Source organism: Melanotaenia boesemani, chromosome 14 (genome assembly GCF_017639745.1).
Source record: "Melanotaenia boesemani isolate fMelBoe1 chromosome 14, fMelBoe1.pri, whole genome shotgun sequence".
Lineage (NCBI taxonomy): Eukaryota > Metazoa > Chordata > Actinopteri > Atheriniformes > Melanotaeniidae > Melanotaenia > Melanotaenia boesemani.
In genome coordinates, this window is record NC_055695.1 from 16,559,900 (window position 1) to 16,631,988 (window position 72,089).

The window sequence follows — 72,089 nt, forward strand, 5'->3', positions numbered from 1 at the left end:
AAGCCCTGGAAAGATCTATAAATAGGCAGGCAGCAATCATTGCCTTTGAATCCAGTGAAAATCAGGCTGGCTGCCAATGGATGGCTTTGTCTCATTCTTCATTTGCTTTAGTATCACAACTTGCACAAGAATAAATAAATAAATAAAGAAAGAAAGAAAGAAAGAAAGAAAGAAAGAAAGAGAAAGAAAAAATTGACAACAACCAATATTGTCTAATGAGAAATTTAATGTAAGATTCCATAAGATAAAGTTTCCCTGACTGGCAATCAGAAATTAAATAAACATTTGACATTGGTTTTTGGATATTGTAATAGATGATGTTACTGTGGTGTGTACTAGTCTGTAATAATTTATGCTTACTTTGATGGCTAATATGCTGTATATGGTTGTTGTATACATTTAGACATCAGAGCAAGTCTGGTGATCAGCTTTATAATACATAAGGATTCATTTCCTGAGTGATGAATACATGTTTGTTTCAGATTTCATGGCAGTTGATGTTGAGATATAACGGTTTATAACTACATTACTAATCTGTCTGAATACAAACTCCAAAGCAAAGTGACTGAAAGTTGAATGAGTTGCTTGCCTATTTCACATTACTCCATTTTAATCTCATCCTGTAACAGGAAAAAAGGAATGTAATGAAGAATCTGAGCCCAACAGGTCTGCCTGAAAGCTGCAGGAGGAGTATGTCCATTAAACTATAAAGATAGTAACACAAGCACTAAAAGCTTGAACTCAAACACAACACGTGGTTCATAAAATTTTTGTATTTGAATGTAAACACTTAGTTGAGCCTGGCAAACATTACACGTTACTTGCTTGATGGTACATGACTCAGTTTATGCATATTATGTTTGCCTAACGGCAGCGTAAATGGAGACATTTGACGAGGGGCCCTTTCCAGCAACTCTATTAATAACAAGCCCATTAATCCTGAACATTAATACACAACCTAATCACAGCCATTCAGGGACTTTTATGTCTAATTCTTTGTTTTGTTTTTTTGGGTTTTTTTGTACAGCTTGTGTGATATTCTGTATTTGTACACTATACGGTAACTGGAGACCTAAACCAGCCAGGTGAGACTTTTCTTTGATGGTGTTTAGTCTCATAATTGAAGTCTTGCTTGTTGGAGTAATTTTCTCTGCTCTGTGCCAGTGAATGAATCCATTGTAATCTGACCAAATGTCTTTGTTGACTGTTAACTTGTTTGGCAAAGCGCTGGGATGCTCCTTTGACACTGCTGAAACTGAAAGTGTTGAATATTTATTGTTAGTTTCTGTAGAAGGTTTATGTGTATCTGGTAACTTTGCAAAATTTCCAAAGAGGTCTGTTTTAAGTTTATACTCTACGTTTATACTTGATGTTAAGTAATGTTAAATTTCTACAGTGCATCCAAATGGAATAGCATTATGCAACTATTTATTTATTCTTTTTTGGAACCTAATAAAGAAACTATGGAAGTGTAGAGCTAGTACCCTAAAAAATGAAAATTGGGACCAGATTATGTTATAAAGTGATAGTTTTATTGTTAAAGCATGAAACGTATCATGTTATAACATGATACATTTCACGTTTTAACGTGCGTTGCTGCTTTTGGTTAATAACATGCACCAGTGAATACACATATGACTGTTTTCCGAAAATAAACATAAAAAATTATAAAGGCTATATGCACCGCTATGACTGGGAGAAATAAGTTGCAAACAAAAACATCCTGTCTGCTTTAAAGGGACATTGTGTAACATTTTTTGTTGTTTAGCTCAAGAAGGAGAAAGATTTTAAAAGAGGTGTTGAAGTTGCCACCTTTCCCCTCAACAAATGAGTCGCTGGTACTGCCTAAAAGAGCTTAACGTTAGCCTTTTTTCATTTGGTGTTGTTAGACATTATTGCTCGTTACCATGGGCAGCGTTCTGCTAAAATACTACAGCCTCATTGGTACAGAAATGCTTGTTTAAATGGTTTCAGTTAATTTTATAGTCATGGTAAATGCTGGCTTTCAATCACAGTAAAGCTGGACAAAAAGCCGGTGAGAAGGCTTTATAAGCTGGCTTTTACTGTGACAAAAAGCGGTGCTGTGTAGAGGCCAGTTTCCCTGTTGAAAAGGAAGCAAATGTGTCAGAACCACTGGGACGACTACGATCCCCACCATGTGGTGGTCTCTAGAGTAGAGAATCCCAGGTGTGTGAGAGCATGAACACCCCCTTGTCCAAGTTTATGGAGTTGCTAGACTGCATGGATTGGGACAGCGCAAGGATTGTCGGATCGGAGGGAAACAAAATTAAAGGAAGCCACTGAGCAGTATTTACATACAAATGCAAATATACAAACACAACTACATCAGAAAGACACTGGCAGTGACAGGAACATTGAATCAAGCCTAATCAAATAGCTGTAGATTACATACATCTGTTTTATGCCCGTCCAAATCCATCTAATGCTGTGTTGTGATGTTAAAGCATCTGATGTAGATATAAGTCAACACATCTACATCAGTTCAGGGACCTCAGCTGAGGGAAACTGACCTAATCACGATGATTCATGAGGGTAACTTATATAGTGGTTTTGCCAAACCAAATAACACACACAGGGGAAAACAAAATTGGCGATTGACACTCCTCAGCATTTGCCACGTCTTTCCTCAACCAGGGAAGGAGGCTTGCCCCATCAGGCTAACTCAAAACAAGAGAAACGTGTTAAACAAAGTACATAACCTTCCATTGTTGCTAAGTGTGCACTCCAAACCATCAATGCAAGATAAATATGAAAACAAATAAATGTTTAATAATCTTCTGCAAAGAAATGTATGACAAACATTACCATCGAGGGTCTTGGGCCGTCACATTGCTACCTATGTATGAAAAGTGCTTTAAAAATAAATTTGATCTGATATATATTTTTATTTACATATTTCTTTAGTTGTTTGTGGTTGTCGCCGATTCAGGCGCCCGGGGTAACCAAGGAAACGGGGCTGTTAACACTAATTTCTGAAAAACGGATCGTTGCATTCACGTTTCCCATTCCACATCCAGGGCCTATTGCTATGTGGACAGCTGTGAGAGAATCAGAAGGCCTTCACAAAGAGAGCAGAGGAACCCTCAGCCCACGAGTGACCATATTTACAAGCGACTTCACAGAAAAATTAGCCCAACAAGCGAACTTTGCAACACTGCCTATGTTGTGATGCATCGCCACTGTAAACAGGAAAAAGCGCACAGCTGCTAACCAAAATGTATTAATTTAGCAAGTAATGGACAAATACACCACAGGGTAATAGTAACTGAGTCAATTTATTTAAAGAGTAATGCATTAAACTGTTAGTTACTGACAAAAAAAACAGCATTACAGTAATGCTTTACTGTCCAACACTGATTATAACATGATATGTTTTACGTTTTTACAATAAACTATCACGTTATTAGGTCATAATTTTATTTATTATTGATTCATCATCTTGACCGCTTAGTCCATTACGGGTCGCGGGTAAGATGGAGCCTATCCCAGAATTTTAACAGGTGAGAGGCAGGGCACACCCTGGACAGTCACCAGTCCATCGCAGGGCCAACATAGATATGGACAAACAGCCATTCACACACACACACTCACTCTTAGGGAGAATTTAGATTGACCAATTAACCTAACATGCATGTCTTTGGACGGTGGGAGGAAGCCGGAGAACCCGGAGAGAACCCACGCATACACGGGAAGATCATGCAAACTCCACACAGAAAGGCCACCGCCCCCCAGGTTCAAATCTCCCCCCAGCCAAGGCTTGAACCAGCGACGAAAAAAAAAAAAAAAGTCAGAATTTTTCTTTTTTTATTTGGTTGACAACTCTATGCTTCTATAAGAAACAATGCAGTGTATGCATACATTCATAAATATGTGCTTACATATATATTACTATATAAAACATACAAACTTACTGCATAAACTTCATCCTCATGTGTCATTTAGGTAACTATAAGATAGACAGGTGACCACCCGAGTCTGTAAAAAGTTCAGAACCAAAGATTTGTGAACCAAAAAAATAAAAACATAAACAAAACAAAAAAAAAATAATAATAATAAAAAAAAACAGTTAAGATTAAATCAGGACCAAATATGAACCCAATCGTTAGAGCAGCCAGACCATCTATCAGTCCACACTAATTATAAATGCTACAGTTAGCAAGATTTCCAGGACTCCACTGCAAAGACTGTAGATAATAAGTAAATTAAGTGAATGTGCAATCATCTTGAAAGTGTAACAATTAGTTTTGACATGGGGCAAGCATAGTTCAGCTGGTAGAGTGGTTGATTTCTAGTCGAAAGGTCGGTGTTTTAAAATCGAGTGCATTCACATGTTGAAGTTTTCTTGGGCAGGACACTGAACCTGATATTGCCCTTGATATGCCATTTAGAACTGCAGTGAAATAAAAATTGCACAACTCTGTATTGAGTGCATACTTATTAAAGGAAATGCTGAATAGGTATCTGTGTGGATAGCTGAATGAGAAACATGTGTCAGACCTGCAGGTTAAAAAGGTACCATATAAGTGTGGATCATTTATGTGCATGTTCATATCTGTCAATCAGCTATCCATTCACTCTTATGGATTATAAGTTATTTTCTAAGTTGCCATATCTCCATTATTTATTTGACATTTGCAGCTGTGAGATTTTCTATTTTGCCCTTATTAATTAGTAAATAAAAGTCCCAAAAGAGTGTAGCAAGTACCTTATAGATATTTATTGGTAGATAACAAGGACAAAGCTTAGTCACCTATGTCATTGTCAGCCATGGGCAAGTCTTAAGGGAAAATCTGCAAATGTGCAGAATCACAGACATAACAGTGTTGAGAAGTCTGTATGAGAGCTCATATTCATTTAAAGCTTTGACTAGAAGACAGTCCTGAGCAGTAATACACTACAGGGGTTCTGTAAGAATAAAGATGGGGATTTGGCTTGTGTATCTCACTATGATGAAATGGCCTCAGTTCTCCTTCTGATTTGATATATTACCTCAGAAAACGTTTTTCTAATGAGTCTTCTTCAAAGCATGCAATGTTCATTTTGCAAATTATGGTACCATTTAGAATAAAATGGACAAGGTTGAGGCTAATTTGTGATTGATATGCCACTATCCAGTGGGTGTGCCCATTTTATATGGGTTCTCAGTCATGTCATGATGTCTGGTTTCCAAAAGTGAAGAATTTTGCCTTTGTGGCTTTAAAACTGGTGTCCAAAAGGCAGTGAGTAACATCATGCTTTCTATGCTTGCCTTTTATATACAGTCTTCAATAGAACAATCCCCTTGTTTCAGTCTGCCTGGCCCTGTTACTGCAGGGATGACGAACCTGAATGAAATACTGTTTGTGTTAGGGAAAAAAGGAAATCTGTCAGCAGTTCCTAAGCAATTGTTTGCTTTAACACAATAACATGTCTCATATACCTGATGTTGGCTCATTTTCCCATTGTACAATTGGCCATGGCCAGTTCTTAAGGAAAACAATGATATACATCTGCACATTTCTGTTTGCATGTTTTTAACAGTTATCCTGGTGTGTGTTTTTGGAGATATTTGTGTGTGAGGTAGTGCCACAACAGTCTACTTGTCAAGGTGTTGTCTTTAGTGTTACTTTGCTGCTTCTTTAATCATTCTGCTCCACAGAGAGCAGACCTGACAGCAGACCTACAGCGGGATGCCAACCTCAGTGCAGATTAGACACATCTTTTTGGATGTCTCAAAGTGTTTGGTAGTTACAAAATTTAAATTCTATTATTTATTTTCGCTTGGTGACACAACAATTTATTATGCTACTTCTCATTAGCAGTGAGTCAAATGAAGTTGACACATTGGTAGCTTCATCATATCACAATACTACGTCTGGCTTGTCACAGTTTGAAAATGGCAAAGACATTGCTTCATGCTGCTGTATCCATTTGCATTTGAAATACTTACTGAAACTATAAAAGTAAAGTGGAACCTGCAGTCACTTAGTGCTATTAAGCAACATGTTCTTAAAACGAGCTGCCACCTGTCACCTCTGACATGAACATAAACAATGACAAAACTGAGCTGTTGTTGTATCCTGTTGAAATATTTGGCAATTACGCTAAATTGAACATGTTGCAATGAAAATTAAAGAATCTTTCAACAACCACCACTCAGTTTCCTATCAATACAAGACTAAACATTAAAGGAAAACAGTGTTTGTTCTGAAAACCTTTAAGGACAAAGAGTAAATACTCCACACAGGTCTGAAAATACACACTTGAGTGTGTTCACTAAGTTTCAATCTCACTCCATTAGTTGCGAGGTGAGCAGCTCAGTTACTGCAAGATGAACTCGGGTGTCGCGACCCATTGTGCTGTCATGCTTTTTTGTGATTATTTATTTCTTTAGACATAAAGAATTGACAAGCAGCAGTCACACTGATTATACTACAGTTTATTCGGAGTGAGATACACCTAGGTATGATGTGTTTCAGGAAGGAAGACAGCGAAAAGGCATGCTACATACTAACAGTTACAGTAAACGCTTAAAACATGATCTTCCTCAGTCAAGAGTAAGATCAGAGTGTCTGACAGAGCCACACTAACTCTGTCCTCTACTTCCAGGCTATTCTAAGCTGCAAACTTAAAACATTGACATGATAAGTAAATATTTTCATTCAATTAGCAAGAAACAAAATTGCACTAAATAACCTATTATTTCATTCATTCATCCATTTAGTTTGCTTTAATTCAATTGCATTGCAAACACCCAGTTTTAAAATAAATGTTTCATTTTGCTCCACTAATTACGTTAACAGCAGTGAATTGTTTCCAGCAATGACATTTATAATCACTTTCATCTATAATTTAGAGACGAAAAAGCTTTTACTTCTGATGGGCTGTGAGAAATTATTAAATGGGTCTTTTTTATGGTATGGCTGAATGAAGCATAGTATCAGTGCACAATTTTGTCTTAATTCTGGTCTTTGCATGGATCAAAGCCTCCCCTAGCGGATTTTTAATCACCCTGTTGCTTTGCCACCTGCTCACTTCAGTACGTAAATGTCTACCAGGTATTGTACAAGCTTAAGCTAATGCTATAAATTGTTCTGTTTGTTTTTTTTGTAACTGTATCTATGAATATGTTTGTCGTTGTATTCCTCATTATGTGCAAATGAGTGTGAAACATCAGCAGACCCTCCTCTTTGCTGCCTAGAACCTTGACAAACTGCGAGGTTGCCATGGCAACCTCTTTTTACAGTCACAGGGATCAGTGGCCTTTTTTTTTGCCATAGATACATGGTCTATAAGGCTGCACATAAAGAATTGTTGTACTCTGAGCTGCTGAATGCTTTAAAATACTTTACTTCAAAGCTCATTTATTTACCTAAAGTGGCAGAACTATCAACTTTAAAAAAAATGTTTTCCATATAAAGTTTCTGAAAGAAATCCTCATTACATCAGTTTTTAAAAATTAAACTATAAAAGATAGGCTTGCACTGTGAGGGATTACTCTAAAAGGTTGTGTCCATATGCATTAGTTTTACAGTTTATTCATGTTGAGACACTTCTTTCATTGTGTACAAATGAATCATTAGGTCAAACGTGTGGAAAAGGAGAATTGCACTGACTAGCACAGGAAGACATGAATTTTCCCTAAGAGGTTAAAAATAGAATAGAGGGCTCCTCTACCGAAGACTCCTTGCGTCATTGCTCAGATCAACATTGCCCCCTCCTGGTCATTTACCACTTTGTTTTATCTCAGTAAAATCAAAGCTAAATGCTTGCTGGAGCAGTTAAATTAAATTATTACCTCAAACTAATTATATCTAAAAGTAAAAAAAAAAAAAAAAACTTGAAATATTGTATTCATGGGTAAACAGTGATCAAACCTGATTGGTTCAAAGACTAATGACAGGAATCAATATTTAAACCTTTCATGTGCTCTGCTGTCAGACAGAGTTATGGTGTTGGTGGACTGAGGGGCAAATATCAGTCTCTTACTGAGTCAATTTTTATTCAATCAAGCTTGAATGTGAAGGAAATGGCTCATGCTACCCTTGTGAAAACATGTTACACACCATGGAACATGATTGTGGGAAATCTCTTAACTTATCAACAAGAGAGATTTGAATGTGCCATGAACATTTAGAAGAACAAATCCAGAATATCCGTAGATGTATGAAAATATAAGCAAATGTTATATTTCTGCTGTTTATCTGCTCTCCCTGAGTCTTCAGTCAGTCCAGAGTTTCAGCTTTCACAATAACTAAATGAAATGACCTAAACTTCAACTAAATTACTGACAGAGCAGATATGACAGCGAACAAAATTAGATGTGTGTTGTAATCTGCTGCATTGTTAATATATTGAGGAAGCTATTAAAAGGAGGAATTAGCATTTAGATGAAGAAAGGTATCAATTTTATGCACTTCATAGCATTTCATAGCATGTATGTAATATGTATACAAATAAACTTGCCTTGCCTTTGAAAACAACATGTTCATTTTCAAGTGAATTGATTTAGGCTATTTGAATAGGTGTGTATGCTTTAATGTAAAAAAAAAAAAAAAAACTTGCATTATTTATCTCATGATGTGTATTGCTGTACCTCCCATCCTCTTTTGAAAGGCTTCTCTGGTTGGTCAGCTAATTGGTGAGCTAACTGGTGAAAAGGAAGAACAACACGCTGCTGTCCATTCTTTGTATAAAGTGTACAAAAAAAAAAAAAAAATCATTATAGGCTGGGATTATGCAGATATTTTGTATAGTAACCCACATAAATCACAGAAAAGCTCAAACTGCAAATGAGATGCTTCAAGCAGGTTAGAAGCAAAGTTTTCTGTAAGAGAAAATAACTCCCTCTGGTGTAGACTTTGAGCTTTGTGAGTTTGAAAACATTTTACTTGCTCAAAAGCTTCATTACACAGTGCAGGAAAGAGGAAAAAACCCCAAAAGGAATATGTGTTCTATCCAAGTTTATGGTTCACTCTAATTTAATATCTGGCAGCAAGTAGTTCTCAGTTTTTATAGCTCATTCTTTGAGAACATCTTACTGATGTTACTAGAAACAAGTTGAAAGTGGGTGGTGAGAGTCAGTGAAGACAGCTTATCAGAAAATAAAAAGCTGATTATTATTCGTATAACTACAATCAGCTTCTTTCTGTCATGTGACCAGTAGTTAATATATGCACAAATATTATAAGCTACTTTGCATCAGTGTTTTCCATCTGACAGTTTGCATGTGCCGAGGCTGAAGTGAAAGTACAAACTCAGCTCTTAGTGTGCAGCGATTGTGTGTGTGATTGGGTATGATATGTTTAGCTTTTAGTCATCTTATTTAGGGTGGCTAAGAAGCACCACAGAAACCAGGCCACTGAGAGGGTTTATGAATTTATGATCCTCATTTTGGATAGCTGAGGATAAGCACAAAATATTCCTCACATTAAACCTCTGTCATTAACTTTTATGGATTTTTTTTGTCCAGCTCCACCTTTTCCTTCAAATATGATCACCTTCGGCTCAAAAAACATCAACATTGGTTGACTAAGTGTCGGGGGAGGGGATTCCATCTCTAACTCGGAGATTGCCTGATCTTCTGTTTGAATGTTTGAGTTTGATGACCACAGAGAATATTCTGAATTCAGTACATGAACAAAAGCATGACCTATAATCTAATCTAAAATGACTGTTCAAGGTCTTGATGTTTGTAGTCCTGCTACTTCTTTGTAAACACTGCTTCTCTTGAGCTCTGAGGCTGTTTCCAGTGGTTGTTGGTGGCATTCTTTAACTCACCTGTAAACTGGTATACTGTATATTAGCTTCACATCAAACACTACACTGAGTTAACTACTTTGGGCAAAACATTTTATATTTAAATATCTTGCCTTGCTTTAGAAAGCAATCCCAATCACAGTGTACATTTTTATTTACCAGATGGAAGCAACTGTTCACACAACACTGGAATGAACAAGACAATCCTTGAATAGAGATAAACAGAAAATAATTTGTCTTGATTATGGTTGACTGGAATATGTCAGCGTGGTTCCAACCCTAAACTATATGTTTGAAAATGTTGACACACATTCACACACATCAGCTATTGTGTAGAGTATTCAATTCTTCCTCTAGACTCAGGGGCATTGATTTCCAAATGAGATGTAAAATTTACTCAGAAAAGAGCACTGTGGACCACTGTTTAGACCAGAGCACTTCATTTTTGATTGACAAGAGGAATACGACATGTGAGTCCATGTGCTGGATCCGTGTGTGTGTGGTGGCTCTCGAAGCACTAACTCCAGCCTCAGTCCACTCCTGAAGAAGCTCCCCCACATTTTTGAATGACCTTTCCTGACGATCCTCTCCAGGCTGTAGTCACACTTTTCCCTTCCACTCAACTTTTTATTGATATGCTTTGATGCAGCACTGTGAGAGCACCCAACTTCTTTTGCAATTACCTTTTGAGGCTTTCCCTCCTTGTGGAGGGTGTCAGTGATGGTTGTCTGCACAACCGTCAGGTCAGCAACCTTCTCCATGATAGTGAATTCTACTGAAATAGACTGAGAGACCATTTAAATACCCAGGAGTCCTTTGCAGGTGTTTTGGATTAATTAACTAAGTGTGGCACTTGGAGGCTAAAACATTAACCCTTTTCACACTATTCTAATTTTCTGAGATTTAGTTCTTTGGGTTTTATAAGTTGAAAGCCATAATCCTCAAAATTATAACAAATAAATGCTTGAAATATCTCACTTTGAATTTAATGAGTCTTTATAATATATTAGTTTACATTATTAAGTTGAATAACTGAAATAAATTAGGTTTTGCATAATATTCTATTTTGTTTTTTTAATATGCAGCATGTTTAACTTTTTTGACGGGATTGTAATTTTCTTTTCCTTTTTTTATTCGTTATATATATATATATATATTATATATATTTGTTGAGAAATGTTAGTTGCTATTATAAAAAAACAAAACAAAAGAAACAACAATAAAAAAAAAAAAGTCAACATTTTGACAAGCATGACAACAAAACAGATTTTCTTTTCGCTAGTACTGGTTAATTTACTGACAAAATGACTGTTTTCAATCATGCATAAATTATTTCAGGTGAGTGACCATTTTTGCAGACATGTAATGGACCTGTGATGCTCACTGAAATGGCGGTGACACACTTTCAGCTTTGAGAATAATAATGAGTCATTTCTGTTGAAAATTGTGTTTATGCAGTAAATGTGCACACCGCAGCCTGATGTTGGATCTTGACTTCAGTACTGCTCAGTAGTATAGCAGTATTATATTTATATATACTGCAGGCTTCAGACTGGTGTTGTCTGTCTGCATTTCCTCAATAAAAACTCAACCTCAGCCCTTCAAATAAAGATGTAGCTCTTTGGCATTAATCCTCAAATTAGCCTTAAGAAACTGCAATTCAAAATTATAGCAATAAGACAATGTGGTACACCACAACATTATAATATACTGCTGACATGAAAATATATAAAAAAATTCGTTGATGCTCATAAATATATTTTAGTAATATCTGTTGGAGGGACTTTGCTATACTCAGTTTTTGAAGATCACAGTTTCAAATGAATTTGATTTTGAATCTTTCCTTGAAACATGGCACCGCTACTTATTAACAGTGTCAGAGAAGGTGGCAACAAGCTCATTTTTTGAGTGAGACGGTGACATTGAATTAGAGAATATGAGTTAGCGGATGTCTAGCAGTAGGCATTAAGTTGGGGTTTGAGCCTGTTGGAGGTGTCGTGAAGTGGCTTGATAATGTCAGCGATGTAACACATCTTACTGACTTCTATTTTTCTCTACATGTAAAATCTTGTTTTTGTGTACCTTTGTTTGTGTAGTGCTGTGGGCTTGTGTAAAAGCAATCTGGTTCATTGCTTTTCCAAATTACCTAGTCAGTTGTTCACTAATGGTTTTTCTCTCTTGAGACTGAACAAGCTTCCCTTGCAAAGAAGAAAAATCATATTTGTATTTATCAAAACTTAAATGACAGTGTCCTTGCTAACTTTTGCTCCCTCTAGTGTAGGTTAGAACAAAAACATGAACATCTAAACATGCGCCCTCTGCTTATCACTAAAATTATATTTCATGCTTTAAACACAGAGTTGTAGTGTGATTGTAGCATGTGAAGAGTAAGAATAAGAGGTTATTTTACTTTTATATCTACATTAGGGCAAACTGCCTCCTCTCTCTGCACCCCAGAGTTGTGGTAGCACATTAAATGTGCCAAGTCACATATTTATCTATCCTCAAAATGTCAACATCCACAGTGCAGCCCTTTCTGTGAACTGAGCAAATACTGACTGGATCCAAGCTTTCCGCACTGTGCCAGGAATACTTTAAGATTTGGTAAACAATGTCCTCTAAAGCTTGCATATTCTAAAGCACAAACACGCTTCACTGAGGTGTGTTCCCATTGCAAGTGACACAAATGAAAACCTTTTTGTCTTTAAAAATACCACGAAGGAATTTCTATTTTCTAAGCTATTTTATTTATTTTTATTATTCTGCATAACATCTACTATATGCTTAAAGTTCAGCTCTATCATTTTCTAGAATAAGGTTTCACTTCGATTTTACAATTAAAGGTGCAATCAATTTTGTGCTTTCAGAAATATTTTATTATGTGCATGGAGTAAAGGCTTCAACTGGGAAAAAATGTTCATCGCCATGGTTTTACTATCAGCCACATTCAGGTGGCTTTCAGTCGGGCTGGCCTACCTAATGAGGCAAGCCATGATTACAGAGTGAGCAGCAGTAAAAAGAAGAGGATGGCCAATCCCTCCTTCTCTAAATGACTAGATCAGCCCATCTCTAATGCTCTCTAGCACACTGATGTCCCCAGCCGAAGTCATGTCAAAACAAGGTCAGGCTGCCCTGATCTTTACACAGAAACGAGGTGATGTGGATGTTGGCGACATCACGACAGATTTGCCTGTCATCTTGAAACCCTTCAGGATATTAGAGATGAAAATGGAGCATAATGTTGCTGTTATAATTAGGCTCATCCTGTTCAGCCTTTGATGGCAATGTTCTTTCCTTTCAATTCAACACCATCTGGCAAAATTAGTGTAGGCAGGAGCTGGAAGTTGTTAGAACAACTGATCTCTGCTTAGGAGGCAATCATTGTTTTTGGCAGGTGACATATCTTGTTTATTACTAATGAAGCCATTTCACAAGCACCAATTAAAGTTAATTTCATCATATCTATTCATAAAGTCCTACTGTTACTGTCAGATACTCACAAAAGATTAACGGAAATATGTTGGGATCTAATGCTAAAGGTTTTTGGTCATTTCCTCCCACAGGTCACTGAACGCTTCATGTAACTGTGAGAGCTGGACTTAAAGAGCATTTGTGGTGTCATTGTGTACTCATATCTGCAAACAGCTCTGTTGGGTCAGTTGACCAAACAAACAAAACAGGTCATACAGACCCTGCAAATAATCTGTCTCTTTTCAGCAGAAAACATCCAAATTTGCATGTATGAAACAGTTTGTAAATCCAAAGCTCAACAATTAGTATTGTGATCAATAAAATAATATATTTAGTTTATAACAGAAGCTGCTAACAAAGAGGGTTAATTAGCCAAACTGGCCGGTGTTACAGACATGTCTGCCAGCTGTTTATATTTATAAAGTATGATGTAAAATACCTTTCTCTTTTGGCAAAAAGTACTACAAAAGTAGCACCAGACATGCCTGACACAATGAATTTGGATTAAATTAACATTTGAGATTACCTGACTCTACATCTGTGGGATGAAGTGATATATAAAGTGATGATAATATAATGAAAAAGTAAAAAGAACAAATATTTTGCACTGCGTTTTAATTGTGGGAGTTTTGCAAAATCATTGTAATCAAGATACTCATAGGCAGACATTAAAAGAATTTTTCTTCAGAGATAGCATTCAAATATTAACATGCACACATTAGACACTCCAGACCTTTATGGGTCACTCCAAAAGTGGAAACACCAGACAGATTACAAATAAATGCTTTGTGAGCCAGACTTTCATCACAGTGGTGTGATTTTAGCTGATGTACTATCTCAGTGATGACACATTAAGCATCTGGCTCGCATATGGACTTTGTCATCTTTCTGCAACATAAAACATATGCCATGAAGAAAGCGAAACTGGCGCAGCTCCTTGTGCTTGTTTGCTGATCTGTCTTTCTCAGAAATCTGTCAAAACAGTCGACTTCCACCGAGACTCATACATACAAATGCAAATATACAAACACAGCTACATCAGAAAGACACTGGCAGTGACAGGAACATTCAATCAAACCTAATCAAATAGCTGTAGATTACATACATCTGTTTTATCCCCTTCCAAATCCATCTATTGCTGTGTTGTAATGTTTCGTGGGAGCTCCTGAAAACCAACAGATGGCATTGGAAATGGCATGGCCTGGCGGTACACCGTATACTTTAGAACATAGGTCACCAACTGGCGGACCGCGGTCCGAGTCCGGACCCCGACGCCGTCCCATACGGACCCGGACCAACAGCCAAAACAGAAGGTTATGATTTAAAACCTGACAGGGCGCTTCTATTTTAACTGGCGTAACGTTTGTAGTCTTTACGGTAGTGGTTTTAACGAATGAGGAAACGCACAGACCAATTGCATGCGAGTTAAGCCATCCCACGTGATACTACTCAGCCAATCAAGTTTGTGCATTCCAGGCGGTAAACATTGCGACTCTACAGTGCAGATAGATGAGAGAGTTAGAGGCAAGTAACACATGAGAAGACGGTAGAAAGACAAAGAAAGATAGCGACCGGAGAAAGTTGAAACAGGAGTGAGACGGAGAAAAGGAGAGATACAGGCGACAGCGCCGGAGAAAGTTGAAACAGGAGTGAGACGGAGAAAGGGTGAGAAAAATAAGGATCAAATGGCGCTCTCCAAAAAAAGAAAAGTGGACAGCGAAAATAGAGCATTTAATCCGGAATGGACGGACTCATTTCTGTTCGTACTTCCCACTGGGAGCACTAAACCAGTGTGTCTCATATGTTCCGAAACCGTGGCACTTATTAAAAGTGCCAATGTGAAACGCCATTATGAAACAAAACATAAAGGTTTTGAACAAACATACCCACTTAAATCTGAAGTGAGATCACAGAAAATAAGTGGTCTCAGAGCCCAATATGACCAGTCCACCAGGATCCTGAGCCACACGTTCACTGCCCAACAACGTGCTCATGAGTGTTCCCTCAGAGTTGCTTGGATTTTGGGTCAACACAAAAAGCCATTTACTGATGGAGGGGTTGTCAAAGAATGCATGAGTGCAGTAGCTGAAACGCTACTTGAGGGAAAACAAAAACAAGAGCTTTGTGATAAAATAAAGCAAATACCCATGTCAGCATCATCTGCCACAAAGAAAACTGAAATATTAACTCAGGATGTGCTAACCCAGCTAGATGAAGCCATGCATAAGGCACCATGTGTAGGCTTAGCTGTGGATGAGTCCACTGATGTGTGTGACAATGCTCAGCTGTTAGTGTACGTCAGGTTTTTCAACACAGACCAGAAAGCGTTCTGTGAAGACCTGTTAGGTGTCACTCCCCTTCAGACAAGTACAAGAGGAGAAGACATCTACCTGGCCATTAAGGAGATGTTAACAAAGAGAGGAATAGAGCCAAAACAAGTGGTTTCAATAACCACAGATGGAGCCCCTGCTATGATAGGGAGAGAGAAAGGAGCTGTAGCAAGACTGAAAGAGGACAATCCTGAGCTCATAGCTTACCATTGCATCATTCATCAAGCTGTCCTCTGCGCCTCCCTGTCAGATGAGCATGCTGAAGTGATGAATACAATGATGAAAATGATCAATTTTCTCAGGGCATCTTCTTCCTACCAGCATCGCATGCTTAAGGAATTCCTCAGAGAAGTTTATGCCAATGCTGATGATCTTTTGCTGCACAACAATGTGAGATGGCTCAGCAAAGGCAGGGTGTTAGAGCGCTTTTGGTCCATCAGGAGGGAAGTAGCAGCTTTCTTGGCAGAGCTAAGAAGTCAGAAGGCAACACAGTTTTCTCTCTTTTTAGAAAATGAAAAACAGATGGATAATGTGGCCTTTTTGGTTGATATCACTTCACATCTGAATGAACTGAATTTGAGGCTACAGGGCAAGGACAATTCAATTTGTGAACTGATGACAGCTGTCCGCTCCTTTCAGAGGAAACTTCAGGTGTTCAAGGAAGACCTGCTGGAAGACTGTGCACACTTCCCAGCAGTGCAGGAACAGGTTCAGGGACAGAGAGATGTGTCTTCTTTTGTTGGCTTTATTGATAAGCTGATTGTAAACTTCAGCAACCGTTTTGACAGCTTCAGCTTTGGACAGCAGCTCACCATGTTCATTCAGAACCCATTTCTCATCACAGATGTCAGGGGGTTCTCAAAGGAAGTCACACAGCACTTTAAATGGGTAAATGCTGTGCCTCTCCAGATGCAATTGGTTGATCTCCAAGCAGATGTGGCCCTGAAAGAGCAGTTTGTAAGAACTGACCCTTCCACTTTCTGGCTCCAAATGGTCTCTGAGACAGCTTTCCCAGGTCTGAGGAAAGTAGCCCTGTACATTTTGACCATGTTTGGCTCCACATACAACTGCGAGGCAGCTTTCTCCACGATGAACATAATCAAAACTAAATATCGTTCCAGGCTCACCAATGAGCACCTCCACATGTGTATCAGAATGGCCCTGACTCCATTCAAGCCCAGATTTAAAATCCTGGCAGGACAAGCTAGAGCTCAATTCTCTCACTGAGCAAAAAAGTGGGGGAGTGGGATATAAGAGGGGAAGAAAGTGATACTGTTCAGTTGTTAAGATGTGTTGAGATTTATTATCTGTAAAATTGGTTGAGACTGTTGAGTCAAGATGTGAAACAGAAAAAGGGAAATTCAAGCTTTTGCTCCCTTTATTTTATTTTTCTGAAGTTAAGCACTTTATTTGAACAAGCACAATTTTCACATTTTATTTATTTTCTCTTATTTTGAAATGCAGCCCTACTATTATTTACTTAATGAGAGAAAATTATACATATATGCAGTCATACATATATGTTCAGTTCTATGTTACGTGACAATAAATATTGTCAAAAAGTTTTTGAATTGTACTGAATTCATTTGATTTGACAGTCAGGTATTGATTACATGCAGATGTTGATACAACTACTAGGCTACTTAAATATATATCACACTAAATAGTTAGACATTATGATCTTCCGGACCTTTGCTTCAAGAAATTTTCTCCAACTGGACCTCATTAAATTTTAGTTGAATACCCCTGCTTTAGAAAACACAAGAGAAAAAGAGGATCCATGTCAGTGTTTGACTACATGCAGTAAAAGTATTTAAAGATTCTTTAACAACAAAAGCTTTCTCTCTGATACCTCTGGGAATTTAATCTTCACATCAATGCTGTCTGCTGAGGCAGCAACAACTGATGCAGACACCTCCTCCTTGGCATTTCTCTCGTTTTCCTGGTAGAAGCCGAGAAGAAAAGCCATGCCAGGAATGTAGCTTTCAATTCTGGAAAAGAGAAAAGCACCTTTAACACAAATAAAGCAGTTATTGTTGTGAGCACAGAAAATAGTTTTGTTTGTACTGTTTTAGCTTATTTCTCTCATTCCACCTCACTTTTTTTTCTTTCTGTCTGTCAACTGAATATGTTTGTCTGTGTGACTCACCTTGTGCCAATCTCCACCATATATTCTGGGATTCTGGTCCAGTGTACTTTGGCCTTTAGTTCTGGCTTAAAACCAGGAAGATATGTAGCAGTGGCTTCCATTGACATTTCATAGGACTGACACTCAGCTCCCCATCTAACGTGTGCCTAGAACAAACACAAGAGACCGGTGTTGCAGTCAAACTCGTCAGCGGACACAGACATAAATGTGTACCCCAGAGTTTTATATTTATCTGTATAAAACTGATGGTTATAAACTGTGTATGGCTTTTATAAGCCTGTGAAGCTGCACTGTAAAAAAAAGAAAAAAGTTAAGACAATCAGCTCCAAAGCTTTTTGAATAACTTAACTAAGGCTTATGGTGCTGTGTGAAGAAGAGGGTTACTCAAATTATAGTATCAAACAAAGTTAGGATAGCTATTCAGTTCAACTTATGTTTCTGAGCTGAAACAACTTAGGTTAATTTATTTTAAAAACTCAGGTTAATTAATTTACTTTGAGATTGACACAAGACAGATTACTCAAAAATGCTTTGCAGCTGGTTCTTTTTAAGTTTTCTCAACTACCAATTATTTATTTGAGAAGTCTGTCTTCTATCCATCCATTTTCTATACCTGCTTTTTCTAATGTAAGGTTGGGGGAGTATATCCCAGTAGCTACTAGACGAGAGGCTGGGTACCATCCTGCCGCAATTATTATAAAATAATAAAAATATTTGCCTTTCTTCTGTTTTTTTTAAAACCTACCTTCGCTTCAGCATCCACACTGGAGTCAACACACATCTTCCAGTTGGTGTTTGTTCCAACTTGGGACACAATTAGTTGGGCATTTGGAATCTTTGCCTCAGGTGTATAGTATATTGCTGCATCATAACCCTCAGGCTTCTGGTTTCCACTCATGGCAAACGCTTTGAAATTGAAGACAGCTTCAGGTGTTGAGTTCAAGCCCTTAAAAATGAAACAGAAATAAGGCTGTTACCCTAAGATATTTGCAAAGTATTGATCACCTTATGTCATGTGTGAAGCAGTAATAATACCCCAGTGAGTGTGCATCAGTGTGACTGTGAGGGAAATTTAGTGGATGGATGAGGCACTCAGGCTGGTGACTGTAAGAATTGACTCACAAGGCTGTAAATAAATTTAGTGTGAATTTAGGAAAAATGTCACTCTATGTGGGTTTTTATGCACTAATAATTTTCCAGGCTTGACATAGACCACTAATTTTTGATAGAATTTCAAAAGCTTGCTCAATGCAAACTCATGTATCATGAACTAGAACACAGCGTGGCTTGTTTAGCTTTCTCCAGTTAATGTCACGGTGGCTGTGATGAGATCCTTTGATACTTGAGACTGAATCTGAGGACAGATTTACCCACTGGGTTGCTTCTTGTAAACACAATTTAGAAACAGGTAAATTTGATTTACTCAAACACCAGCACAGGTGTTGTGATAATAACATTGCATGAGTAGCCAAATACCTTGGAAAGCCTTTCTAGAGTCTCAAGCAGTTGGCGGGCACCCGTTGGATGTCTGCTGGGTCCGGAATTAAACTCAAAGTGAATCTTGTCAACAGCTTTGGTTGTCTGGACTAATAAAAATGCACAAAATACATTAGCAATGATAGTTAAAATAGCCATTGATAGGGGTTGACACAGGAAGAGAAAAATACTACTGCTTGTGGGCCAGTTTTTGCCAATTAAATTTGGTGGATTTAAGGTGGGTACAGGTAACCGTACATACAGTAGATACTTTTTTTAAAATTTCTTTTTAGCCTACATCTTATTCCTTAAGTGGTTTAGATGTTGCAGAACCTTACTGGTGGTTCATGGCTCTGCATTGCTTGGCATGCATATAAATGACATACCAAGTCATCTGTTGATATATATATATATGTGTGTGTGTGTGATTTTATATTTAACTGGATAAACTGTGTTCTCTGCCTAAGTTACTACAATTTTTATTATGATTTTATTATCATGGTCTGTGTCTGTGACTGTAAACTTGATCACCTGGAATGAGTTTCAGTCCCATTTGGGTGTATCCAAGGAAATAGTACAGGGGGTATTCCTCGTTGTAATACTGTCTCTTCAGCTCATATTCCACACAGAAACCAAATCCATAGATATTATTCTCAGCACACATTCTAGAGGCTGGATGCCAAGTGTTTGATTTCAGAATCTGTTGGAGCAGACAAACCACAGCTGTGACTCTGCTTCTTGTCACAGAAATGTGCTGACAGTACCTGCTCTGGCTCAGGTTTCACCTCAGCGTGGTCCATGTGGACAACGTCATCAACTTCATCTTCAGAATCAACAGAAATGGGCATTATTGGTATAATTTTAGGTGAAGCTAGATTCTCAATGTTCCTGGAGACTGCATACACATCTGATCTGTTTGAAGGGAAAATACATGTTAGATTTTACCTGACATGCTCGCTGCATTAAGAGAGTGAAAGATGGAATGACAACCACTAAATATGCCATTTATTTAGAAAATCTGAACTTCTTAGATGTTACAGGATGTTATTGACTTAGTCTCAAAATGAAAAAAATAACAGTTAATGAGTATTTCCACTGAAGTGTGAAAGAAATGATTAAGTCATGTTGGATCCTGTTGATGTGTTGATGACACATAGCTGCCACATGAGCAAGCTGTTAGTTAAAAACAGACATTGTTGAAATGAATAAAAATTGACTATGTGTAGAGCTGTACTTCATAAAACAATCTAGATGTTTAGATTACATAAAGCAGAAAATCCATCATTTCATCACTGATGTTAAAAAAGATGAAAAATAACTGCGCTGTAAGTATGATCATAACTGTGGATTATAATACTGGTGAATATACCTCTGTGAAATGAGTTCAATCTCTTCTTTGCACGGGGGGAAGTCCAGTTCAAATCTCTTTTCTGCCACATTGATTTTAGTGGAAAACTTCCACGGGACACCAATAGCAACAATGTTATTATGCTGAGAGCCACTCTGGAACAGCTCTGTGTTGATCCCATAGAAAATCCAGAAATCCTTTGTAACACTAAGAAAAAAAAAAAAAAAAAGAAGAGATTAAAAAGAAAATAAATAAAATAAATACTTTTAAATGTTCATTTGACCCTGATGAGTCAAGTACCACTAACATGCATTGCTGAAAGAGAGAGATGTAAGATTTTAACTTGTAATGCATGTTTCTTTTTTTTTTTAAAGAAAAGTAATTGATTTCTTCAAATCAGAGCTTCTTTTTGAAAGCATAACAAGAACATTTCTGGGTATCTCATAAAACGCGCTCTTAATGCCCATCAGGCTGGAAAAGGTTGTAGCTTGACGAATAAAGATAACAAGCACTATTTACCATAGCCCACCAGGCTACAAATGAGCCCAGAGTAAAGATGAAGTAACTTCTCTCACATATTAACATTAATAAGTCTACCACTCTGAAGAATAACAGTGTGCATTACAAGACTGAAGGGTCAAAGTTTAAATTTCAACATTTATGCCTTTAGATTTTATTACATAACTTTATTACACTCTGTAATTACAAGAAAACTGATAGTTTAGGTCACATACAGAAATATAGAAAATTTTAAATTATCAAAACCTAAAACCCTACTGTACACTAAACACTGCTCTTAAACACCATGGATTTTTCATTTGTAATTTAAAATTGAATATAATTACCCAACAAAGCCATCTGTTTCCCATGAAATTTCAGATGTGAAGAGCTGTTCAAGACGTTCAGTTGGAGCTGGATTTACTTCAGCTTTAGCTACACAAAAAGATAACATCAGTTTATGTTTTTGTAAACCTTATTAGAAGTTAGTTAACATGTGGAACTTTTATATGCTGCAGGATCTGACTCCTCACCATTAACAGAGATTGCGTTGATAGAATTATAATATTTGCTGATCTCCACTGGAAGACCCAGGGTGGTAGCTTGGAAATAACGAGCTTCTACGATCAAGAATGGCCGCGTGTAACGCCATGAAATTCCTCTCTTTAAACTTTCCATTACAGCCCACAGAGGAGTTCCTTTGCCTGCAGAAGGACTGAAGGCCTGCAGGTAACATCAAAATTACAGGATTTTTCTAACTTATCTGTCTTTAACATATCTGCATTAGTAATGGGGTTGTAATGTATTTATTTGGTTGTTTTCTCACCTTAATGATATTCTGAAATACTTCTTTGCTCATATCAGTGAAGAACCACTCTTGCCCAGAGGCACGGGAATAAGCTGAAAGGACTGGCCTATCACTTGGCAGAACATCCAAGTTTTCAAGCTGAAAATTGAAAAAACAAAATTGGTTATTCAACATATTATATTTGTAAACTTGGCCATAAAGTGTTTGCTATATTACTCACCACAGTGAAAATGCTCTGAAGGTCACTAATGCTGAAATTTCCTTTAAATCCAGGATTATTGGCGCTGAACAACTCCTTAATTCCTTCTGCACGGATACCCAACTTTATAAAAAGGAAGGATGAGGATTACTGTTCTTGATTAGGAAAACATTTGTAATTTAAATGCATGTTTCAGTTTTTAATGGATGAAACTGTACCTCCAATAGTTGTACAATCCTACCAATGAAATGGAATTTTCCTTTCGACATGATTTCAGTGGGTAAAATGTTAGCTGCACTTCTTAGCATGAAGAATTCTGAGGTTGCGCCAGCTAGGAAATCATCTGTGTTGAAAAAATGATAGATTGCCACAAGGTTATTGCTGTATCTCTTTTTAAATAGAAAAATCCTTAGCTGCAGTATTTGAACACACCATTAAACCAGTCCATGTGCTCTGCTTTGCTGTAGTAATAGCTGAGACGTCCAAATTTGGGGGCAAGGATTTTCACAGCTATGCTAGAAGCAGTTGAGCTATTGGAAAGGCCACACAAATTATTCAGGTTCATCATCCAGAATTGAATGCAGTATTTCTTCATTGTTATACTCACAGGAAGTGATTGTCTGGAGTTCTGGATTGGGCAAAACTTTGCAAGTAAGAGTATGCAAAGCTAGCGACATTTAGGTCTTTTTCCTCCAACAGATGTGCCGTCACCGTGGACACAACAGCCATTGATGGCTTAGTGTCAAAAAGGATCATGAAGGCTAGCATACGTGTCTCTGTGGCAAGCTCCCTCTGCAGGAACAGACTAATTGTGATGTCTTGGACCTGAAAGCACAAATATTATGATGAAGTTTAATAAAATGAGGGCTTGTGGTCACATATTTATTACTCTCTGCTAAAGTATTTTCTTTTCTGATCTGTTTTAAGAGAATTAGTGTAAAAATTATAGTGCACTGTTTTCAGCAACTGTACTTTTAATCTAAACTTTGCAAAATACAGAATTTTCAACTGGATTATCATAGAAACACTAACACAGAGTTGTTACAGCTGCATCTATTGAGTCTTTTGCATGCCATCTTACACTGTGAGGGTCTCTGGCAGCGATGAGCCTCATAGCCTGCACAGCAGCACTCTGCACACGGAGAGGCAGATCCACAGGGGTGGCAGCAACTCCAGGGAGGAAACGCATGATGGTTTTAATGCTGCTTGGATGACCTGCATTCCCCAGAGCTTTCAGAAACAGGACCATGTCATCTTTGTTGTCGCTCCTCAGTGCTTCTGTGGCCATGTCCAGCAGTGGCTGATGCAAATTTCAACAACACACATATAGCTTGATATACAAACTTATTGATTACCTTTTACAAATGGAAAGCAAATTTTTTTCTGGATCATATTTAATTTATCATCATTTGTAAATGTAACATATGGGGCTGGTGGTATTTTCTGTGAAGATAAGTTGTCTTAACTATGAAAGGAAACAGATATTTCTGTGGTTTTGCTACCTGAACCGCAGTTACTGGACAAGGTGTATAATATGCACAGTGTTTGTACACCAGAGAACCGTAGGCAAGTGCAACAGTCTGCCACAGATACGTGTCAGATTTACTGAATGGCATCACCAGGAACGCCTGCAAAAGACAGACATTTTGACATTAAATAAACCTATTTCTTCTTCCTTTAGTAGACTAACTATTCCTCTTTTTTCACTACTCACTCACTTTAGCCATCTCAACCAGCTCAGGACTTGCTTGAAGATGTTCCAAGACCATCAAAAAGGTTTGCCAAGCTTCAGTTGGAGACAAATCCCTGACCTTAAACCTATTTTCCAGGAATTTAAGGACTTTGGCATCGCCGACTTCAACAATCATGTACAAAAACCAATGCCTAAAAAGTGACAGACAAAAGGATCGTCAGTCATCTAGAAAATATTTAAGTATCTGTAAAATCGAATCAGAAAGGTGTGAGAGGAAAACTCAAATTGCACTGAATTGATTTCAGCTACTAAAGAGATGTGCTTCCTAGTTGTTGATTCTCATCACGTCTTACATGATAACAAATCATTTGTCAGTTCCAGGTTACGCTACTTTTTTAAAACAGTCTTTTCAATGTCATAGATATATGAAGTAGATCAGTATCTTCAGAACTGCTTCTAACTTTCTCTGTTGCTTAAGTACAACTGATTATTCTGCACAACCAAGAGTTTGGAATTGCCCTGGCTGTATTAATATATACTTATACCTTACTGGTTTTACAAAACAGTGAAGAAACATAAAACTTTGGATCTTCTCTAAATTACACCCAGTTCGCAGAAACTACTTTTTCTTCCACCTGCCAAAGTCATAGGTGAAAAGATGCTGCAGGCAGGTGCTAACCACTATTTAGAGGTAGAAATGTGGAGCTGTTTACCACTGATGCTAAATTTTGGGAAAATGACTTTAATCTATCTGCTAAATTTAGGTTTTTATGTTGATGTTCGAACTACAAGAATTCTCCTCATTCAAGACTATTGCATCCTGTTTTGTTATGCACAGTATTCAATATTCAATACCATTTTTAATGGTAATTTCAGTTTGAGTCACAAAGTATACTATAAAAATGAATGAATAGGCTCATTTGAGTCTTTTTGAGCATGCATTCATGAAGGAGATAATCAAGGTCTAGCTACATTATCAGGTTGTGTTACTTCAGTTTTGAGAACTTCAGATTTGGTCAAACTAACATGATTACACACGTTTATAAAGTTAGGTTTTTTTTTTTTTTTGACAGACAAACATAATAATTTCGTATAATTATGCGTTTTCTCAGACAAATAAAATCATTTTCTTTGCACTCACCTGTGATCTGTATTTTCTGCAAACTCCTTCCACATAGTCTCCAGTCCTTCATAAGGAATCACTCGCATTAGTTGATACACCTTCATCGCATCTTTAGTTGCGACACTGTCAATGTGGTACATATTAGCTTCAGCCAAACGCTTGATCAAATCCATAGCCTGTGGAAGGAAAGTAAGTCACTTTGGATTTTAGTGTTACATGTAAGAATATATTAAAACCATTTATTAAATCATTTTCTGGTGAGTAAAACTTAAACTAATCTATCAGTTTTACCTTTTCCATAGGCTCTTCCAGGTTCTCCATTATAATGGGTATTTTAATGTCTTCATCAGCGAACTTGTAAACAATGTTGCCCTTGCTTTCCATTGGTCCGTAAGACATGGCTTTACTTGTGTCGCTCACCCCAAGCAGAACCAATTCCTTCCTGCAGTAAACATTATTTAATGCACCTGATCTGTATTGCAGATTAACAAAAATGTCCAGTCATCTTCTTGCTCTTACATGGCTTCCATCTTGAAAGTGCCACCTTTCACATTGAAGGGACTAAAATGCTGTTTTTCCAGACCGTGAGCTCTGGCAATGACACCTCCCTCTTCTGTTGGCTTGACGGAGTAAACATATCTCACAGTTGATACGACAGAGTCTCCTCTCTAGATTAGGATACATATAAAACAAAAGCAGAACTGGAATTGGTCTGGACGATTCAGAATCGTAGAATCAGCTGCATCAACAATGAAAAAAACAAAAACCTCTTTGGAGAGCTTGTCCACCACAGCAGTTGCCATTCCTGTGTACATCGCTGCCTTCTCCCTGCAGTTAGTGAGATCCACCACCTGAGTGATGTTCAAGTCCTTTGTTTCCTTGTTTTCTTCAGTAACATAGTGACTCTGACACTTGCCGTGGATTCCAATCTATAAACAAGACAAAAGTTTCTTATATTATTTACCCTCATTGTTGCTGTGAATAATAGATGCTCTGACAGGATTTACCTCCTCCAGCTCATAGATGTTTTGTGTGGTCTTCACAGTGACTTGAAAGAAACCAAGAAGCCCTCTTACAATGTTGACAACAGTGGTAGAGATCTCAGTGGAGGCGCGGATGTCATCAACATGTCCATTGTTATAGTCAAACATGAACGGTTTGCTGAGCTGAGCAGCGATTCGTTTGGTGAGTTCTGGGGAGGCATCATAGCCATTCTTTCCTGGGAAGCCAGTATACTCGGCAAAAGCCAAATCAGAGACCTGTAAGCCAATAACAGAAACAAGGTTGGGTATTCTTGTATCACACACATTCTTTTTTAAATGATAGCAAGAAAACTGTCATTCAGAAATTTATATTGAAATAGGGAAAAGCAACAAATGTGCACAAGCAGTATATTATCCAATGCTATTTTAAAGGCTTTAAATGAGCATTATTTTTTAAATAGAGCTGGCAAAACAGTCCTGGAAAATAAGTAACAATAACCAAACAGTACAGTAATACTGATAACTGGCAAACATTAAATACATTTCACTTTTTTGAGTCAAACACTCAAACATAAGGGAATTTTAAGAATTTACAGCTCAAAAAATGATGTTGACACGTCTGTCAACATGCTTGTTTGCTGGCAGAGGTTGTCTCTAGTGAAAAGTATTAAAGTAAGTAAAAAAATAATAAAAATAAATCGAATAAATAAAATAAAAATAGACTTTTATATACTGTAGTGGTGTCTATATACCTATATGTAAATATATACTATGCACAGCAAAAGAGCAGCATAATGAAAATAATGTGCAAAGCCATTAGCCGATAATGTTCAAAGCCTTAAAAGTCCACACAGATTTTTAAATGTAATTTTAGACATGATTCCTGCACGGTGGTGTGGTGGTTAGCACTGCAGCCTCACAGCAAAAGGGTTGCTGGTTCAAATCTTGGCTGGGGGGGCGGTTCGAACCAGGTGGCCTTTCTTTGTGGAGTTTGCATGTTCTCCCCGTGTATGCGTGGGTTCTCTCTGGGTACTCCGGCTTCCTCCCACCGTCCAAAGACATGCATGTGAGGTTAACTGGTGACTTGAAATTCTCCTTAGGAGTGAGTGTGAATGGTTGTTTGTCTTTCTGTGTTGGCCCTGTGATGGACTGGTGATCTGTCCGGGGTGTACCCTGCCTCTCACCTGTTAATGTTGGGATAGGCTCCAGCTTACCCGCGACCCGTAATGGACTAAGTGGTACAGAGAATGAATGATGACATGATTCCTTTAAAGATAACTTTCATTATGGTTTACGCCCCAAGTCTATCATTTAGAGCTAGACAAAGCCTTGTTAGAATATATTAACCTAATATGGGGAATTTTGTTATAATAAATATTAGGATTAATTACTGTATTTGCAAATGTATTACTTAAAAATAGTTTATGTTCATTGTCTTCTTGTCAGTTATTGAGAACAGATGCTGGCAATTTATACTTGTTTCATGAATCAGCTATAGAACAAGTCGGCACTGGATTTCTATTAGTGGGATTTTTATTGCTCACCTGAAGGAGGAACGTCCGGTCAGACACACCAGTGATCTTCGCCTTGCACGTTATCTTTACACCAGACTCTGCAAGGTTTGGCATGCCAAGTCCAAAGTTCACCATTCCTTCATATTTGTACTCGTAAGTTTTCTTTGGATTTAGGCTAATATCTGGAAAATGTTTTCAAGGTTAAACATCTTCACATTATTTATTACATACTGTTGTTACTTTAACTTTGTGATAAAAAAATAACTCACCATATCGTAGACTTTGACATGCTAAAATATTAAAATCAAACAGGGTGACATATTAGAATGCTTGTAATAAGAAAGCATCAGGACATTTTGATATTGTTTATGCATGACCTGAAAATACAACAATCATAGGACCAGCTTGTTGAAGTAAAAACTAAATATATTTCCAATATGCTAAAAGAGGAACATGAAAGCGTACATAAGGATCTTTGGAAGAAAAGATTCTCTCATAAAAAGTTGATTTAAACCATTAAAATGATCAGTCTATTGTATTATGGTAAAAGTAAAATACTTTGAAACATGGATGAAAACTTACTGGCCAGGGCCACGAGGCAGCACAAGAGGAGACCCCGCATGGTGAAACAGGAGTGGTCGCTTGTTCAGACTTGTCCTTATAAATGCACAATGTCATTTCCCATTTAGCCTTGAGGGCAGGTCAGATGTCTTATTTGGCCGAATGCCTTAGTTTAAGTAAACACACGCTCTCTGAGGTGAAGCCAATCTGACATTGTCAGAGTAACATACAACAGGTGAAAGGTAACTATTGCAGCTATCACTGTGGTTGGACATTCTGTAAAAATGTACAACTTAATTATAACAATTTTACAAATAAGGAATAAAAGCAGGAATAAGATTTACCAAACCACAACAGCAAAACAAAAATACAGATGTTTGAAAGAGAAAGAGCAAAAATAGACTATAATCAAAGTTTTGTTATTCTGAAAAGTAAACCAAAGTACAATCCAACTTTTTAGAAATCACAAAATTTAAAATTAATCAGTTAATGTGGTAATGAGTATAATTAGTAATAAAATATATACAACTGTAAAATATAATAACAAGAGTAGGTTGGCCAAGGAAGTGTTTACACTAATGACATAAACATAATTGTTTTTTTTTTTTGTTTTTTTTTCCCATTTTTTTCCCATTTCATATATGTCTACTATTTGGAAAAATATAAAAGTTTTAACAAAACTTTTATTGAACTAAACACGTTTTTCATGAGTAACGGGGGAGGGAGCGGGGTTAAATCAAGTGGGATTCATATCTAATCCTGCAGTGAAACCAGCCTGTCTGTTACACTTTTACGCGTCAGTGGAAGCTTCAACTTCATCTGTTTTCACAAAATAGCATCTGCTGGTATTTCAAAACTCCATGCTACACTAAATGTGGTTAATCACTGCTCTTCTTTCTCATTCATAAAATCAGCCTCGGCTTAAAGAGCTCCACATGCAATCCTTTTTAAAAGTGAACTTTAAAGGGTGACGACATCAATAAGTAATCATCCAAAATTTGTATTCTTACAGTCTGTGAGGATTATGTTCAGACAGCACACGGCTCTCCTGTAATCATACTTAGGGAATTCTTTCAGCTATCATAAACCTTACTTTCTCCGGCTTCATTCCTCCCCACATCAGCCAGCAGAGGGCACCAACATCACACGTTTGTCCCTAAAATGGGCAAGAAAAATTTGGATAATTTAAATTCATTTGCAACTTTGAGTTTTATCTCAGCCTAACCTCTTAGTGTAAATTATTTTTTTGTTTTTGCTGTGAGTGAAGGGGACTTTTCCTTTTCCCTTTTTTTTTTTTTTTTGTTACCAGTTTTGTCTTTTTTCGTCTCGTTGTTGTCCCAGGTACTCAGGACAGTCTTTTCAGTAATTCATTTACTTAAGGAAAGATAATAAAATTTAGCTGGAAATGACATCTTCACTATGTGAACTGAGATGTCTGTTTAAAAATGCTGCTGTCTTGGCTAGGGAAAAGAGATTATAATCTCAATGAGGTTCTTCAAATAAAGGAGATATATGTATATATATATATATATATATATATATATATATATATATATATATATATATATGTCTCACTAAGTTCATTAGGTTCAATCTCAACATGAGTGTAGGGCCCTGTTAATGTAAATTTACTGAATAAAGGCTTTGAATAATATGTTTAATATAACAAATCTGTTTGTGTCACCATTCAATAATAATAATAATAATTATATATATATATATATATATATATATATATATATATATATATATATATATATATATGGCTGCACGGTGGTGTGGTGGTTAGCACCGCAGCCTCACAGCAAGAAGGTCGCCGGTTCGAATCTCGGCTGGGGGGAGGTTCGAACCTTGAGGGTGGTGGCCTTTCTGTGTGGAGTTTGCATGTTCTCCCCGTGTATGCGTGGGTTCTCTCCGGGTTCTCCGGCTTCCTCCCACCGTCCAAGGACATGCATGTTAGGTTAATTGGACACTCTAAATTCTCCGTAGGAGTGAGTGTGTGTGTGAATGGTTGTTTGTCTCTATCTGTGTTGGCCCTGCGACAGACTGGTGACCTGTCCAGGGTGTACCCTGCCTCTCACCTGTTAAAATGCTGGGATAGGCTCCAGCTCACCCGCGACCCGAAATGGAATAAGCGGTCAAGATAATGGATGGATGGATGGATATATATATATATATATATATATATATTACATTTCTTCATAATCATAAAAAATATAACACATCCCTGAGATGCTCCAACAAGTTCACTGGTCGGTTTAGGCTCTAACTATAAATGACTGCCTCTTTCATAGGTTCTTTTGTCATAACCATTTTTAATCTAGAAAATATATGAGCTGAGAGTCATCAGCATATTTACAATAGATGGAACAATTATTAAACTTAATAGTTATTTGAAAAATTAGGTTTTTAATTCTCAAATCCACTTGCAGAAACTTAAATTCTTTACAGTCCAGAATGATGAATGCTGTACAGAAACTACTCAAAAATGACCAATAAATTTACAATGACTTTTATTTATTTAATGACATTCAAATGAAATGATGAAATGAAAATAGTATGAATGTGTGATAATCTGGAAGTATTTTTAGTAGGAGGAGTGTTTTTTTAATTCATACCAGTAGATGGGGATATTGGCCTATTCAGTTACCGGTTTGTCCATTGATTGACAACCTTACAGTGCGTTGCTCAGAGTAGGCAGTTAAAAAGACTGCATTGAAGAAGAACATTGATTTTGCACATAAAAGAAATGAACAGCAGAGATATGTGTTGGTTCACCACGTTCATTTTAATAATTTACTAATCAATTTCAAACACAAAAAAGCTAGAAGACAGAGTTGTGCAGCTTAGTTAATATATATATATATATATATATATATATATATATATATATATATTCATTCAGTTACTGCTATCAGAAAGAGGTTTTTGTAAGAGTCAATACACTTGTATGGTTTATTGTATAGAAAGTCAATGGATATAAATGAAAGAAAAACATATATCATATATTATTCCAGTGTTGTGAAAGGAAAAAATATATATATATATAAGCTACAAATGCTACACTTATTAGAAATCTCTCCCATGGTAATTAGAAAAAAGACAGAAGGAAAGAGAGAAACACTAAAGCATGAACCACAGGAGCTGTTGACAATTATTGTACAAGTGCAGATGGTAAACTTTTAGCTACAGTAATTCATCTTAGGCATTCAAAACAACATGGCACATTCTTGAAAAGCCTGTAGTACTCCTCTTGAATCTGAAAAAAAAATAAATAAATAAAAATAAAAAAAGAAGATTATGGTAGAAATTATATGAGTTCAGTATTTGCTAGTTAAATAATAATAAAAAAATTGTGTCCATGTGTTATGTCTGATAAATATCTGATTATGGATGGATAGATAGATAGATAGATAGATAGATAGATAGATAGACAGACAGATAGACAGACAGACAGACAGACAGACAGACAGACAGACAGATAGACAGATAGATAGATAGATAGATAGATAGATAGATAGATAGATAGATAGATAGATGTTACTGAATATTACCTTTCTGGACAGCACGCAGAGGAAGATGAAGATGAACATTCCTTGGAAGGCGTTGGTGATGGTGAACAGATAAGCTGTGAGCGTTGTCTCATTGAGAATGTGCAGAACTCCGAAGGTCCAGGTGGCACCAAGAACGAACAGCAGAGCCAAGGCCCCACGAGCACAAGACCTGAGGGGATATCAATGACTTAAATGAGCTACACAAAGTGCAGCAAGCCTCTTTTTAGAGTCAACGGTGAGCAAATGTTTTATTTCCTCAGGAGTTTACTTGAAGCCCCCACTAACATAACAATACAGAGACAGTAAAACACAAAAGTTTTCTTAAGTTTGGGACTTATTTACATGGCAACAACAGCAATGATGGACCTTCATGTTCTGTTTGTGCTGCTGAATCTTTCAAAGTTATTTTGGTCTCTGAAAACAAAACCTGGTTTTTGTGCCATATTTAGACATATAGTGAAGACACATAGCTTCCTTTGCTAGGTAACCAATACACCTCTTTACAGGCGGTTGGTATGCATTTAGGATTGATGAGGATGTAGTTCACACATTTTATAGAAATACACACTGCAGTGTTTCTGGTCCTATGTGTGTTTTCAGTCTGCACTGAGGTAGTTTTTATTCCGCTGTTGTGTAAATGCTATTTTTTTCATTAATAGGCGAACGAAAACATTTTGGGTTTTGCATGAAAACGTTATCGAGTAAACATGGCCCATCATAACTCAGCCCTACCCATTAATTGTACCTGATGTTTTCATAGTGGCTGATTTCAGGCTTTTTTACAGCAGTGTGTCGGTACACCTTGTAGATGATCACTCCAAAAGCCAACAGATTGACCTTTAGTGGGAACAGATCAAAACAACCACAACAAACATACTCAGTCTAATGAATATTTATCTTAAAAACAATCTTTGATTGCTTTGTTAGTGTGTTACGCAGACACAAGATTTTACCAGAATGATCAAACATGCAGGTCCAATGAAGCTCCAGATGAAGTGATTCTCTGTGCTCAGCCAACACCTGCAATACAAGAAATTATTTAGTTAGCATATCCTGTTAATAGAATTTACATCAACATCTTACCTTAGTGTTATCTATCCTTGTATTAAAAACAATATTATATGGGCCAGTGGGCCAGAACAAACATTGCAGTAATCTAAGGGGACAAAAAGTTGGAAAAATAAATCTCTCCTAAATAACAAACTTGTACTTGTATTTGCCAAAAAAATCAACAGTGGTAATTTATTTCGAAACATATTCAAAGTCTTTCAAACTCTTTCTTTGTTTTTTTTTTAAATAAACTCTCTTAATTAATTTACACTCTGTGAGACTCAGTTTAAACAATTTAAACTTTATGTCCCTGCAGGCGAAGTTCAATCTGTTCCCTTGTGCTTATAATTAATATGATGTGTTTATCTTACTTCCGGGGAAGTGCTGAATGAGTTTGAAAAGAAGCCAAACTCAGCCCTTTGCCATCTCACATTTCCACACCATCACAGGTAAATAATTTTGTACTTACACTCTATCAGTGCCATAATACTTTGAGCCAAGTGTTGCGGAAATGGCCACAACCACTGCAGGACTTCCATAGCCAAATATATAAAAGTTCCGATGCAGAAAGCCTTTGTTGTAGATGACGCCAACCACTATTAAGTACAGATGGATGCCCTCGATGCACATCCAGGCAAAGGCTGCAAGGAAAAAGTAGTGCAGCAGCCCGGCAATCACAGAGCAGAAAAGCTGGCAACAGACAAGAGAAGAAAAAACACAAACAAAAAGAGACATTTTACAATTTTTGAATTAGAAAAATTTGTCATTTTATGCCTACATGTTATATATTCAATTGACTGTGCTGCTTTTTATTATTATTCTTTCTTGCTGTAGAAGATTCTTAAATATAGTTGTATAAATAACTTGAAATTCAAGTAAGAGAAGATACAAACCTAATAAAACAGACAGATAAATAGCAGGTCATGCAAACAGGTGATCTTGTTTGTTCCACTTGGCTCTGTGCTTCCTCACCTTATGCGTGTTCATGTTGATCCCCACCAGGAATATGAACTCGGCCATGAAGAGGCTGCAACAGAGGTTCTTGTGGATGGTGGTTCTGGTGCTCTGAATCTCACAAAAGAACCAGAACGTGAAGATGCACATGAACAAACAGATGAGGGAGATGATCATCCCCAGCTGGGTGATCCGGGTCAAGATGGTATGGTGGGCTACCAGCTGAGAAGCAAATGGAAAGAGAGGTGTTTCATTCACAGTTTCATGGTATGCTGGAGCTGTAACTTGTTGCATTTTCAACTTGAAATCACTATATATAAGTCTGAGTTTATCCCAGTATGCTGGTTTGTAGACATACTGGGCTTGACTGGTTCTAAAATGTAGGGAATGGAGGCTGTTCATTTATGTACACCATATTTATTATGTACAATTTCAGTTAGTGATGGAATTAAAAGATAAAATCAATAGTAACATATGAGAGTTTTTTTTAGCTCCACTAAGTATAATAATAATAATAATAATAATAATAATAATAATATGGAAAATTTGTGTTAAACTGTTGTATTTAATTCTTTATTATAAATATGAGAGCAACCAATGGGTCATAAAATTTTCTGAGTGAGAATACCTTCATACTGTTGCATTTGAATGCCTCATTACTCACATTGGCTCGCCCAGATGACATCAGGATAGCAAAGTGTGTGAGGTGGTTGCAGGAGCAGGTGGTTGCATTGCTGTTGACATGAACTGTCTTACAGCCGTGGGTTGCCCATCGACCCTGCAGGCTGTCCACCTCGTACTCCCAGAAGGCGCATTTCGTCACATCAGCTTTAGTGTCGATGGGCTTCAAGGGAAGTAGAGAAACAAAGCGGCTGTAAGAGCTCTAGATGGAGCAGTTTTTATTAGTTTTAATACAGCAATGCTTTGTAGGAAGTAATAACTGATTGTGCAGGTCTCATCAAAACAGCAGGGAAAACAAGCTAAACTGAACTGAAAGTTAATTTATTAATCCCAAAAGGAAATTAGACTTTTGCAGCATATTATACGTGTAATCCATCCTAAGTTTGAGTGCTACACACAGTATGTTGGACATTTTAATATAATTGTCTTTTTTTTCCCTTTGCGTTACAAATAACTCCCAAAATAAAATTTTGGTTTAAAGTACAAGGTAAATATTTTCAATAGTTATAACTTAAAAAAAATGTTAAAATGGGCAATGTTAGAATGTTGTTATGTTTACATTGAACTAAACTTAATTCAAAAAGTAGGGAAATCTGTGTTTGGTTGATTTTTTTCCACTTTAATAATACCAGTTGGTGTTGCATTATACATTACTGGACAGCATGATTACTCACCTTTACAGTGAGATATAACATGTAATTGTCCCTTAAAATGTGCCAAAATCCTGTGCAATATATTCCTGTTGGTCTCTTGAGTTGTTTGGTGGATAGAATGATTGCATTCTCCCACGTAATAAGGAAAAAGAAACAGCAACAACAAAAAAATATATTGGCCATTTTTACACTACTTATTTCACACTGTTTGGGACCTCAGTAGCATGTGGAAAATCCATCTGCAGCCACCAACAGCTTGGCACCTCCTCCTCATGCTGGTCACCAGCCTGGTCACATTTTATTGAATGGCAACACATTCTTAGACAAGGAGCTGGTGAGGGTCATCCAGTGTGGTTGTGTTGGTCACTCTAGTATGTATAGCTCATCCTCTGCTAATTCTCACAAGTGTTTACTAGGGTTGAGGTCTGGACTCATGGCAGGCCGCTTCATCCTCTCCTCTCCTGGCTCTGTGGGAGAGAGTCTTGTCATCCTGGAAGATGAGGTTAGGTCTCAGATTCTGGAGATATGGGATCACCACAGACTCCAGAATCTCATTCCGTTATCTCTGAAGATCTGATAGGTGCCAATCAGGTGTGACTGGAACACACCTAACAGCACTTAAAGCCCGAAACAAGAGTAAAAACCAACTGGAAAATATTGCAGGGGATTTTAACAGATTTTTTGAGGCACTACTATCATATTTAGTGCTGTGCTGCTTATTCCACAAATCCATGAGCCTTAAAAGTCATACCGCATTGTAAAGGTGAGTAATCAGACTTTCCAATGATATCTAATACAACACCAGTTGGAAAGAAATAATTAAACAAGTATTAATTTTCTTAGTTTTTTTTGGAAAGTTCAGGAATGTATCAATCAATATTTTGCAAATGGTTTAAAAAAAAACAAAAAAAACAAAAACAAAACAAAAAACAATATTACTAGAATCACTGAGCATTGCTCTTTAAAGGCAGCAGAGGAACAATTTTACACTGTTTAACATAAATCCTTTCCTCCCTGTTAGGCCCAAACCTCAAGTGTCCCATTAAAAATAATGATTTCACTGTCTCCTATATTTTAATTATCTTAAAATAAAACACTAGTGCATTAACTTTTTGGGTTATTTGTCTCATTGCCCAGATTTCTCCATCATCTCTTCATCTCTCCTTGTTTTACCTAAAAGGTGCCGCATTGCAGACAGAGAGAAGAAACATCTTAAAATTTAATCTAAAGTACATACAAACCACTATCGGTTCCTCCCATGTGTGTTTAAATTAGACTTTAATGAAACTGGCAGTTATCAGTTTAATGCCAGGCACAGTCTGGGACTATGGAAGCTACTTTTTACAGTAAAAGTGCAGCATAATAATTACTCCGGTCTGGTATAAATGATGAGATATGGAAGAGTGAACCAACTAAGATCCTGTTAGTTAATGTTGACAAACGACTCAAATGTAACACAGAAAGTTTAACAGCCAATTTAAAGTAGGACAGACATGAATCTTCTACTTTCATGGATTAATTATAAGCTGAGGGACCCCTGAGCACAAGCATGTAGAGGGCCCTCACCCCTCCAGGAAAACAGCAGAACTGAAAGGGAGGCTAAATGTCTTTTTTAATCAGTTTTGTAGTTGTTGCTTCCGATTTAATCTCTAATTGTGAGTCTTTTTGCAATCTGCAGTTGTGTGTATGTCTCAGTTTTTTTTTTTTATATATATATTTTTTTTTTATCTGTTCGTATTTATGTGTGTGTGTGTTTGTTGCTGGAATCATTTAGCACCATTTCTTTGAAATGTCCATTTCAAAGGACACAAAATTGTCTTAGTCAGAGTTTGACTACTAGAAAATACTTATATTCAGTTTTTTAAACCATAAACTGGTTATGTTAACATTTTTTATTTGCACTAAAAGTCAGCAGGTAATGTTTTCATGTGACTGTGAAATGTATTGGTGCATTTCAACTGGGGGGGGGGGGGGCTGTATATTGTTGTTATGCTCTGATTCCATATTAATTCAGTCATTCATTTGTTCTCTGTACCGCTTAGTCCATTATGGGTCAGGGGTAAGCTGGAGCCTATCCCAGCATTTTTTAGCAGGTAAGAGGCAGGGTACACCCTGGACAGGTCACCAGTCCATCGCAGGGCCAACACATAAAGGACAAACAACCATTCACACACTCATTCACTCCTAAAGTGACCATTTAACCTAACATGCATGTCTTTGGACGGTGGGAGGAAGCCGGAGAACCCGGAGAGAACCCACGCATACACGGGGAGAACATGCAAACTTCACACAGAAAGGCCACTGCGCCCCAGGTTCAAACCTTGCACCCAGCTCGAACCAGCGACCTTGCTGGGGGTCTGCGATGCTAACCACCACACCACTGTGTTTTAAATATACTGTGTATTAAATTAAATTAAATAGCAATTAAATAATTAAATAGTAATTAAATTTAATAAAAAAAAATTCAGCTGCAGTGTCTAAATGTTTTATATCATTGTTTATGTTTGTGGGTCTCTTTGATTGTTTTGGCACTTTTTTGTAATTTTAATTAGTTTGTGTCTTGGTTGTTACGTGTTGATGCTCAGATTGGCCCTTCCTGTTTGGGTCCTGTGTGATGGATGGATGGATGGATGGATGGATGGATGGATGGATGGATGGATGGATGGATGGAAAAATGCTACTCTCTATCAGAACAAGGACAGTTATGCAATCTTTTGAACTTGTGGCCCAAGAACAGCATTAAGGATTATGACACTTCAAAGAAAATCCAATAGCCAGGCTGTTTTTGTCACAGAAATAGACTGAAGTACATATTTAAGAAATACAAGAGAGCAGAAGTAGACGAGAAAACAAAAGAAAAGAAAAGAAAAGAAAAAAAAAAGATGTGACCAACCTCAGCACTCTGTAAAGTCTTTACCTCATTGTGCCTCAGAGTGAAGGCGACATGGTCAAGTTGGTAAACGTCAGCAGGTTTGACGGCAGCTGCTATGACTTGGGAGTTGACAGTGATTTCCCCTGTTTCTGCATACCGTGAGTAGTCAGTGACACCTGGGTCGCTGCCTGGCTTCAGGATGTCACTGATGCTGTCATATCGCACAAACACCACTGACACACTTCCTGATGGACAACACAAGTGGCGCAAAGGCAAGAGAGAGTTAGACTTACTGTTTTGCTGATCAAGCTCCCCGTTAAGTTTGGCCAGCCAATAAACACATGATTTAATATCACTAGCTTAGAAAGACAGCTAACTGTAAAATATTAAACTTGAACTAAGGGTACAGATATAACCAGCTGTGCATGTAGAAGCAGATAAGAGGCATGAATTCCTTTAATGCTTTGGTTTCCTTTACATTTAGCAGAATATGAAGAGAGGTACCGTTTCAATTAAAAAATATCAAGGACTTCATAAAGAAGCAATTCTGGTACCCTGATGCCTGGATAGTCCTAAATCAAAAATGCTGTAGTTGAACTGTTGCTAGTTTAAATTGTAGCATGAAATTATGCTACAAATGGCTACAGACAGCAAGATTGCACTGCACCTCTCCCAAGTGCTGCCTGTAATTGGATTTACTCAACTTCAGACATTTAGACTAGGCCGCTTTACCATTTCTGTCCTCCTCTGGTCTGGGTTTTGGTGTTAGACTTATATGATCTCCTCCCATGGACACAGTCAGTTTGGCTTTTGTGTGATGTGGATCAAAGGTGAAAAGTTTTAATTCTGTGGTTGAGGATAAGAAAAAGAACAGAAAAAAAGAAGTCAGGATTATCCAGAATTTAGGAGTTAGACAACTTCAGATATTTGCAAAGTACATAAAGGGAAACAATTCTTACCCATCTCAGCTGCACTGATTTCAAGCTCAGTTGGGATTTTGTAGCTGTTGGCTAAAGACAGAGCACTTTCTTCAACAACATGCAGCAGCTTGGTGATGGTTTGTCCACGATGTTCTTCCTTCATCCTGCTCCAAGCCACCAGTTCATCCTTCTCCACCAGGTTGTTTACAGCTTTTACTAATTTCTGTTTTGACACGAGCTGGATTTTAGTGTGACGTGCAGATAGCATAGCATGTAATACTTGGTATGCTTTCAATAAGGGTGGTTTGTAGATGATTTCGTAAAGCTTTGGTCATGCAGTGCATGAGAAAAGTAGGATTTAATAAAATTATTGCCTGATAGATGTTACACATTATATAAGGAGAAAAGAATATCAGGCTGCACCTTCAACAGAACTGTACAGACTGCATTTAACTGTATGTAGCACCAGTTGTTTTCTTAAACCAGTTGAAAGCATAACTGAGCTCTGAATGTTGACTGAGAAACAGCAATGGTAAACAAAGCCTACTGAAAGAGTTGAGTTGATGGCAGATGGTTTGACAGTGTAATCCTTCTTCCCAGCAGCCAGTGCTGATGCAGACCGACTCAAGGCCTCAACATATGCGATCACTTCTACTGAGGTAAGTTCACCAGACGTCTGCTTGGCAATTTCTCTCAGCAGGATTTGTGGCTCCGTGATGTTGCTCATCTAGAGGTGGGAAAAGTATTTCTTTTTGAGAATTGTTTTCATGACTTTTTAAACACTTAAGAAGCTTTAATATAGCTCTGCAAAAGGAGGACTGCTCATTTTCTATCACTCTAAAACATCCCAGTGAGCACAGATGTCTAGTTTCAAACTACAGCCTGAACTCCATTTTTCCAACATTGACCTATTATAAAACACTAAATCATAAATTTTTGCACATCAAAAAGGTACTTCTCCAACTACATATTGCACTCATATTATTTACTGATTCACATAAAATAGCATAAAAATAAAAAGGTGTAAGCTTTGTGCTGCCAACAAGGAGCTTCCAGGACAGTGTATGGCCCTTTAAGTTTCTATTTAATAAGAAACTGTGATTAAGGCTGTAATATGTATGCAACGCACATGCACAAGTACTTAAAATTTATACCTTAGCTATTTGAAAAGGAGAGCATCTCATTTCTAACATCAATATTGCTGTGATGTTTCACTGGAGATCTAGCAAGCTCTGTACAGTGTGACATAAGGGGCACTAGCAATATGTAGGTCCTAGTTTCAGCCACTTCTTCAAGCGGGTGCCACTTAGATGTAGGCTAAATTTAAATTTTTCATCAGCGTCTTCAAACAGTTAGTGAAACGTCTTTTCTTTCAAACCAGTTGTGTCTTTTCACTAATGGCCATTGCATTATTATTTTGCATTGGCTCTTCATATAATAAAAAAAATCTATTCAGTGCTGCTGTTGCTGCTGCTGCCTGTTTTTGCTAGAACTCTCTTAAAGGAGCAATTTTTAAATAAAAAGTGTTTTTACACAAAAAAAAAAAAAAAAAAAACAAACCTGAATGTCAAAGGCTTTGATATCTGTTTCCAGTAATGCTGCATTTAATGTGTTACAACACCGTAGCATAAAAGATATGCTTGTTAGCTTTACCAATCATTGCACTTAATGATTTGTAATACTATCTATATGTTTATGCTATTATCAGATGTTCACTATTATTTTTTATAATTTACCTTACCGGTGCAAAGAATTACAGCCATTTATTGGAAATTAAAGTAACATGAAAAAAAAAAAAAAAAAAAAACTGCACACAGCAGGTGTGACATCTCTGCAGCAGATAACAAAGGTGCAATAAGATGACGTCATTAAGCACATATCAAATGGACATGTAACGTTTCTGTCAGTTTCAGACAGATGTTTTCAGACTGTGGGAAGTAATAAAGACGATTGCATCACATTTCCAATTGTGATCATGATCATCACAAATAGCTGCAGTTACACTGTTCATTTAAGATTGGGACAGCCCTCCTTGTTCCTCTCTGAAACACCTGTCTAAAAAAGTGTCTGTAATTGACACTTCAGGATGAGAATCATTTGGTGATTTTGAATCAGTCAGACAACGACAAATTTTATCACCTGCAGGACAAAAACAGTCTTGTTTCAGACATACAGGCACAAAAGTGTTACATGAAACTGAAATGTACACAATTTAGCTTTTAGCCTTTCAATATACATATATATAAATTTTATCTAGTTCTCTTTGGAAACATAATTACTTTTGAATAGAGGCTTATGTTGTCTTTAATACTCTCCAGTATGCTTTAAATTAGCCTGTTTCATCACAGGTTAGTCCCCTGACTCTCCAATAGGGGGCAGCATCATCATATATAATTTCACCTTATTTGACTGAGAGGTACTTACATATTCAAGCGTTTTGTTGACAGTCTGAATTATGCATCCGATGTTGTCATGACAGTATTTTTGGGGATGTTCTGGAAAACAAGGATTTTCAAAAGTATCTCTTATATTTAAAAAGGTCATGGCAGTAAAGTGTTATACAGGCTGTAGGTACAACACACAGCTCTCTTTTCCACAAGCATTGCTTAAAAATGAGAAAAATTGCACCATTTATTAATGTGCTTCACAACAAAGCTTCAAAATGATTAAATTGGCTGTGTGTGAATTTTTGAGAGAAAGTTAAAAGGTTGAAAGAATTTGTCCTCGATTGTGAGAACCAGTGTTCACACATTACGATCGTGTGTGTTTGGGAGTGTGTGCTCTTCTGCTCTGATACCGACCTTTACATCTTACACCGCTCTCTGGATGAAAGTCCTTAGTGCCTGAAGTCGGGATGTAATCACGATGACAGGTGCAATAGAAAGATCCATTTGTATTATGGCAGTGTGAGTTTGGTCCGCAGACCTCTCCTGACTTGCATTCATCAATATCTAAAAGATGCAAATGAAGAAGTTAAACAATTAAAACATCACAATTTAATTTAAGTGACTCTCATTTTAAATTTTGTTTAAAAGAATGAACATAAACATGTTGCTTTATAGCACTTCTATCTATATACTGAACATTTTTTTTTATATAAATTAGTTGAAACCTGTTATTCTGCTATGTTTCTCTTGTCATGCAGTTAGATATGCGCAGGAATACTTCAGCCTACAGCTTTGGGATAGAGGTGCTGTTCTTCTAGTGCAAAACAAACAAAAGATCTCAGATGGTTTCACAGAGTAGCAGATGGGAAGGAAGTAAAAGGTTGAGGGAAAAAAAAAAGAAAAAAATCCCTTCCAACATATTTATCCTCCTCTGTGCAGCGAGAGCGTAAACAGTTCACACATTCACAGACCTGACGCCCTCTCAGCTGTGTGGTAACTGCTTTAACACACAATCATGCATGATACTTGTACCAAGGTTCTATGAATACAGCTTATAGTACAGTATGCTGCAGATCCCAGTGTGAATTTTTTTGTATGTTCACTCCAGGTTAGACTTTACCGGTGCATTCAGTGCCATCGTTGGGCTGGAATTCAGTCAGTCCCGTTGATTTGTATCCAGAGACGCATTCACAGTAGTAGCTGCCCGCAGTGTTTGTACACCTACCCCTGTCCCCGCAGATGTTGGTCACATTTCGGCACTCATCGTCATCTGTAAAGCGAAAATAAGAAAGAAAAGAAGATGAGTTGAGAATAATAATAATAAAAAAAAATGTTCTGAAGTAGGTTTCAACATTGTTTTTTTCTAGTTACTAGCACATTTAAAATCAAAAGGAAAAAGTCATATTTACATGTACTTTTCTTTTTTTTTCTTTCTTTTTTTTTCTTTTACAGACAAACATTGTCGATAAAATATTTAAAAAATTCTGATGAAGTTAAAACTTCCCTTTCCAACCCGTTGTGTTAAGACATTGATTCATTATGGTTGTTGTAATAAGCCCTCAGAGCGCATGACCAGTAAGTACACTGCTGGTAACGGCTGTGGAAGTTTTTGTTGACCATATAAGAAGTAAAAACAAGCCAAGCAGATTTGTTTCTGACTTATTCCATTGAGATATTCAGATCTTGGATCTGTCTCTTAAAAAAAAAGAAAAGTAATTTCTCTACAACGTGACTGGAGGATGCTTTTTCTTTCTTTCTTTTTTATCAGAAAGGGAGTTTAATCTTAAATGATTCACTTAAAATGGTGCCGTAAGTTATCACTTGAGAATGATAATAACACCAGAAGACACAATAAGAATATAGGTCACAAAAACCCAAACTGGTATTAAGTTTCTGATACACGTAGATACCAATTCTGGAACAATAATTCAGTGGGATTTTTTAAGGCTATCTAATAATCCAGATATAAATCTGTTAAACTCATAGTAGTCATCATAGCTTCTCTGCACAGCCTTTTTCTTTTTCTTTTGTTTTAAAATCACACAAGCATTGTTTTTTTCCTGTCTGGCTTTGGACTACAAAAATACAGTCTTGTATTGTTTTCCACAGTTAGTATTTTAGGAATACCATCTGATTCTTGTCATGGGCCCTGGTGTGCGTTTGAACTTGATGAAGCTCACATGTGATGTCGTCTTTGCCTCCATGAGGTTAGTCAAGCCTTGGCTGAAGCCTTGACGGGCTGCAGTCTACAAGCGTTTTAATTGTTCACCACTGTGATTGTTGAGCAGTTGTTTAGCCTTTGTTTGATTTCAAGCTGCTCAAATTACTTCAAATATTTTGGATTTTGCTGTCCAAGTTAATGAAGCAGCAAATACAAAGCGGTTTGCTGTGAGCGCTGCTGTGGCTTTCTCATTATAGAAAGAGCTGTCCCAGCTTTATTTTCAAACCCACATTCCTATTCTGGTTCCACAGTTTATTGAAAATGAGCTTAGAAGACTTTCCACTGTTGTTTTTGCTTGTCTAGGTATAATGGAAGCTCTGCTCTTCCTCTCTGCTGTACCTTTTGCACATAAGCTGTGCGGTAAGGGAAATCCTCTGTTCTGATGAGGGAGAGGACTATATTCAAGGAGGAAATGCCTCCCTTAGACACAGAACACTTTTGTTGTCAGTCTATAACAAACAAATCCTCTACATATTTTATTATTCACTCTTATCTATTGTTTTAACTATTTAACTATATTTTATTAAAATTCCTCATAGACTAAATGCATGTAATCAATTGATTGATTTTTTTTCTTTGTCATCTTTGTTTGAAATCTGCTCCCAGAGAGGAACCTAAACCCTGTTCCTGTTATAAAATCACTCACAATGTTTTTATTACTCACATTTTGATTTATTTTTGGTCCTTGAAAAATATGGGCCGTACTATGATTGTGATCCGATTTGTTCAGGAAACATAAAGAGTTTCAGGAATTCTAAACAGCCCAGAAACATAACATGATTAACAATGCAGACCGAAAAGCAATATCAGCCATTAAAATCTTCTTAATAAAGCTCCATTGTGGAGATCTTTTAACTTTTTTTCTCTTTTAACTTTTAAAGTTTTTTTTCTCTGTCTATTAAATGCAATTATAAAAAAATGCCTGTTTCGAGCCACCACAGACAGTCCTTCATACCTAAAATTCTGTCCTAAAAGTGAATGAGAAGAGTATTAAAGTTGTTCCTTTAACTTGTACAAATCTCAAGTTAACTCACTGACAATGCTTTTAGTCTATGTTAAAATAATAATCCACTTTAAATACAAGAACATAGTTTAACATAAAGAAAGATGTTTCCATTGGTGGTTAATGTCCTCCATCTATGTGAGCACTCTATAGCAAAAATTACTTTCAAATAACCACAGATGCATTTAATATCCCTTTTTTAAGATAAACATTTATAAGCAGTCATCTTAAGAAGCTTTAGCATATCTAGTGATGTATTTTTAACAGCTTAAATCCAAGTTACTTTGCACCACAAATTGTTAAATGGAACAACAGACATGCAAATCTTGGCCTTATATGTGTAATACTACGATGTGCTGTCACAAACAACAAAAGCTTCCAAAAATATTCAAAGCTTCCATGGCAGCTCTGCACAAGGCTTGCTCGGCTACTGCATCATTTTTAATGGCCTGAAATATGCGTGTGGCTTTCTGTGTCTGCATTTACCGTTGCAAAATCTTGTTCCATCTCCTGTATATCCCTGGTTACAGAAGCAGGCGTTGGATCTATTCATGGGTTTACATGTTGCATGTTTGTGACAGGAGTTGCAAATGTCAGAGGGGCTGCATGTGTCCATCAGACTCCAGAGCCATGCTGCGAAGACAAAACGAGATGTGTGTCTATGTTTAACTTTAAGATTCTGAAACCTTCTAGGGTACAAGATGAAAGATGTGCTTCCAGTAAGACGCTAATATATCACACAGTTCTAACATATTCTGACAGGAACAGTGTCCGTCAAAGGATTTACTGAAGTACATCACATAAAAGATAAGACTACAGTTTATTAGCAACACACACACACACACACACACACACAAACAACCACATCTGGTATATTTAGAAAAGTCAAGCTCAAGTACATCTCTAAGTTATAATAGATAACATGGAGACAGCAAGCAACAGAAATGTATTTTCAGCTATCTCATAATAACACACTCTTGTTGTAATATATATAAGCTAACATACCTGTGAAAAGTATAAGTTTCATCGGTGACTTGAGGAAAAACTCCATACTTTCGCTGGGTCTGGGTTACACTTTCAGGGCAGACTGCAGTGGGCTGGCTGGTGACGTCGTTCATTTCCTTGCATCAGTCTTCCTGTTTCCCTAAACCTGGCCCTTCCTGTCCTGATCTTTAATCTGCTTTCAAAAACAGGCAGCTTGGCCCCTTTACCATCTACTCAGAAACACAATCATCCCACATGACTTTATTTTACACCACATATAGACGTTTTGGCAGCAGTCATTTGCTTTTTTATGGAACTATCAACACTATGACTTGTGTCGCCATTTTGGAACCTTTCAACGCATTGTTCTTACTTGAACACATTTCAGAAGGCTATGTAAACACAGGCCAAAACAGCACAAGCTAAGTTCACTGAAGGACGACCCCCTCCCTTCCGCACAGGACGGTACACAAACTCAGACACGCACACATTCCAGTGACCATCTCAGTGTTCTTCAGACAAAAGGTCTAAAGATCTACAATTCCTCTTGGCTTGTACTCCTGCAACAAACTAGGAAAAAAAAGCCTCTACATTACAGTTTCTCTGCCAGTTCTTTGGTGTTTTGTGAGGGTTATTGTTGTTTTGTTAATGAAAAGAAAACAAGGTGAAAGAAAATATTGATTGCTGCAAGTCTGTTCTTATCAGGGGCCAAATTCTAATTTATATTCAGAGATTCTTTTTACCGATTTTTCTTTTAAAGTGTCTGGTTTTTCCACACATTTCCCCTAAAACAGTGATATATTGAAGATACCATTTATAAACTGTTGACGTTCTGTGAAGTTTGCCATTGTTCACTTTTCTATAAACACTGACTTAAAACACAACTTATTTCTATGAGCATGGGTGCTGTAATTGTGGTATTGTATGAGATGGCAATATAAACAGAATTTTGAGGCCCTTTGTACTGTAGGCACATTTGGTGTGTGCCTATGAAGATAAGTGATAAAGCAACACTTTCTCTTTTGGGTTCTTTGACATCTGTCATGGACTAATGACCCCATTCTCTGTGAGGAAAATAAGTGGGACTGGTTGTTATTTGGTGCTGTTGGGCTTCTGACCTACACAAAACAAAGTTTTCCCTCTTCACTAAAAGGCGCTGCCACCCATTTCAAAAGCAGATAATTACAGTTTTGCTTTCCCACTGCACCCATCAATACTGCAATTGCTGTTTTAAGGTGGAATTTAACTGGCACAACAGATAGAAAACAGTTGAATTCACTAAATGTGAAACAGTGACAACAGTGAAACAGGAAAAGTAGCCATTCAGGTGTAACTGAGGTCTTTTCAAACCGTTTTCTTCTCTTAGGCACACAAACACATTCATTGATGAATAGTTTCACTTGAAAGATAAGTTCTTTGTTGAGTACATTGCAATCTGTGGAGGCGGTTTGAATTGCTTAGGCAAGGCGTTTAGTTTATTGCTGAGAAAGGCAGCTGCTTTGAATGACACCATTAGAATTGCTCTGCATTACTGTCCTGGGAAAGTGCTGGGTGAAAACCACATTTGAATGTGTCGTTCTGACACTCTCCTGATGGTAAGGAAGGAAGTGATGCTGCCTAGAACAAACCTGGACTGATTGCACCCTTCCTCCTCCGCTTTTTTTTGTCTCAGGAAATCTCTCATTTAGCAAGAAATTTGTAAAGCTCACAGGAGCTTGCTTGCTCCACAATGACATTGTAAGACACCAAACAGAAAAGATCACTTCAAATGAGTGGAGGCTGTCTTGTGTAAATGTTTCCTTTCCTCTCTCGTGGATATGGAAATTTTGATTCTACAGGTGCAGAATTTTGCGTGGGTTTTTCTGTGCATGTGTCTAAGCAATCGAAAAGAGTTGCTTATGCTATTCAGGCAATATTGAAATTTGAAATACAGAGAAAAGTAGAAAATCTTTTTAGACACTTTTCACACATATGTATTTTGATGTTGGCCTTATGCTCAGCCATGATAGGAGGTCTGAACGCAGGGGCACAGATGGCTGCAACTGCCTCATAAGGCAGGAACTCTTGAATATTTCAGTACACAAGGTTGGAGAGACAAAGTATGCTTTATGCTTGGGTTCACAGATGTTGTGTTTTGTGTGTGTGTGTGTAACCAAGTAATATTTTGCATTGCTGTTAAGTATAGCTGGAGCTACTGTAAGTAAAGAACCTGGTCTTCCTTAACTGGGAATACCGATCCGTAAGCTGAAATAACATCTCTAAAGGTTTTACAAGAGTAAGCGGGAGTGTCTTCAGTTTTGGTTTAAAAATGAGATTTAGGCATTTTTTGTTGTCAGCTTTTGGTCATGCGATGATAAGAGGATCAAGAATATCCTCTTATAAGGTCAATAAATCACCACAATTTCAGAGGTCTTTTACAAGCCACATGGCTGACCTGTAAAAATGGAAACCTTGCAAGCCATTTTTGTCAGCTTTGGTGTTTAAAAGTATACTTTTGGGTATCAAAAGCTCAGATATTTATTTATTTTTTTTTTGTGGTACAATCAAATTGTGCGTATTTCAGGATAGATCATATATATTAACATCGAAGAGAAACAAATTGTATGAGTACCATGAGAAGATAATGCTGCAAACTTAGTCACTGAATTTTACCTATAGTCCATGCTGTGGAATATTTTTGTTGGTGGTTTATAAAACAGTCTAATTATGTAGCAAAAATGTTGAAATTTGAATTGCTTTACTGTAGGACTTAAACTGTTATAGACAGCATAACTTAAGCATAAGAAAAGTACAAAAAATAATGCCAATTACCATTTAATCCTGATTGACCTTACAGCCATGTTCAGAATAATTAACTATAAGTAAAAGGGGAAAAAAGGTGTAATAATGAACAACGGGAAGAATCAAAGAATGACATATAGACTACAACTTTAGCTAATTTTAACATTTTTGCTAAACCCACGTCATGTAATTCAGTAGCTTGCTTTTAATGTGACCTGTTCAACACACTATTTTTGTGTCTTTTCCTCTTATGGGCGGGTTAATTTGCAGCAGGAGTAAAATTACACATCAAACTGAGTGAGGCGAAACTGAAAACAACCAAACATGGAATATTTACAAAAACATCTGCAGTTGCACTAATAATAATCCAGATTTTTCCATTTATGACTTTAAGAGGAATTCATTTCAATATGGTATCTGGTTTGTGTGTCCAGGATATTTTATGCATTTAACAGAGGGGGTGGGAGGGACTTGGCAACCAGGGGACAAGGATATTTGGATTATTACAGGGTCTGTTTTAATGCAAGCCATGTTGTTTTTTTGATCATGATTTCTTAATTTTTAAAAGGTTAAGTCTTAACTAGTCATGTGTAATGGGAAAAACTAACAAAAGCAAAGAATAACAAGGCAGTGTGTGAGTGGAAAAATGATCAGTGGTCAAAATGGGGCTCAGTCTTGATGGAATGCTGTAACACTGTGTTTCTCTGCTTAGTTATGTAAATAACTCAACCCCTAACCCTCCAAGCGGTTAGTCTATGATCCAACAAACATGCAAAAGCAACAAACCGAGTCCTACAACAAAAGCAAACTACTCAACTGAGTTAGCAATTGACTAACAGCTCCCATGTTCTAAAATGGTTTTCTTCAAAGGAATCTAGTTATAAAGAAAAGTTCCCCTGTTGAAAGCATCCATCCGTTGTCTATACTTGCTTAATCCATTCTGGGGCTGGAACCTATCCCAGCTGCCATTGGGTGAGAGGCAGGGTACAGATTGCCAGTCCATTACTGGGCCAACACAGAGACAAATGAGACAGACAACCTTCCATAATCCCACTCACTCCTTTAGGCTTAGTTTACAATCACCAGTTAACCCAACATGATTGTTTTTGAGCTGGAGGAACAAGTGCATCTATAAAATATGGTGGCTGGGAAGTGCCAAACACATTTACATAAAAAAAAAAAAAAACACATTTGCAAGTTTGAAAACAAATTTACATTTAAGGAAATAAGATTGAAGATCTTTATTGTCATTATGTAAGAAAAACTAAATCTTGGAGAAATATTTCGGCTCAAGCACACATGAATAAGAAAATAAAAATATAACAGGCACACATAAATAAGTAAAAAATAAAGATATAAAATATATAAAAGATATAAGAACACCTCCATATTTACAGAAATGTACATTTTATGAAAAAAAAAAATACATTTTATCAAATGAATTTTCCTTTTTTTTTTTTTTTTTTTTCTTCTTTTGAAGTTTTTCCTAACTGAACAATGTTTTGCCCTTTTTTGCAGGGTTAACTTCAGCCAGTTTACACCTTTGTGTTCTTGATGCGGGCGGTCTCTGGAGCTTTTACAGAACACAGACCAGACAGAAGGACTAGATATCCTGCTGTGCTGCATTCAGTGTGTCAACGATGGTCACTCATATAGTGTAATACTGGACTTGATGAGTTTTAGGACTCTTAAAAGCAAACTCAATAACGCTGGGTTGCATCGAAGAAAATATTATAGCTCCAGAACCAATATAATTAATGTAATCAGAGCGGAACTTCGTGGACCTGAGCAACTGTTTGGTTGTCAAACCATCTTGAAGAAATCCGCACCAGCAGATTGATACCTGGTGGTCCTTATATAGAAAGGGAAGTGAAATACAACATTTGGTTGGATTGATTTGATTTGAATAGAATATGTGTAATCTCTGAAAAAATTTATACATTTTTATGGGGTTGAGTTTTGGATGGAGCTATTTGCAGATCTCAGAGATGCTGGACCCTTCAATGGGAGTCATGAGCATCAGTGCCTGTTCAGAATTTGCTTTGATGAAATTGTTCAGAAGGACCTAGAGACTGTATGAGACTGTCATTGGATCCATCTTTCGATAACAGCTTCATGTTCAGGGGGAGTGCCCAATGAGCTGTACTATTTACGTCAAGTAATAGATTTTTGTTTTTGTACTTAAATATATATAAACACTATTGGTTTATCCGATAAACTCGGGCATGGCTCCAAGGAGTGTGGATTCCTTATTCAACAAGCTGAGCTAGATGCTTTCCTGAGTTCAGTACTTATGAATAAAGTATATAATGGCTAATTCAGATTTTTAATATGACATGAGTAATAACATTGTTGTTTATGTGTTAATTTGTCAAGAAAACTGCATTTAAACAACGTATTTTCACATTGGTTTCAGTTCTGTATTATCAGAACACCTTTAAGAATACTGAGTATGTGTGCACACACATAGTACTGGACCAATAGTCTATACTGTCTCGGTGCGACCCTATGAATAAGTAGTCATTGTTTCTGAAAATAAAACTGGTAGATGGTCAAATCCTTTCATGAATATTGCAAAAGTGTTAAAGGCTGCAGGAAGAGAGGCCGGACCCAGGAAGGAGCAGACAGCAGATTCAGTAAAGCAATAATAAAGCTTTATTTGGGGAATCCAGAGTCCTTGGAGGAGTAACAAAAACCTGAGGCAGAGGTGGTGGTGCAGTGGGCCAAACAACAACTTGTGGTCGGTCTTCTGTAAAAGTAAGTTAACAAGAAAAACAGGAACGTTAGAAGCCATCGACTCAACACAAAACTCAAGGAATCTCTGAATGACTGGCGTTGTACCACTAGGTAAGGCAACGATCTGGCAACGAGTGGACTGCAGACTGAGTTATGCACCTGGACCGACAGATTCCCAAGAAAAAATTATGTTTTATGAACAATTGGTTTAAAAACTCCACACAGAGAGGCCTAAGCTGAGTTTCTGAGCTGAAGCCTTCTTGCTGTGATGCAACAGTTGTTATCACCCAGGTGTATCTTCACAATTCAGTTAGCTTAAATATGTGAAGAAGTTCAAATTTCTGCTTTTTTCTGTTGACATTTCATATGTTTCACACAGCTAGGCAAAAAAAAAAAAAAAAAAAAATCCTATTACCATGAGGACTTCGTGTCTGAAAAGAGTGAAAGTGTGAAACTAAAATATTTATAGGATGGCAATGTTGCAAAAATTCTAACACTATGTGGGTCATAGAATTATAGTGTCAGAGATGTGTGTGTGTGATGCTTCAGAAACCAAGTCATCCATTACATCTTTACCAGAGATGCCAGTAACGCGTTACAAAGTAACGCGTTACAGTAATCTGACTACATATTTTAAGAAAATATAATCTAACGCGTTAGGATGTCCTACAATGTAATCAAATTACCGTTACTCTTCATATTCGTCCTGCGTTACTTCGGCACTCCCCACTCCTTTCACATATGATTTGAAATCAAGCGCCGTGGACGAAAGTGTATTTATCTAACTCAACACACCTTCTCATTAACGGTGGTACAGAAATTTTATGTACTCGTAAGCATGCAGCTACCTTTCTTCGCTGAAACTTGACCTTTTTTAAATCGACAAACACAAATCATTCACTGCACATGACTTTAGAAAAAAATATGATATAGAAACTTATTACCCTGGTGCATGATGGGAGGTCCGCCTCTCCACTTCCCTCATCAGAACCTATTCCAAACCGAATTGATTTTTTTTTTTAATAAGTCCGTTACTATTTCATTATTTTCTCATGTGTAAACGTAAAACATAATGCAGATTTGTCTTATGCTTAACGAGAGATGTTGCTTTATTGTATTGTTATTCATTTGAATTAATGTATATGATGGTAGGGAAGAAGCACTGAATGATTTACAAAGTTAATAAGAGACTGACTATGTTCATAGAAGGTGAAAAACAATTAAAAGTTACAAGTTGCAAAACATTGTAAAGTCACCATTCGTAACTAATGCACTTTCAGTAAAGTATATGCGAAAAAAAATCGATTGTCATTTTTTTGTTTGGGGGGTTTTAACTAATAAAGTAACTAGTAATCTAACTTAGTTACTTCTAAACCTTAGTAATCAGTAAAGTAACTAGATTACTTTTTAAAGAAGTAATCAGTAATCAGTGGTCAGATTACTTTTTCAAGTAATCTGTGGCATCACTGATCTTTACATACTATACATCTTTGACACAGTGCACAGCACCAATGCCACAATGATGTTTTCATTGAAGTATTTCTAAATGTTACAACAGAAATATGTCAGTTTTCTTGATGTGGTGATAGCAAGGGAATTTAGGTTTTATTATAATCTAATATGTCCACAATTACAACAGGGGGAATTTCTCCCCCAGTAAATTAAAGTAAATTCAGGTTTGAGTTATGCACCTGATCCGACAGATTCCCAAGTAAAATTATGTTTTATTAACAATTGGTTAAAAAACAAAAACACTCAAGGATAAAAACCAGTCAGCTGTAAAATGATAAAATCTGACTAACCTAAAGATAACATACGTGCACCAACAGTGTACAGACCTGTAAACCAAAGCAATTAATGCATGCAAAGAAAAAAAGTTAGTTCCAATATCATCATCATTTTATTTCTAAAGCATTTTAACACCAGCCACAGCTGAACAAAGATATGTAAAATAAAAGCATAAAATCATAATTAATTAAAACAAAAAATAAATTAAAAAGTGGCAAAATGGAAGTTAATCAATTTTGAAAAAACGGACAGTGAGGGAGCCTGGCGAGTGAGCAAAGGTAAGTTGCTCCATCTGTTGAGGTGCAAAGATAGAGAAGGCCCTGTCCCCTCTGACTTTCCATTTAGAGCCGGGGACGACCAGGAGCAGCTGCCCTGAGGGACCAGGAAGGAGGAGCTCAGGTAAATAAGGTGGAGCCATTTAAAGTGCACAGGTAACCAGTGGAATAAAGCCAGAACAAAAACAAATTAGCAAAAAAGAAAAAAAAAAAATACATAAATAAATCCTCTTAAAAACCCGGGCTGTACCCAAGCAGATTTCACCCATTTCACTTGGATATTATTGGAATAAACTGTCAGTACAAAAAGCTGATAGGCTACCCGCTGCCAGACCAGGACAGCTGACTGGAACCCAAACCTGAATAAACAGTAAAGTGTCCTTCTGTGCTGGAGCATAGTGAATTCACATGCCTACATAAGTACACACACAAAATAAATCCATATTAATACAACTTTGGGTGGCTTTGCCTTTACAAAATAACAGTCTAACCACTGCAAGTAATTCTTCCCACAGGGAGGGGGAGAGAAAGAGTAGTGGGCCAGAAAGACTACAGAAGTGTTGATGAGCTATCTGGCGCCAGGCTCAATCAGCCACCGGGACCATCAAGCGGCCCACCCATAAAAGGTGAAGTTGCTTGCCACAGGCGATTCCAGCACAGGCTGTGACAGCCAGCAGACTGCTACGCTGCAAAGAGATAAAGCAGAGCACCAACCACGCCAATATGCCGGCATGCAGCAGAACCACCAAGGAGGCATAAACAAGGACACACATTGAGGGGCAAACACCTAGATATAAAGGCATTCTGCCCCACACGAGTCACACCTGGGGGATGCAAAGTGGGAGGGAGGAAATCCTGCTTCACCGCATTAACAAGGCAACAACGTTTCACATTTATCAAGACACGAATGCTTGCAGTGCTTAAAGTTTCTGTGTCACCCTCATATGAATCAACAGGGATGACTTTAAGTTAGTTGGTGCTTAGCTGGCTCTGTCCTAAAATCACTCTCTTATATGTTTTTTATTTTTAATTTAATTTTTTTTATACCTTTCATCCACATATCTTACCTAATAAATAAATTAATTTAAAACATTGTAATAAAACTGCATTTTAGATTTTAGACTATCTTCTGAATTATGAATTGTGAATCTCCCCAAAATTCCAATTCAATTCTTGAATTTGAATAGGAATTGAGATTGTAAACAGGAAGCAGAACTGCAATTCAAATTTGAATTATAGGTAGTAGAATTACATGAAATTCAAAGAAATTCATGATACATAATTGAAGCATATTCAACAAAGAAGCTTCTCAGTATATACTGAGTACAACATGAATTTCATACAGATACGATTCTATGGACTTTATGCACACAATACTTCATTATAGTAAATGGACTTTTTGTTGTTTTGTTTTTTTTTCCACAGCTTATTTAAACACAGATTATTTAAAATGTAATAACTTTCTGTTTGTGGAAAATGACTGGACATCATTTGCACCTTGCTCTATCCAAGTTTTCAAAATGGCTGTCTGAACATTTTTGACATTTAGTTTAGACTACACTCTTGTGAAATAAGCAAATTGAGGGCCACAGATATTTTGTACTTTTAATTTTTTGGGGGAATTACAACAATATGCAAAATATTTCATGTAAAAGGACATCTGCGCTTGATGATTTTGGTGAGCCAAGTCCCACAACAAATGGAAACCACAGAGCAATCTGCAATTACTGTAGTATTCCAGTCTGTGATTCCACTCAAATTTCAAACGCCACCTCCAGGTAAGTGTACAGATTTGTAATCTGACATGTATTTGAAATGGGAACTGTGAATCAATCAGTAATACATTAAACTTTACTCACCAGTTGAAATACGTGATGTTACCTTATACAATATTCTCTTTAAAAATACGACTATCTAATCATGCCGTTTCTGTTTGCTTGTGCAAGTTGTTATCATGAATCTTGAGATCATGTGAAAGCAAAGTAGCCTTGGAGGCAGTATTGTGTTGTGTGTATAACATAAAAACCTTCTAGCAATGTTATCCAAAACATGAACAGTCTTTAAACCTTTGAGAAATAACATGTCTGATAAAAAAGAAACCGAAAACTAATCTTCAGACTAGATTAGGATTAGAAAAGAATATCACATCCTCACTGATATGTGATGAGGATCAATTTCTCTGAATTGCAATGAATTCAAATATACTTCCTGTAATCCCAGTTAAAATTTAATCAGCATCCTGTTGGGGGAATCTATTCAAATTCAAATTCAAATTTAAAATAATTTAATGAATTGTATTAAATTTTGAGTTATGTTACTAATAGACGAGCAGACGCCAAGGTAAGTAGATTTAAAAAGCTGGCACTGTGATTGATATCTTCCCTGTCTCACTGGAAAGACAACAAAGTCCAAAATAAAAACAATTTTATCGCTTGAAAGTCATCCTCTCCACAGTTTTAACAGTCTTAAAGCTCTTTCAGTGAACATGTCCTTCTGCCTCTGTTCCACTGAATGTTTAAAAAGGTCTTTGTTCCAGCTGCCATCAGATCTTTTGACAAATACTTTAGATTTTAATGCATTTTTAGGTTTTAGCATTCTTAGTTTTAGCTATTTAGCTTTAGTGAATGAGTTGTTGTGCTTTAGTGTTTTAGTGGATGTTTTAGTAGGTTCTTTTTTACAACTGCTGTCAGATATTTTTCTTTTTGCTGTTTGTCATTTGTTGAATGTATGTGCTGTGTGGTGGCAAATGAACTTCCCCTCTAAGGGATTAATAAAACAAAGCTAATTTAATGTAATTTAATCTTGTTTACCCCATCATTTCATAAATATTAAGGATGTAAAGATGAACCTGTATGAATCCGAACCTTTAACTCCTTGATTGAACATAAAGTGTCATAAACCAAATGATGGCCCGATTCAACCATAAAATTATTGCACCATCTGATCTAACAACCAGAATGATTTAGATTTCAAAAGAAGGAAGGAGCATTGGGCATCCTCTCATGGAAGTAGAGCACCCGAACAACTGATCTAAACACTCATCTGGTGAGATAGCATGGTGAATCTCTGGATAGTGACTAGTACAGCAGAAATAATATTATTGGTAAGAAAATATTGCACTGAACATGAAGAACTGAGTATATGCTTATTTGGCTCCTCCCACACCTGTGTCTGTCAACAGAGGAAACTGCCTGCCCTGTTTCCTCTGATGGTGCTGTGCTAAGTTCTAAAACTGAGCTGATTCAGCAATATATGTTTGAATCAAAGAGCCAGTCTCAACAAATGGAAGAGAAACCAACATAAAGTCCATAAACTGATGTGAAAACTGCAGTTTAAATGAAAACAGAAAAGGGTCAGTACATGCTCTTACCTTCCTGAAGGCACCTAAATTCAGTTTAAAGGGAAATCAGTGTAAGATGAGATTTGCCTCTGTCCACCAGCTACCCTGCTGTATAAGTGTTTCTAATTCATATTGACTATTCAGCATTTGCAATGGTCTGTATATAATGTGTGTTGCATTAAATGTCAATGATCAGGGGACTTGTTTGCTCCTATGCACAAGTTAAACGAAAAAAATTGTAGTCAGGTATGCAATACCCATGAGAGATCGGGGAGGGGGATACCACTAGAAATAGAGTAAAGCCACCCCTTAATTAACTGTGGGAAAAGTAATCAATGAATCATGATTTTCTCTTTAAGATTTACTATCGATGTACACAACTTCTTAATGAGAAACTCTAGAGGCTCAATAACTAACAATTCCCCCAGTGTGGTATGTGGCAGCCACTTTGCTATATACAGTATAGGTGAACTCTAATTTTACACTTGGAAGAGGAAGTCTAATGAGGTAACAAGGTTAACCACAAAAGGTGACAAATGCTATGCTAATCAGCATGAACTATGTAAAACTAAGCAATCATGCTATAAAAAGAAATAGCACTCAAAAGCACTGAATCTTTGTTCTTTCTCATACGCAAGTGAATGATTACTTTGCATGTATTCAGTGTGAATCAGATGTAATTGTATATTATAGTCATGATCACACAAAACCTTCATCTCAACACAGTGCATTGTAAAGCCCTCCTGTGCAATTCATTACAAGGAGCAAAATATTGATGTGGAAGTCTGGAGCTCTCTGCTGTGTGCTCTTCTGGAAACAACAATGATTTTATTATCTGTGTCTGGCCTTGAAATTGAACTTTGATTTGTTTATTTTACATGTAAAAGCATAATAATCAGGTGCTTAATAATCCTGCCTATAAAGCAGAAGCAGACAGTATTATTCAATGTCAAAAAAATTGTTGTCAATATGCAATCACTATTTTTTACTGTTTCCTTTGTCTGTTTTTAAATGCCTATAGCCTTTAAAATTTAAAAGGCAGTCACTGTTTGCATAACATTATTAACTGTGTCAGGAATTTTAGTCATTAGTTGAAAACCAATGTGGAAACTGCTAAAGTACTTAAGGATTTTTTTTACAGTGCTTCTTCGCAGATATACTAAAATATATCAGTCAGATAAAATCTGTGAAATAGACTGTTTTGTGTCAATTCGGCATCCAGAGTTGACTTTGAAAAAAGGGCAATTTCTCCAAATATCGGGTGCAATTTACAAATGAATTTCCTTCACGCTTGACTGCTTCATAAAAGCGTTTGTCCTGACTCAGATTGAACACACTTGAGTGATCCTATCCATATTCCCGACTTCTTTACAAGACAATGTTTTCCATTTTGTCAAAAAGAGAAGTTCAAAATTTCCATGTTTTCAGGTGCAACAAGTGTTACTGATTGGCTCGTTTTTTTTTTCTGCCACCAACCTCTTGTTAGGTTACCAACTGGAACAAAGTGACACTGGGAAGAGCTTCTCTTTCAAGGATAAAGGGGATCCTACTGAGGTGACAAGCTTTATACTGCCACTTTTCAGTATTACACAAAATAAAATTCTGAATATTGCCTTTGTTTTAAGATTTTTTTTCTACTCAATTAGAATATAAGCAATAATTGTTGTAAATAAAAAAATACATATATGTACACAAACACACACACACGCACACACACACATATATATATATATATAATTATATATATAAATATATATATAGGGCTGGGCATGATAATGTGTTATTGCGTTAACACATTTATTGATTAACGCCATTAAATTGTTAACACAGGGCTTGTTTTTCTTTTCAAACTTCTTGCTTACTGGCCACAAGCACAGGCTTACAGACCATGTCTCATCCTCAATGTCTGGTCCTGCTGCAGCAGTGCGTCTGAGAGAAGTTTTCTGTCTGGCACTTAAGAAAGATGAAAGAGAATCAACATTTTTCTTTGTCCATCAAAACTCATGCAAATGGGCAGAATGGACATTTTTAAATGGGAAAACTGCTCCCAAAAGACAATGAGAAACACGGTGGATGCCCTATGTGATCCCCATGTCCACATATGTTGGACACGGGGAGCCATAATTTGTGTTTACATATTTTTTCGGACTTCATGTACTTGATCTTTTAATTGTTTGTTGTCTTAACTGTGTTTGGTGGTCATTAAAGTGGCTTTACTAAGATGTTAGCTGAGATTCTGGACTTTCTACCACACATGTTTATAGTTACATTTACAGACTTGACTTTACACCAGTAAAACCAGATGGTAACAGAGGGTGCAGGCGCAAGTGGCAAAGCTAAACAGTCAAGCTAAGAATGCTAAGTTAGAGAATTTAAGCAAGAAATCTTGAACTAATGAACCACTAAAGGTGCATGGATGGAAGTTTTTGTGAATATTGTGAATATTTCTCTCTCCTCACCATCTAGAAGCTGTGAAATTCTAATTGTGCTTTCTGTCTGTTCACCTGATTCAGATATTCATCACCTATTGTTCCTTCTGTGTTTAGAATTTAATTCACCCTGCTGATCTTTTACCTTTTAAAACTTTCCTTTTCTAAAACTCAGGAATTTCATCCTTCTTTGTCATAAATATTTGATTTTATATATATTAAGAAATATTTTAACTGTTTCTGTTTAGAGAGAAAACTGCTGCTAAATCTGTTTATGTGTTTAGTGCAGCGTTCTGCAACCTTTACGATCCAAACAGTCATTTTTCCGTCAGTGAGCTAAATAAAACTTGTTTAGCTCCGCAAATGTTATGCGACCTTTTGAAAATAGTCAACCTCTAATTTTTGATAAATATCTACTATAGAAAGATTGTTGTAATTTTTGAAGAACCACATTTTTATTTTTATTTTTAGATTTTAAAATAAAGAAAAACATAAATCTTGTATGTAGATATTTATGAAAAATTACATTTAAAAAAATGAAAAAAAAAAAAAAAAAAAAAAAAGCCCACAATTTCCAACCTTAAGACAAGAAAAGATTACTTGTACTTTTAGTGTCATTTTGTTGTGGAAATTCAATGCAATAATTCCATAAGAAAATAATAAAAATGGTTAAAACCTGCATTTGTTATTATAGTTATATTTAAAAACATTAGTTAGTTTTTTTTTTTTCTTTCTTTTTTCTTTTTAGCTTTTTTAGCCATGTATTAAGAGCCACTTGCAGCTCTGAAGCCACAGGTTGAAGACCCCTGATTAAGTTTTTGTCAACCAAAATTTACTGCATTTTCTTCATATAGTAGCAGGGCTTCTTTTAAAGGAAGGAAAATGACATTTAGCATGTAACAATGCAATTTATATATATATATATATATATATATATATATATATATATATATATAATTCAAATATATAGGCTATATATATATATATATATATATATATATATATATATATATATATATATATATAATTCAAATATATATATATATATATATATATATATACATATATATATATATATACACTACTGTTCAAAAGTTTGAGGTCACTTTGCCATGGGTTTCAATAGGGAAGTGACCCCAAACTTTTCAACGGTAGTGTGTATATATATATATATATATATATATATATATATATATATATATATATATATATAATTGAATTATATATATATATATATATATTTATAGTTACCAAGATTTTTGCCATTGATTTTTTTTATTGACTAAATGTGTTTTCTGCATTCATATTCAATTCCTCAAAACATTTAGCATTTATAAGGTTATGTGAATTCATTCTCATGTACATTGAAATCATACATTCATATTTTTTATCTGTTTATTGTTTTTCATTCAGATGCAGTTACACAAACACACACATATTCCCACACATGACCTCATACATCTGCCATTCACACTTCCAGATTTACTACACGTTACGATGTTAAAAACTGCACTGATACGTCCTGACATGATGTGTTCTAACCTTTGGTGCGATTGATTTATTCAAAGCTAAAGGTGAGGCCATTAGTTTCTGCTATGAGATCCCTCTATGAGGCCGATTCTGAATTTATAAAATTTCAAGGAGCTCTGATAATTTAATTCAGAGTGCCCTTTTATAGGTTAGGTCACCTGCAGCGCGGCTTGCAAATTGAATAAAGAACAGTAATAGAAAACAGGATGTCAGGTGGGCTCCCTGCTTATAAAATCATTAACAACAGTGTGTCTTTTCTCATAAAGGAGCCCATTTGTTTTGAAGAGGAAATGTTATGAAAGTGTAGGGAGCAACTCAATTTATTTTTCATTAGGAATTAACTCAGGAGAATCACTGAGAGGGTTAATAGCTGTTGGTGTACATCAGCAGTGTAAACTAATAGCTTTTAGAAAAAGCTCTTTTTTTGTTGAAGGACTCTTATTTTTTAAATATTGCTCTTAGTTCAATTAGCATGCCTCTTACTAAGTTTCTGTCAGCACATGCACTGTCAATGATGCTGTACATATAAACAATTTCAGATCATGTTATTTTACTATGAGAAGCATTAAATACTTTTCAAATTAAGCATTTTAAGAAAATGATTAATTTTTAAAATGTGATTTGTATTTTTAACAGTGCCTTTGAAGTTACAGTAAGAAGAGAAAGGAGCACAATGAAGAAAGTGTTTCTATATATTGCTCAGTGGAAACTGCTTCTGGAGTTGGGGACAAAAGCATTGATCATGTTGATGGATGCTGTGCTCACAATGAAGCAGATGGGGATTTCCGTCAAACAGGATGAGACAGGGTGTCTTGATCCAAGGGAGTTGGTTCTCTGTGATGAAGATGAAGAAAAAGAGAAGCCCACATAAAATCAAATGCATGCATATCAAAGGACAACCATGTTAAGGATTTAAATAAGGACTCTCCAAGAAGAAAGATCAATGGTGTCTATAAATTGACAATTGGTTGTATAAAATTTGTGCAACATTAGGTACTTCACAATGTTAGCTAGTTAAAATTCTATCTCTTACTTCCACCCCCAAGTCATGGGAACATTGATCTAGAATTACATGGTGTTAAAGACTTAGACTCATGTTGCTGTGAGCGGGTAGCAACTTAGCTAAACTTATGCATTGTTTCTAGTGCTCATGCTGCTGTTTTCAGAATGAATTTATTATATCTCAGGTTTTCTTTATGTGGAACCTTTCAAACATAATGCCTTTTATTGGTGCAAGAGAAAAACTTCCCTAGCAATTCTCTATACATTCTCTTTGTTCGTTCAAGGATGACGGGGAAGGCTGGAGTGAACCTCAGCTGTCATTGGCTGAGAGATGAGAAACACTCTGAAAAGATCACCAGAGTAAACAAGAATTCCAAACATAAAAAGAATTACAGTTTGTTCTATAGTATGACTGACTTCAATACAAAATGTATGATGAGTACTGAAGGGGACTTCAGTACTGTCCAGACTGCTTAGGAATAAACTATCATCAAATTGTGGATAGTTCCAAAAAATATTGTCCCCTTTCATGTCAAATGAGACAAGATAATAAAGTGAGGGACTTCACATTTACAGTTTATAAGTTTAATGCAACTACTGCATTTTTCTTTAGGTAATGTTTGCTGTAGCTACAGTGATTTGTTATTTATTTTTAGGACCTTACATTTTATTCTGTCAACATCTACATGTAGTTGAAAAATTGTAATAAGATCTGAGAGTTTTTTTTTTTTTTTTTTTAAATACAGTGACAATTAAGTATCGCTGTAAATATGTGAGAGCTACTCTAGTTCTACTATAACTTACTCTCCAGTCATAATGTCAGTTATTTTCCCCTAAGGCGCTCACATATTTGGCACAATATCTTGTTATCTTTTGTCTCTAGTTTAGGTATTCCTTTGTCTTTTTGGATGCACTCTGTGGAAGGTGTTTTATTAAGTGATTGAATAAAGATTTTATTATAATCTTTAAATGAAAAAGGGAGAGGATAAGTGACAGAAACACACTGCTCCTCTACATCAGTGTCATGCTTCAGGCTTTGTTTGGATCATATCAGAACAATGCAGGAAGTCGGCCAAATCCTCTCCATCCTTAACAGAGTTCCACAGAACTCCTGGAGCTCGCAGCATGACTCAGGCCATGTGCCCCAGGAGGTAGAATACCCTGTCTAATCCCTTCAATGCTTTTACAAATATCTATATTTCCTCAATGAGAAGATCTGAAGATTACTGCCACAGCTCATGATTGTGTGGACAATGACCGATTATTGTACCCACATGGTGGTTTTTCATTAGCCCAGCAAGCTATTTTACGGTTCACAAGTATGAGAGAAGGTTATGAACTTAGCAAGACTCGCAGAGTTTGTAGATTGTTTTTGGTTTCCAGTTAAAAATTAGCACTAATTTACCTGAATTTCATTGAAGTGTTTTTCTATTTTCGGAATAACTTAGTTAAATATCTTTATTTTTTATCTACTTTGTCAAAACATCAAGGTTTGTTTATGGAAACGTATTTTGGAATTCTGAGTTAAAAGCTAATGTGGGCCAGTTTACATAAATGATTTGCTTAAGAGCCACATACCTGATTTATGAAGATGGTGGTTACCCATGTTTCTGCAAAAACCCCTGACATGGTGGCAGATATAATGTCAACAGAAATATCTGTGGTGTCACCTTAACTAAAAAGAAAATTATCTCACTTTAAATAATAACTTTACAAAACCTAAACTGTTTCTGTTTAAAAAGACCACACACACTTCACAAAGCACCACAACAGTTTATGCACACAATGATATTTTCTCACTTATCTTCCTGGGCAGCTGTGTCAGCCAGGGCAAACAAACCACAATCACACCATCAAGGTCACTGCAAAAACAAGCATTAAACATACTGGATAAGAAATCTGTCAGATGGTATCATTGCCCCATCCAATATCTTACATTTTATTGTAAACCTGGATCTTCTTTTAAGCCTTTTTAATCACATGGGTTCTAAATCAGTCTTGGCATTTACATTTTCATGAAGCAGTGGTTTATGTATTTGGCCCTTTTAAGTAGCCTTGTAGTTACTGAGGTGGGCTTAAGTCAGGAGAACCTGGGTTCCTGGGCTGGCAACTAAGGTAAACCACTATGGGCCACTGAGCAAGGCCCTTAACCCCCAACTGCTCCCCGGGCGCTGGAATCTGGCAGCCCCACTGCTCCTAGCAACTACAATGGGTTATATGCAGAAAAAGAATTTCCCAGCTGGGATTAATAAAGTAGAATTAAAAAAATAATAATAATAGTAAATTAAATGACTGATACCTAAAATGCAAATTCAAAATTCCTTTTATTTTAGGAAAAGATAGTGAAATGAATATCTCTGGATTTTGGTTTACAGTCAGCAAACTAGCATTTTTATATATGTTATTATAATATGTACTCATCTTTATTGTCAATGTGCATGGTACATTAAAATGGAACCCAACTGTCTGACTAATATACATCATTATTATTATTATTATTATTATTATTATTATTGTTGTTGTTGTTGTTGTTGTTGTTGTTGTTGTTGTTGTTGCTGCTGCTGCTGTTATTAGTATTAGTTGCAGGTCTAACATAAACATTTATTTTTAGTTTTTGTCACTTCTCTTGTTTTTCTTTATTTTATTTTTAGATAATTCACTTTATTATGCTTGTGTTAGTTTTATTTTTGCCTCATTTTCTTCCACACCTGTGTTAAGTTAGATAATTATTAAACACCTTTGTTTAATCCTCCTCAACATCCATTACACTCTTCTTTAGATTTTCCCCTCATCTAACAATAAAGTGACAATCTGATGACTATATGATGTATGCAGTCATCATCTGCATACATCATGATTTTAAGTGTTGCAGTTGAACACATTGTTATTTTATGCACATTTTTAATTTTGTGTTCTGCTATGTAAGATGTGATTATATTCTGAGATTGAACACTGGATTCATTCATATGGGTTATTAATGTAGACTGTGTATTAATTAGTTTAGCACCTCTCTAGTGAGTTTGGTGGAGGGCTCAGTGTTTGAAGTGTTTCTTTACCAGTAGAGGATGCTCATGGCATTATAGCCAATTCTGAAGAAGAAGAGTCTCTTTTCCCTTTTCCCTGGAAGTTCATCCACTTGGGAGGCTCTGCTAATAAGTTCCCAGGGCTAACCCCAACTTGTTTTAAGCCTCAGTCCCTGCTAAGTGAAGTCAACGAAACAATGCATGTACTTAAGTAGATATTCCACTTCAACCTCCAAAAGCAGTACAAACTCTTCTGGTACATAATTATGCATCAATCTTCAAAATATCTTTGTCAGTAAATATACAAATGAATGCATGAAGTGAAAACAGAGTTGAATATAACTTTCTGCAGTCTTTCCTCACCACTTCAAATGAATAAGGATTAAATTAATTGCTTCACTGAGGACTGGGCCATTACTGGTCATATTTTCACAGCTTAAATCTGAAATGGAAATGAGAGGCAATTATAACAACTTATAATATTGCCATTATTACATGGTGACCCTTCATTTCACACAGCTTGGGCACTTTGGTCAAAGCAGGTGTGGTGAAAGTCATTCAGGTCTTTATTTTTCTTTCGGTCTGAGAGGGGGACTTGTGCTCGCTTTGACCTCTCACAGGAGTGCTTTGTGTGCTTACTTTACTGTGTTATTTTTCTTTCTTCTTCAGCTGTATTGGGGTTTTGGACTGTTCAGGAACAGTCACCCAATCTACCCTGCTGACACACAGGAGGGCTTTTACAGGCCTCTGTGATTTCTTAGGGAATCACACTCTGAAGTGTTCGCTATGGCTTCTGAAAAGCTGCTGACAGCTGTCATTAATTTGATTTTCTTTCTGCTGAGAGAGAAAATAAGACACTTCACCACAGATTTCAGTCAGGTATTACTATAATGGTATTATTCATCAAGGATTACACTCCACCTGTCTTCTTGACACTATTTTTTAGTTAATAAAAATATTGTAAAATAAAGATAAAGGAGTTGGGCAGATACTGGATTTGTTCTTTAATCAGCCTTTTAGACGTCAGCAATGCAAATAATCAGTTGCAACCCCAGCAGAAGCAAAAGTGCAGAGGTCTCATTCAAAATTCAATAGCTTATTCTTTTTTTTCTGAAATCACAGTAAGGGTGTTTCACTCCTCTGCTGTTGTTAAGTTGTTTTTCTTCCAGGCTCCTCAGTACATTTCTGTGAGAGTGATGCTTGTTGACACACATTTGGACAGGGCATAGCCTCCTCTATCAGTAGAATGTGTCCATGCTTGTGAAGTTATCACCTCCAACAGATCAAAGGCATTGCTGAAAGTTGAGGTATTCAGTTGAAGTCAGGCAGCAAAGCATAGCTACCCCTTATTCTGAAGTAATGACTTCCTCTTGATTGAGTGCTCCCAGTAAAAAGCAGAAATTTTCTTCCTTTCTTTTCTCACCATATATAGGACACAGGGTCCTTTGAAAAAGCATCCATATCCAATTTTTTGAGATATTTTTTCTAAAAAAAAAAAATAAATAAAAATGCTGTAAAACCATATTGAATGCATGTAAAACAGTCTTGTCAGACCTGCTGAGCAGGCTGTCTTCAAAATCACCTCCGTATCCCTCTGTTGTATTGGGTAAGACTGTTGTAATATATATCAAAGCAACACTCGAACGCAGGCTTAACTCTTACATATTGCATTGTTTTTAGAACTTCAAAAGAAAATGCAAGGTCACATGAATACAGGCCTGGCAAAGAGGTTAGGTCCCCTTGATGATGATGATCCTTTTATAAAAACAAAGGGGTGAGCCTGAGGCTACTATTTTACTCCTGTAAGGCCTAAGGCAATGACCTTGGTCAGTGCATTTCACCAGCTTTTAATATCAGCTTGGAGATATGTATTCTGTGCCCTCATTTATTATCTATACATGATTTTTATATTTTTTCTAATGATTATGTGCAATTTCATTCAGGGACTTCATGAAAAAGAAAGCACATGGTAAATGGCCTTGATTATTATTTTGTTTATTTCAGCTGTTTGAACCGATAATGAACCAGCATTAAAAAATCTGAGCAACTTTAAATAAATATTTCCTATGACCAGTGGAAGCAGGTTTGGGCAACTTGCTTGCAAAGGCCAATTTTAACTAAAAGGTCATTCAGGATAAGTGGAGAAGAGAGTACACTTCGTCACTTTTTGAAGGACTAAGCGTTCTGTGCTGAAACAGACTATTGGGAGACTCAAATGACTCAAAAGGCTATATCAGCAAGCACTTGTGGTTGGCGTTATTTATTTATTAATTTGAGGCCTGTCTACTGACACATCTGAGTGGTCTAATTGCTGCGAATTGACACCGGTTACTGTCCATAATGGGAGCTTGGGAGTCTTTCCTAACCGCAGTTCATTCAGGCGCCCCTCGCTGCAACTTAACTGCCCTTAAAATGTCTGATTGCAACACGGGAGCTGTGGGGCGAGACAGGATTATCAGTCTTTGTTGTGTGACTGTGTCTATTATCCTGACCTCTATTCACAGTGGGCCCTTAGGAGTGTCGCTTCCAGCCACACAGCAAACTACCCAGTCTTGACAAACAACAAGTGAACCAGAGATCTCCCCCTGTCCCAATGCACAAGACACTTACAGCTCCTACACTGGGCAAAGCACTCCACTGCAGGTAAGGCTATCAAATCCCTATTGATTTAATGAAGATGAATTGGAGGCACTTCCTTTCAATGTTATTGCAGAAGATGTGATAGATTGTGTTGGCTGGTTGATGTTACCAAAATGTATGAATATTATTGGTTGTAGTAGTTGATTAGTAGTGAAGAGCTGCTTTGCAAACCCTTGAATGCATCTAGGACTCTTAACTGTGTTTTAATGTTAAATTTCATGATGGAGTTGTGTTTTTGAACATGTGTCATTTTGGTAAAGAAAATTACCTTTGCATGATTACAGAACAAAAGGTAGCACATAGATTTAGTCATTGTCTACTAAATAGTTTTTATGGTGTTGGATTACTGTATAATAATGTCACTCAGTAAGTAAGCTTAAAGTTACCTTTTAAAAATAGATATATGAAAATTTTACTCAAGAAATATTTTTTTTTTTAGCACTCCCAGATGAGAAGCTTAAATTAAATAAGATTAGTTTTATCTTGTAAGGAAATACTCACATTTAAAAATCTGAAACTTTAAAAACAGATCTGTGTACTACAGGGAGGATATTTTTGGGCAATAAGCTGTAAAAAATCTGATATTTTGGCATTGCTTTCATTATTTGTAACCTTTCAAATTTAATTTGCTATTTGAGGATACGCTTTAAAATCAACAGAAATGCTAAAGTATAATTATAGAGGTTAAAAGAGGAAATTATAAAAAATGTATTAGTTGATAAAAAAATATTTTCTTTTTAGTGACTTGTTTATGTTGTTTTCCAAAGTCAAAAATAGATATATTTGCAGAAAATTGTCCACATCTTTTCTTCTTATTTGGCCAGTGAGAAACAGTAGGAGTAGTTGATGAGAAGACAAATTGGGATTCACTCCATTGCTCTCCAGAGGTTTGTAAATTTAGTAGCATGGCACAGCTCATACAACGAATGCTTTAGAATCAGTTCAAGAAGTAGATGGGCATTTAAGCAAAACTAATTAATTAATCATGTTTATTTTCATATTTTATAACATATAACCCATTTATATAATCCATGTAATCATAATGATATGAAAGCTTGTGGAATAAGTTTTTTGTGGCATGTTTTCGGCATTAGATTTGACCTGAAACCTAAATACATGGATGATGAATGAAGGAGGAAGAGGGACAATTGATTTTCTGCTTTATATTTTGGTTTTCACACAGCCAGTTGAAACGTTTCTGCTGTCTTGGTAAGAAAGTTAACATCATTCATTTACCACTAAAAAAATAAAAGAAAAGAAAAATGAAAGAAAGAAAGAAAAAAAACATGGAAATGTTTCATTTTCTATTCAAGTCTGTGCACACAGTTATTTTCTATCTGTCTTGAGAAAATCCAGCTGGAGGAAATGTGGATCTAATTTATCTCCGTTTGCCCCGTTTCACTGAAAATTGCTTAATGGCTTGAAAAATCAGTAGAGATAATTTCTGATGAGGGCCATTAGAGATGTTGTATGCAGATATTTTTTGTTAAATTTATTTGTTTATTTATTTTTTTATTTATTCATTTTAACTTTTGGTGTGTAGACAGTTGAAATGGGGTCATCCTTTGAGGGATCTTCATCAAATAAAACTTACAATTTTATTTGAAAGAAAACATACAATTTAATATGTAGTGCATATACAATAAAAATGTAAATAAACACATAGAAAAGAAGGAGGCTATTTACAGAAGATTAATCAAGAACAAGAAGAGCAATCATCTGGTACTCAGTTGTAACAGGAAATAATCGTTCAACCTCACTTAGTGGGATGTTATCACAGAACTTATCTCAAACTTATCCGACAGTCAAACAGATCGGGTCCGCAGACTGGGGAGCCTCACTTATCCTCCCTCAGCCCACTACATCAGATGGGGATGATTGCAGTCTTTAAATCAATAAAACCACAAACCTTCCTGATAATATTCCCTCATGGGGAGTTGCAGCAAATACAGTCAGGGCTCTATTTATCCCTCTACCAAAACTTATACTGATATTTGTCGACCCAATTTGAGGTTATCTTTAGTCAATGATTTTGATGCAATAATTTACATGCAGTTATGGAGTTACTCTTTCACTTTGAACCAGTTTTGATAATAATTAGTATATTGCACCAAATCATGTTGCTGCAGCCCAGATGATACATTATTGAGGGAGAGGCATTCCAAAATATTGAAATAAGTAAAGAACTACGTTGTTGATTAAATTATTGATGATCCATTTTAATCATGTAGATGAGAGGTTTAACTTGTTAGAACTTTTTGTCATTCAATGTCAAATGAAAACTCTGAAGAATTTGTATCAGGTGTATGATACTTGTGTTCTTTTGCTTTGTAAGACCATGCCCCTGGAGAAACATCCACACATTTCTAACTAGTCTGACAATATCAAAGTTTCTCAAGCTCTCTGATCAGTCATTGCTGTCCCTGTTATTATTCCCCAAACAATAAAGAGACAATATCAGATTAAATATATGGTCTTTTTTTATTTGGGATTATTTGCTCTTGTGGGGCAAGCAATGTCTTCTTGTCTGAAGTCACCAAGCAGTAAGAAGGATTTGGTCGACAGAGCACAGCTGAGCCAGAGATGTCTAAGTATTTGAGGTCACTGGTGGATAGTAAAGTCATCTAAAGACCCCGTTTGCACCGATTTCCCCAGCCAGCCAAGAGTGAGTGTCAGAGATTAGTTGTGCATCCATCCTCTGTGACCTCTAGAAACTAAGGAGACACTGTGTTGCCATCTTGTGCCTTGTTAAACAATGCAAGGGCAAGACTGTCATTTCAATGATATGCTATGCCACTGAATGGTCCTTTTGTTAAATGCTCTAGAATGGTGGCCTTGTATGTAATTCCAGTCAATACAGCCTCTTCTCTCTTTTCTTACTCTGGCTTTTACAGAGTGAAAGGTTTTATTTCTGACATGCATACTGCAGTGGTGTGACTAGGTAAAAGAATTCAGTGAGGTATTATTGGAATTTTTAGTCCTTACATATCTTGGGAGAGCACTGACTAATGTAGGGGAAATGATGCCGTTGGCCATTTTAGATATTGGGGTTAAGCTTAATTTGTTGTTTCAAATTTTCATTCCTGCCAATTTAATTTCACAGCTATAAAACATAAAGCGTCACCTCCTGTCTTACTGTCATTTTTAAAAATGTGAATCCTAATTGTCCAATTTGCAAAAACATCCATCTACATCTTAAATTTTTCAGTAAAATGGTCACTTAATGTCCATAGTCTGACCACTAACCTATAGATTTTTACACATGAGTAATTAATACATTTATGAAGCCTTTACCAGATTTTCCAACCTGAGACTCCAATATCTCTCATGTTAACTGACAAGCCAGTGATAGAAATAGACAATACTTGTAGAAGTAATGTCAAAATGTCAAATAGACCATCTGTGATCCCGCAAAATGTCTGTATTGAATCTCTCTATGGTCCCAGTATTCCCAGACCCAAACCCCAGCATTCACTAGAATCAGAAAACCGGCATAAAAACCTCAGTCAGATATCTGACATTCCCATTTCTGAGTCTGTCAGGTTCTCTTCTAATTCTGCGATCGTGTGATGTATAAATCGTTCCCCCAAGGAAGTGGAGTAACTCAAAGCACTATAGATACAATCCACCATATTAGAAATGAGCACAGCAAGCTATACCAAGAGACGTATTATACAGTATCTTAAAGAAAGATCTGCTGAGATGTATTGAGGTGTGTAGCACTGGCATGGTTAAAGCATTATCTCAGAAAAGCAGTCATCCATTCTGATTATCAGCAGTGAAAGTAAAACTCTCAAAAGTTCCACATTTTCCAATTACTACCACACCAAATGTCTCCATTAAAATCATCTTTTCAGCTGAGAAGAATGATTATGAAAGGAAACAATATAAATTATATATTTTAATTCCACTATTATTGTGTTATGATATGATACACCTTCATCAATAATACTGTGGGCAGCAAATACTGTATGTGCCCCGTGTATTAAGATGCAGAGCCTGCTAACGGTTACAAACTGAAATACAAGACTCCACAGTTAATAGAATAAACAACTATTTCTATTTTAATTTCTGTATATGTCTAATCAGCTGAGCTCTAAATACAGATAATACAGGTTTTAAAATGTCCTTGATTTGGCAGAAAACAATCAAAAGAAAGACATACATGAATAATCTTATGAATAGCCAGGTAAGACAAAGGGCTGTACCTACTCCTCTTTTACATGAACATTGCTTTTACCAGCCAAAAAATATAATTTACCACAAATAGAATTTTTCAATTTGCAATGTAAGGTGAGTTTAAATATTGAGAGTTTAGTTCAAGGTTAAAATAACTTCTGGCATGTCCTCAGAACAAATTCCTCATGTGTGTTTGAGGCGGAAAGAAATTGGGGAAAAAAAGAAATATGTTCCTTATTGCTACATGTACGACAGGTAGCAAAGGTGTTTGAATCCACCTGGCTAATAATATGAGACATGGCCCTTCAGGTCATCAATTAGTATAAATGAATGATTTTTAAACTGCAGTTACACTTGGATGGCTCATGAATTATTTAGAAAGAGCAGGTTGGATTAGAGGGACGTTGTCCTCTTATGTCCTTCCCGTGTCTCCAAGCAAAGTGCTTTCTTTGGATTTTTTTTTTCTTTCTATTTTTTCCTTTTTTCATGTTGGTTCTTGTGCATGAGCATTCAAGCACATAATGAATATCCATAAACATTTATTCAATGGATTTCATGTCACAGTTAAAGTAAGGGTTAAATATACTTAAAGGGGAAAATATATATAACATACTGTATATAAAATATATAACTTGCTTCACTTTGATTCAATGTTGTAAAATTCTAAATGATTTGAGGGACATGTTTTATTTTAAATATGGTTTGGTGTATTCACTGAAGAAGACTGAAGAGTCTGTGTGTGTGGCCACTGTGTTGATAAGTTTACTGGCCTTAATTGTTCAGTTTTCCTAACAGCATCAGATGCATTTGCAATATAGAGATTGTGAACACCAGCAATGTGAAGCATTTAGGTGCAACCTCATTACCAAATAATATGGCATGCAGTGTAAATTACGGATAAAAAGAGGATTAAGTGATTCTCAATTCATTAATGCACAATGTTTATTTGAAAATAGATAACAAACCAAGGTATTTTAAGAAAATGAAACTGAGAGCTTTTTTTCAAACATTCAGTGGAAGATGAAAGATAACATCTTTCTCATTGTGTTGCAAAACTTCCTCTGTTAACAGTGTGTTAGAGTTGAAGAGCTGAGGAGAGCTATTGTAGTAATTTGGAAAGTGAAAGTTTCACCATTGTTGGTATATATGTCAGCAGCCCAGCAATTTTTTGTTTT

At 36.5% G+C, this 72,089-nt stretch overlaps 2 protein-coding genes across 2 annotated transcripts; both read right to left on the reverse strand.

Moving 5' to 3' along the window:
- Positions 1 to 13,828: 13,828 nt before the first annotated feature.
- On the reverse strand, positions 13,829 to 28,015 carry vtg3 (vitellogenin 3, phosvitinless). Its single transcript, XM_042005840.1, is given in 27 exon segments — positions 13,829 to 14,377; positions 14,380 to 14,449; positions 17,413 to 17,551; positions 17,710 to 17,855; positions 18,455 to 18,655; positions 19,186 to 19,295; positions 19,717 to 19,885; positions 19,950 to 20,097; positions 20,555 to 20,740; positions 21,379 to 21,466; positions 21,565 to 21,754; positions 21,858 to 21,977; positions 22,060 to 22,161; positions 22,257 to 22,381; positions 22,471 to 22,568; positions 22,646 to 22,863; positions 23,120 to 23,338; positions 23,541 to 23,666; positions 23,757 to 23,922; positions 24,873 to 25,030; positions 25,146 to 25,296; positions 25,374 to 25,522; positions 25,622 to 25,783; positions 25,862 to 26,113; positions 27,382 to 27,533; positions 27,621 to 27,641; positions 27,934 to 28,015. Coding segments are annotated over 27 exon segments (3,741 nt in total). The 5' UTR covers positions 27,974 to 28,015; the 3' UTR covers positions 13,829 to 14,342.
- A 2,838-nt stretch (positions 28,016 to 30,853) lies between these two features.
- On the reverse strand, positions 30,854 to 45,315 carry adgrl4 (adhesion G protein-coupled receptor L4). The gene is made up of 16 exons (XM_042007162.1): positions 45,213 to 45,315; positions 44,694 to 44,840; positions 42,104 to 42,253; positions 41,398 to 41,547; positions 41,021 to 41,091; positions 39,144 to 39,323; positions 38,636 to 38,819; positions 38,409 to 38,522; positions 37,722 to 37,921; positions 34,135 to 34,314; positions 33,489 to 33,692; positions 32,986 to 33,206; positions 32,420 to 32,486; positions 32,212 to 32,303; positions 31,467 to 31,635; positions 30,854 to 31,171 (listed from the first exon to the last, which is right to left on the reverse strand). Exons 1-16 carry the CDS (start codon positions 45,256 to 45,258, stop codon positions 31,109 to 31,111), a joined length of 2,238 nt encoding a protein of 745 aa, XP_041863096.1. The 5' UTR covers positions 45,259 to 45,315; the 3' UTR covers positions 30,854 to 31,108.
- Between the last annotated feature and the right edge of the window lie 26,774 nt (positions 45,316 to 72,089).

What these genes read in the sequence shown, in the direction of transcription:
- adgrl4 (XM_042007162.1), bottom strand. Translation starts at nt 45,258, where the DNA reads ATGGAGTTTTTCCTCAAGTCACCGATGAAACTTATACTTTTCACAG. An exon ending in TCAACAAAACGCTTGAATAT is followed by an intron (nt 39,324 to 41,020) that starts GTAAGTACCTCT and finishes TCCCACCTCTAG; the next exon opens with ATGAGCAACATCACGGAGCC. An exon ending in CCATCAACTCAACTCTTTCA is followed by an intron (nt 38,820 to 39,143) that starts GTAGGCTTTGTT and finishes GTGTCAAAACAG; the next exon opens with AAATTAGTAAAAGCTGTAAA.